At 36.5% G+C, this 60,948-nt stretch overlaps 1 protein-coding gene across 2 annotated transcripts; it reads right to left on the reverse strand.

The window, feature by feature from the left end:
• Positions 1-7,471: 7,471 nt before the first annotated feature.
• Positions 7,472-60,053, reverse strand: LOC101745051 (rho GTPase-activating protein 100F). Of its 2 annotated transcripts, none has more exons than XM_004931920.5 (21): positions 59,852-60,053; positions 26,803-26,922; positions 25,949-26,032; positions 25,373-25,471; positions 23,650-23,926; positions 22,731-22,872; positions 22,020-22,184; positions 21,127-21,267; positions 20,912-21,042; positions 19,927-20,395; positions 19,772-19,857; positions 19,545-19,696; positions 18,840-19,101; positions 18,159-18,421; positions 17,428-17,613; positions 16,766-16,988; positions 15,824-16,024; positions 14,979-15,260; positions 14,034-14,114; positions 13,493-13,605; positions 7,472-12,955 (listed from the first exon to the last, which is right to left on the reverse strand). In XM_004931920.5, exons 1-21 carry the CDS (start codon positions 59,936-59,938, stop codon positions 12,482-12,484), a joined length of 4,038 nt encoding a protein of 1,345 aa, XP_004931977.2. In that variant the 5' UTR covers positions 59,939-60,053; the 3' UTR covers positions 7,472-12,481. The 2 variants fall into 2 exon arrangements, with proteins under 2 accessions (XP_004931977.2, XP_012550826.1); XM_012695372.4 differs by having other exon boundaries at positions 14,034-14,118.
• Positions 60,054-60,948: the final 895 nt, after the last annotated feature.

Raw genomic sequence — 60,948 nt, forward strand, 5'->3', positions numbered from 1 at the left:
CTTAAACATATTTATCTCCATCTATGCGACCGCCAAGCCATGCGTTCGTTGTAGAAATGGAAAAATAATTCGATCGCACTGATTGGAATCTTCAACACATAGTAGCTCACTGTTGAACAGACCTCCTCCAAGATTCCACATAATGAGTGAATTTACACTACTCCCATTCAGTGGACTCCCTCCTTTCAACAGATTGTCCAGACTACCCAGGCTACAGCTTTTAGGTTCTACCGGCCACCTACGACCAATCCTCCCTACTAATTTTAAGACTACTTTTTTATACAACCGCACGAAAGTCATCTATGGAACGAAACTATCTCATACCAAAATGGCGGACTTTTTGGCGGGAACGCGAGCAGTGAAGTTGTGTGATTTGTTTTATTTTGTCTATTTAGTGTTTCTTCAGGTTTAAATGTGTAATAACGGTGGTTTATTAAATGTTTAATATCTGTGAAAGTGCACAAATGTGGGAAAATGAAACAAAGCTGCTGGACGTAACTTCTCGGGTTCCTCCAAAAAGTCCACTGAAAAAATCTCAGTAAATGACCACCATTTTACTGCGATTATATTTCATCCCATATCATCTCATTTCATTAAATTTCATCCCAGTTGATTAATGTCTCAAATTAATCATCTTCATTTCATTTCACTCCATATTATCATTTTTCATAAAATTAAGAATATAAAGTAAAATAAGACATGACTTAAAGGTCTTAGTTACCAGGTCATAAAATCTCTTAAAAAAAAAAATCATACCAAAATGGCCAGCACAGTGTATGTTTGTTCTGTTCCAAATACTTTGTTCTGATTTCGCTTTGGATAATGTTGGCATCATACGGCTTTAATGCCTACTTATTAGAACTAGTGTTTGTTCGATGATCTAAACTCGAACATAATGACAGATTATAATTTTTTTTATTGCATTTTCTTTTATTTTAGTTCTTGGCATTTTGAAGTAAGAAAACTATTTCCATGTTTGTTTATTGGTTGGAACCGTTAGAAAATGGTTAAAAAGAAAATCTTTTGAGAAATAGATTAGAAATTAGTCATTAAAGGTTTTTTCCTGGCTATTTATGCATGGTCATACAACATCAGTATCATAATCATTTGATAATATAATAATTTCCATCAAAAGGCCTTAATTTTTAAATATATATTTTAAGAATTGTCCGTACGAAATTCCTGAAAAAATTATGGATTCACTTGAGAAAAAGAAACATATCTTAAAATTCAATACTGTTGTGATAAACCACAAATAATACAACAAAGTGTCGATTACAAACAAAAATAATATAAAAGAATAAAACTATTACAGCTACAATACTATTACACCAGTTTCAACTCAATAAAATATCCACTGTAACCACAAAGAACTATGGATTGTTTCAATCGAAACGGCTTTGTATTGTAGTTTCAAAGCGCTCTTAAACGATGTTAAAACTTGAAGAAACTGTAAAAAGATTACATTTAGCTGGCTTCTCAATTTCTTTTTAATATCTTAGAATGATTTACATAGAATTTGCGGTAGGCAGCGGCTTGGTTCTCCCCCTGGCATTGCTGAAGTCCATGGGCGACGGTAACCACTCACTATCAAGGGGGCGTATGCTCGTCTGCCTACAAGGGAAATAAAAATATAAAAAAAGAATTATTTGGTTTTACTCTTTCTTTTTAATTGCCCTTGTAGGCAGACCCATGAACTTCAGCAATGCCAGGGGCAGAGCCAAGCCGCTGCCTACCGCTTAATACTCTCCACAAGCCTCGTTTGAAGAAGGACATGTCATGGCGCTCGGGAAACACCGCGGAGGGGAGCTCATTCCATAGCCGGATGGTACGTGGCAAAAAAGACCTCTGGAAACGCACTGTGGATGATCGCAGTGGCTCCAGGTAGTAAGGATGAACTCTACTCCGGTGGCGGGCGGCGCGATGGTAAAAACGAAATGCCGGTATCATCTCGAACAATTCCTCAGATCAATAATATGTCAATCATCTTAATATAAATAATCTTATGTCAATAATAATAATAGAGATTCGACGTGTACTTCTTGGAGTGACTTTGGTATAGCATTCAATAGAATTAATCGTGCACATACGAATGCATTAGTCTTCTATACAATACAAATTAGATGTTGACGTAGTGGTATTCACTTAAGCATATCACTTAAACCAATGCTCGCTTTGTAACAGATTGGCTGTGAGCTCTTTCTAAGTAGTAATTAACAATTAATATCACTTTCTTTATTTCACAAATTAATATTTAACAACAATACTTTTGGCTCCCTAACAACAACAGCTTTATGAGTATCTTGACAAGAAATGTATTAATTATAATGTCTATAAAAATAGACCAAGACAAAACAGCACCGTTACCTTTTGCTTCTCATTTTGTTAATTAATTTTGTTATAAATAATTAAAGTTGGTTATTAAACAAAAATATTTTAGAAAATAAGTTTTCTGCGCTCGTCTACAAGAAAAAATGTCAACAAAAAAGTAAAAGAGAAAATGTAACACATAAAATGTATCTGGCTTGTCGATGTGTCTGTAATTATTGAGATTTCGAACATATTTTATGATTAATATATTTTTCAAATAAAAGTTTCGGGAACGCTATTATTTACGAGTATATTGAGGAAATAAATTTTTAGATTATTTTTGACCTTCGCAATCATTGCTAACATTCACGTAAAGTTTTTATAATTCCGTACGCTTCACAAATGTTACTTAAAAGCAACGTAGCAAAATATCATGCTAATAACAGCGAAAAATGTTTGTTGTTTTTTATTGGATCGAATTTACTGTTTCTGACAAGCCGCCCTGACCGACGGAAATGAATATTGTGCTTCGAATATTGAAATTTGCGGGATGCCACAGATAACATCATAGGAATGAATCAAAATACAATATTAACGTTGTATCAGATGGATCAAGATTAGTGGTTTGTCACTATTATGTGATTGCTATTTTCTATTAGCTCATCGGGAAAAACGAATAATTAATGATAATAATTATTAAAATAATGTTATTAAAACTACATATTTATAATTACGATCCATTTATCTTTTAATCATGCGCTTACTATGTTTACATACTTAGAATAAATACACAAATACACTTTTTTTTATTTAATTTGTAGACATATCATATTTATCTAACTACAGCTAATATTTTATTGCCTACTACATACTAGGAGCCTAGGAGCCTCCTAGTTTTATAGTTCACTGGAGTCTCTAGGAATTATAACGTGTAAATCGAATAGCTTAGTGACCGAAATAGGTAGAATAATGGTTCAAATAACCGGCTCAAAATCCAGTAAATCCACCCTGTTGTTAGTGAAGTATATCAAACGTTGGAAATTGTTAAAATAAACTAAATCGGCGCGCGAACAAATTAACTTAATTGAAGTTACAAATTCATCAAACAACCAGCATGGCATAATTTTATTTCGAATTGATGACATTAGCTACTAGCTAGATTCTACTACAGCTAGATTCGTTAAAATAAATTTTGTTTTAAGGTATTTCAACTTTAAATTAGTCTACTGTAAACTTCACGCATTGTCGCTTAGTCACGTTTGCCTTTCAAGCGTCGATATGTTAAAAAAAACAAGTCATTCGAAGCTTAACAATTTTTGTTAACAAAATAACTTCCAAAAAATTCGGTAAACGACATCCTCCCTCTCTGAATCGAAACATTCGTCCTTTCATTTTCAAGAGTATTTGAATCGTTTTTCTGAAGCGCCTACGTGCGTTTTTTTCAATTACCTTTGGAATTTGCTGTTGCCGTGCTCCTGTGTCTTTTTTTTTGGTTCAGATTGTAATCTATTACGAAACTTCGAATCAAAAACGTGGTATACGCTAAACACATCTGTTTTGGGTTTCAATCTGAAAACTTAGTATTATTCAAATGCTCATAGTAGTACAATGATCATATATTGCTGTGACTATCACTAAATGTTTTTTATGATTGAAGGATTACTGGTAGGAGACCTTTCCCGTTTCACCAGGACAGGTGGGGAGCAAAGGCTCAGCCAGGAGAGGTAGGATTTGCTTACAGCCGCCCGAGCGCCTCCAAAGGAGACCTAACAATTCAAGAGCAACTGCTTCGCGAATGAATCTACTATCGGATCGAAATCACGACCAGCTGAAAAGATCCGGCGAGAAACTCAGCGGGTTAGGTTGCACGTCCACCTCTTTGTCGAGTTCGGCGATTACGGTTACCGGGGCCCCTAAGCCTGCTCCTAGTGTTAGAGCTGAAGGTGTCTAATGCAAAGGTTATTGGATCTGATGGATCCGTAAGGACGTGCCTAATGTTTAATATAACTATATATAGTATAATATTAGGTCTTACGAAATTATCCTTTAGTGTACAGAAAGGTAAATTCATTCTTTTAAAACATTTATACATTACATTGCCATAACAATTTTTATGTGTCGTGTTTGCTTTGTTTCCAAAATCAAAAATAGTAATTAACTAATTTATCGGCCTTGTTGATTTGTATTAGTTTATGATGTCTAAGGCAATTGTGCAGTGTAGGATAGTGATTATTTAAATTCATATTATGATGCCTGATGAAGGTCTAATAAAAGACCGAAACGTAGCAAAAATAATGATGTAATTTGTTATTATAGTCCTATCTTGTCCACATTCCTGAGATACAAAAAAATATTTTATAATAATTATGGACGACAATATTGATAATATTTATTTTTATTTTGTCCAAACAAAATATGCACCAATGTTATAGAAACATCTCTGCCGTCCAGTGATAAATTTACAATTCTCTTCTTGCAAAAATCAAATGAACGGGAGCTAAAAAACTCTTTAAAGGCATTTTGTACTGCTGCCAGGCAGTTGGTCGACCTTGACAAAAGTAGAAAAGTAGAAGTCAAAACCTACCTCCGGATCGGAAACGCAACCCACTAAGAAGGTCCGACGAGAAACTCAGTGGGCTGTGCCTATGGGCTAGGGAAGACCGCTAAAGATTACATAAAAAATCCATTTTTAATCTCAAGTGACAATGCTGGTTAAAATACCTAACGCATTCGTCGCGCTAGCCATCATTCCGTTCATGCAGCAACCACTTATATATTTTTTGAACGTTGAAAGCTGCTGCCAACTCAACGGTACGAGCCCCATTATTTAGATCAAAATTTTCGTGCCTGAAGCTTTCAAACTAATAACGAATCGTGGGTTCGATTGTTATTTTCACTTTGTACACGTCATTAATGTCGTTAGCCGTTTATGCGGCATTGGTACCCCGGCCGAACTATAATCCGGAATTGCTCGTATTTTTATCGTATCCATATTGATAAAAAGATACAAATGTAGTGAAAACAAGATACTAATCAAAAATAAAGAACTGTAACTGAATTTGAAAATAGAATTCCATATTTTTTAAATAATATTCATTTCAATTTGTATTACCAGCCATACATAAATTACTTTTCTAATGGCCAGTATTTTAAAACGGCAATTTCATAGTAAAGACCTCTTATTACATTTAGTATTTGTAAAGCGTTTTATGAACCTGCACGGGTATCTATAAATATTAAATTAACGAAAATAAACAGAGGATAAACTTATATTCCTATTTTAATAACCTGAAGAATCTAAATTCCATAAACGTAATACCATCTACCGGATTAATAAACTATATATTCACAGTTTTTTTTTTTTAATTTGAATTTTGTTTTTTTTTTATTCGTTCTATCGTATTTGAAAACCCTTCTGTTGATACTTTATAGCCCTCTTATCGTGGCTGCCTTAAATCAAATCCAGACGACAGGGCCACGAAGTCGCCTTTAACGTGTCCAATTGGATCCTCCCAATCCAGTTTCAGTGGAATCCTAGGCTACTGTGGGTTGTTGTTATCAATGTGAGAATTATTGACAGTATATTTGAATCTTCTATTAATGGCTTATATATTGTTATGATAATTGCATAAATTCTTCTTCTTTTTCTTACCTTTATCCCACATTATGTGAGGTCTGCTAGCATGTCCTCATCATCATGCTGCACAGGAATTTGGCACGAGTTTTACCGGCTGCTTGCTTGACGTCAACCCTGTCTTTCTAAAGCAATTGAAACTTGGACCGTAAGCCTCTTAACATTTTTTTTGTTGTCCACGGTTCACACAACATTCTCTAACCCCAAGATAAGCTTAATGCTTGTGTTATGGGTGCCAGATTACGGATATACTACTTATATTACTTTCTGTTGTAAATATATACATATAATACATAGAAAACATTAGACTATGAGAGGTTCTAGCTATCTGGAGCTACAAAAATCTATATCAAATTTCAGTTGTACTAAGTAAAAACCATAATAATATGAAATAAGTATGATCGTTTTAGAAGAGCATACCTAAGTAGGTATTGTATATTTCATTTTTCTCGTGCTATTTATTAAATGTTAGAATATGGCTCCCGATTGCTGATCTCGATGACCACTAAAGAGTTATTTTATTATTTTAGTAAGGCTAGTACACGGCAAGCAATGTAATATAAATGAAATCAAGTAACACGCGAGGTCAAGTGACGGTGAGGAGGGTAGTCGCCCGCTAGCTACCTTCTGTTTAGCTTGCGTGCTTATAAACGATACACTTGCGTAGACCATAGAATATATACATATGTTTAGCTTTACTAATGCGTATAGTATTCCATTCAAATACATCAGCACTAATAATTGCCTGCTACTAGGAATAACTTTATGCAGTTCGATTTGTACTGGAAATTTTTATGAACTTCCATTGCTTCTCAAACTCATCTGTAACATAAAACTACCCTTCGCCTCTGCTGCCTATGTTATTTAATTGGAACCTAATTATCAAATATATTATTGCTTTCATCAAAATTAAATAACTTGGGATTTTCCAGGTATACCCAATGAGAGATAATTTACTGTGACGAGTGACTTCGATCCACAAATATTTTTCATCGAAGAGGGAATAAAATATTGTGATTTTCTTCAAAAGTGTATATTAAAGTGTAGGTAATGTAATCAGCCTTTCCCAAAGTGGGCGATAACGCCCCTTTGTGGGCGCTACAGGCCTAAAGGCGGGCGGTAAGAGACCCAGAAAACAAATGGGGCATTGTGTAGAGGCTTGGGAGGCGATTTGTAATTTCATCTCGGAGGACTCTTAGACACCACCTGAGCTCTCGCTATAGTGGTTTTTAAGTAGGTGAATACATGGGGGCGCTAAAAAACAATTTATTCTCAAAGTGGGCAGTAGAAAAAATAAGTTTGGGAAGCCCTGGTATAAATGAAGACACATCGTAACGTCGTAGTATTTATTATCGTCAGTGTACAAAAACGTACGGCGTACCGCGATCTTTGTACACGTTTTATAGTAACGCTACGTTTTACCAAGTTTTCGATATACCGATAATGTCTGTGAGGCCGTTGACCTCGCAACGTAAGTCAAAGCAGCAATAACTCTGAGAGATCCACACTGAACAATAAAACATTCTATTTTAGCAACTTAAAATTTATTTATTCTAGATAATAATCTGTCATTCATAGATATCGTGACATTATTTTAATGTTTAAACAAAGAATACAATTCGTTTAGTAACATCGAACCTAAATTTTCATATTATCAATACTCAAATTCGATGGATTACATAAATACTTACTACAGTCAATTCGCTATAGTTTGTTAGAACTCATAAACAATAATTGGTAGATGAGCAACAAGTGTGAATAAAATTTTATTGTACAAATTCAACAGTATTACATTGTGTAATTTGATTACATAATTGTGTAATCTCTCATAATTATAGCCACAAAAAGCCAACTGAAGCCGTGCGCCGTAGTCACTACACACTACTAGACCGCTACCTGCGACCGGCTACAAGGATGTCGAGCGACACTTCAAGGCACGTGGCGACACGTAAACTACGTACACAAAGCCGACTCTTGCAACAACAAGACCATTATTTATTTTCATACCCGATCCGGTGGACCGAATGGTAAACAGTCGACGTCGCCCTAAACACGTCGTTACGGATCCTCCCGATCCATTAACGATGCTTTTGGGTACGTCAAGCACCGGTCATCGTCCTCGCCGAGCCCGTCACTTGCGACAAAGGACTCGACGAGTAAATTAACCCATAGACGCAGCAGAGTTTCTCGCCGGATCTTCTCAGTGGATCGCGTTTCCGATCCCGTGATAGATTCTGCGAAGCACTGCTCTTGCTAGGGTCAGTGTTAGCAACACTCCCGTTTTGAGCCCCGTGAGCTCATCTACTAGTTCGGTGAATCTATAATAACCCCTCGAGGTTACTAGAATAGGTAGAAAGAAAATAAAAATAAAAATCTGCCAACTGCATCTGTTAAAAGTATCTCTTTGAAGATCGTATCAAAATGCTCGCACTTATTTTACATAACATAGTATATTTTTTTTCCTACCTATTCGTTGATCACATAGGGGGGTATCCCAGCGACGTTCAAATAGGTGAGCTCAGAGGCTTAACCTGAGAGAATTTGCTAATACTAGCCCTAGCGTGGTAGAACCTCTTGCGAGTCCGTACGGGTGGGTACCTCCGCCCCGCCTATTTCTGCCGTGAAGCAGTAATGTGTTTCGGTTTGTAAGGTGGGGCAGCCGTTGTAACTATACTGAGACCTTAGAACTTATAATATCTCAAGGTGTGTGGCGCATTTATGTAGTAGATCTCTATGGGTTCCAGTAACCACTTAACACCGGGTGGGCTGTGAGCTCGTCCACACATCTAAGCAATAAAAAAAAGAGTAGTGCTTCGCAGAATCTATCACCGATATAGTACTTTACATTATCTATATAAAATGAGACTCTATAGTCTCATTTGATAGGTGTGTACAGTAATGTATGAACTCGTACAAACTAAACTAAGCTCTTTACTAAAATTACAAAAACAAAAACTCTTTTTAATTGATGCGTTAATGCCAAATACAAGTAATGATGTTTGGAAATGTAAAAGTTTTCGATTATTTGAAATATAAATAAACAAATCTACATTTTTTTCAATTTCTTAAGTTCGTAGTAATTTCATTAAATGATGGATTCACAGACAGTAGTACTCTAACGTACTTATCAACTATTTTTTGATAGATAGCCCATATTAAATGCACATGATGCAAATCATCAAATCATCATCAAAATGCAAATGATAATAACGGCCGTCTGGTGTAGTGGTAAGTAACATGGTCACTACACAAGGGGGTCGCGGGTTCGAATCTCGCCAAGGGAAGTTATTTGTATGATAAATACAAATGTCTTCTCCAGGGTTATGGATGTATATTAAATATACGTATGTGTATAGTAAAAATCTTATATTTATTTCCGTTATCTGGTACCTGTAACACAAGTTCTTTACGAACTTATCACGGGACCAGTTAACGTGACGTGATTGTTAGTAAATATTTATTTATTATTATTGGAACGAAGTTCCTTATCGCGCGTTGTGAAAGGGGGCTAGACGGAAAAAATTCTTACGAAAAGTTGTCACGACACTTTTTAGATCCGTCATTCTGACCAATCAACGTGTAGGCGCTTATCGCGTGACATTGCTCGTATCCGATTGGTCCGCGTAATGAGTACAGTTTCTCGAGATAGCGTTTCAACAATAGTAATTTAGTTCATAGTATTGTTTTTTTCTTCTTCATAATGCCGTAATTTATTATTATAACTTAAAAAAAAAATTACAATTCCTTCACTAATTAATCGAAAGGAACTTCGTTCCATCCGGGTGTCCCTTGACACCTCTGAAGTTTTTATTTATTTATAAATAAAATATTGGTAGCCAATTTATTGAATTTCTAATGGTCGTGTTGTCGAAAAGGCTTTGTGTACGCGTTATATATCCAAACGATAGTTATCAACCGACAGATTCTTATTTGCTTCTTTAATAGGAATAATTAATATTAATATGACATTAGTTAATTTAATCAGTATATTCTTTTAGAAAGTTAACCTTTTAAAGAGTATCTTAGTGAGTACGTTTCAACTAATTTAATTATTGAAGATGAATATAATTGAATAGAATTTAATGAAATCCGCTATGATTTATTATGTTACAGGCATATTTGTTGCCCTAGAACCTCTAAAAGTTTTCATTACAAACATTCACTAAATAAAATACGATAAAAATTATATTTCACTACTTAAACACTAATAAGATCAACAACTATTACATATTTGATTATAATTTTTTTTTTTCAATTTCAATTATAATATGAATAATTTAATTATAGCTTCGTATGATTATAACAATACATTTCTCAAATCTACAACATTGTATACAGGTAAAAGTATATAAAAGGTTCGATTTGTAAAGCTACGCGGATACGTGTGCGTGAGAGAAATGAAGTATATATTAGCTATTTAGAGATTTCAGAAATTTTAAGTCAAATTTCTGAACATCAAGGGTATAATAGAAAATTATGTATCACTCATAGAAAGTAACATTGAGTATAATAACAAAACATTGGACGGTCGCGTTAGTTCACAATAATACAAACGACATAAATAGGTATACTCTGTGCTTAGTGCGAGTTTTTTAACTCCTCGATCGCGTGAAAGTTAACTCAAATTTGTATGGAGTTGGAGCAGCGCCCCTAGCGGCAAACGAAGGGAAGCCTAGGAATTTGAGTTAACTCTTACGCGATCGAGAAGTTAAAAAACTGGCACTAAACACACTGGATTCAAGCACTCGAAAGGATTCACGATACTTTTCTCATAATGTCACTAATTTCAATCTTGCTATTACGACTTTTATTAAGCGCCAGCAATTTGAATGAATATAAATGAAAATTCCACATTCAGATATTTCAGGTGTATCTTCTTATGAAAATGAAGAGTAAAACACTAAAATAAGCATGCTCTAATCAAGTTCGTCTAAATTACAGGCAGGAGCGTATTTCGAACATAGATCAGACTTTGTTTATAGTTACAAAATGTTACGAAAAAACGTTTTAAAAATATATATATATTAAAAAAAATGGTTTTTCTGTCCCATTTCAGTCAGTTATTTGTGCATACCTATTTTTTTATATATTAATTATTCGATAAAATTAAGTCTTGAAGTGTCGCTCAAAATTTTAATTTGACCGTGTAGCCTCCGACAGACATATAAACAAGTGTATAATCATAATGTTTTCTATCATAATGGACCAACCATGGCAGTGAAAGTAGGATCAGCGCGCTCATTGGTCGATTTCCCCACTCTTATATGTCTAGCAGACGCCTTTGGAAACTGAGGTGATATTTCCGAATCACGAAATATGAAACGCATTTCGTCTGTATGATAAAATTATAATGATTATACCGAAAAATTTAGCAAAAACAGTTAATTCGATTAATTCATTATTTTTTACTAAACCAGCGTAATACTATAATGATGAAATAGGTCTCAAGGAACTTAGATTCGAATTTCGGATATAACACCTTTTATCTTGAGAATGCGACCGATCCCAAAATTGATTCCAATCCTTCATAGAATCAGCGACTCGTTAAGCGCTTCACTAAAAATAATCACATTCTATTCATCAATATAATATAATAGTTGGAGTAGGTATGTAAAGGTTGCATGAACAATATTGAACGATAAATACCTTTATGTCACAATGTAGCTAGATGTCGCTAGTTTAGCGACGTGTGACGTAATCGCTCTTTCTACGACGGAAACGTTCGCTTCTACGCGCTACATTTACTCTGATATGGTCTCAGTCTCAAGACAGTCCATACGTCTGACCTACGATACACTCTCCCTACTCGAGCTAACTGACTTGTGTTCGCCAACGACAGAACATACACATTACTCTACTTCACTGATAAGTTGCGTCATAAACACGCTTAGAACGCTTCCCGAGTATACCTACCGTTTTAGTCAATTCGATCGATTTTCGTGTCAGTGGTGTACACAAGTCTCTGATATGTGGGATGATGTGTGTAGTGCCGCGAACCGCCCGCCCCGGTATCGACCGAACGGTACAAAATTGGAGCGTACCTATATATACGTTTCTTATATACAATGTACAATACGATACGGTAATTACTATAGAGGCTACACGACGATACAGCAACGGGCGGCTAGGCCGAGCCTCACGCGTCAGCATTAACATTCTCACCGTAATATACATCGCAACTCGCTCTATATTATAACAAATACGTCACCACGTTCGAACAAACAACGGTAATGTACGGGCGCGGTTTAATTCGTCGCACGCGGCGCACTCGCCGTTCGAAGCCCACCCGACTGTTAATAATCGAGTTCTCAAGATAATTAATAAACGAAGGCAAATAAATAGATAACAGAAATAAAGGTCTAATACTATCTGTTAAATTCATTTAAAAAATGGCGCATCAATTTTCGGCCTTATTACGGAAAAACTAAAATTAATTGTAAAATAATACACGTTGTGTTGTGTCGAAGGTGGGAAACGAAAGGAACAAGTGGTCCGAGTCAAGGAATAAATTGACTATAAAAATTTTGTGTGCTCTCATTATGCGCGCGTCGACGGCGGCGAGAAGATATCCGCCGAACGCCACGCCTCCGCCTCCGCTTCCGCGTCGTATTGCTGCAGGAACGGATTCGTTGAAGAATCGTACCGCGGGCTCAGCGCTGAATTGAGTGTGACGGCGAGCCCCGCTGACGTGCCGGGTATGGCGGGGGCCGACGGAGCTGAGGCCGTGAGACGCGGTGAGGCGGTGCGCGGAGACTCTCTGGGTGACGCACGCGGCGACGCTCGCGGAGAGCTGCGCGGTGACGCACGCGACGGCGACTGACGTTCCGGCTGACGCAAGATAGACGACACCGAGCCACCGTGCTTGATCGTGTCGGCGGGACTGTGACTGCCCGAGCTAGTGCTGGACCCGGGCGATGAAGCTGTCGCAGAGCGCGCCCGCGGCGGTGCGGGCAGCGGACCTCGGAGTGGCGACTGCGGACGATATTGGCCGCCCCTGACTGATGAGAGAACCTGTTCGCCACATAAAATTATAATTTTTTAAGTTTTTTTATTATTGCTTAGATGGGCAGACGAGCTCACAGCCCACCTGGTGTTAAGTAGTTACTGGAGCCCATAGACATCTACAACGTAAATATGTCACCCACCTTGAGATATAAGTTCTAAGTACAGTTACAACGGCTACCCCATCCTTGAAACCGAAACGCATTACTGCTTCACGGCAGAAATAGGAAGGGTTGGTGGTACGTACCCGTGCGGACACACAAGAGGTCCTACCACCAGTAATTACGCAAATTATAATTTTGCGGGTTTGATTTTTATTACACGATGTTATTTATTCCTTCACCGTGGAAGTCAATCGTGAACACTATTGTTAAGTACGTATTTCATTAGAAAAATTAGTACCCGCCTGCGGGATTCGAACACCGTTGCATCGCTCGAACCGAATGCACCGGACGTCTTATCCTTTAGGCCACGACGACTAGAAAAGTTAAGTGTTTCAATCATTGTTTTACGCAGTTACTGTGATAATGTTATAGAAATGCATACATGTGCGGGCGGCGAGCGGTCGGGCACGGGCCGACCCGATAGAGCTGGCGGCGGAGATGCTGCTGATGCTGCCGCTTGAGGCCGAAATGGACTGACTGAGGACTGAGCTCGGCCTGCGTGTAATACTTTAGATTTTAAAGAATATTCTTAGTTTTTGGAACGAAGTTCCTTATGGGACGATGCGGAGGGGTACCCTAACCGGGAAAAAACGTCCGTAACGTAAGATTTTTATTATTTATGTATAGTCTACGAGATGACGGTTATTATTATTATTCATATAAATAGCTGTTTCTTTGTATATTATTATTATATTTTTTTTATAAATCATTGTGAATAAAATAAAGTAGATAACTTTGTAAGGTACTTTTTTTTTATCAATAAAAAAATCATAATAAAAAATGTATACCCGAATAATTATTATCTTTATACCTCGAATAGAAGTTGAAATTAATATTTTTACAATAAAGAACTTCGTTCCTATCCGGTGTCCCACGACACCACACATCTTTTTTTTTAAATCTGATTCGTTTCTCTCGGTCACCTGGGTGGAGCGTGTGTGAGCCCGCTGGCGACGCACTGACTCTGTTTCCACGCGGCCCGATTACTGGCTCGCCGCGCCGAACTGTCTACAAACATACATGCGTTAAGGTGCCGCTTAGCTTCCAAAACAGTTTTTAGTACAAAACCAGGAGTTTAAATTAATACTAATATAACCAAGAATTTTAAATGAACCATCTATACTAACTAGAGGTCCCGCAGTAGTCGAAATTCGACTATAATTAATTGGAATTGTAAGTTTGTACACTATTATGATTGTATTTTCAACGCCAAGACTACACTATAGAAAAATATTAATAAAGACAAACAATATTTAATCTATTCTCAATTTGACCACAGACGTCAAGAAAAAAAGTTTGACAATAAATAAATAGTATGCATACGTGTGTGTGTCAAATACATGGTAGTGTGTGTAATGTTTTCTTTATTGATTTAATGTACCTTTTATACATTATTTAAAAAAAAAATTAGCATTGTGCACTTCTTCTCTATAGTCTCCATTAGTGTGGAAAATTTCATACTCCTTCGTCCGCGCAATTTTCGCAATAAAAACGGATACAAAGTTTTTGCTTCACGTATTAATATATAAATTTACAGTGGTTTTTACGGATGTTCCATTTTAACTACTGAACCATGCATCTGATTGACTTGAAACTTGGTATCCATGTAGAAAGTACATGTACTTAATGGATAGGCTAATATTTATATGAGTGCTAGACTCCCAGTGTGTACCAGTTGCAGGGGCGTTAATAATGAGAATCTTTGTGGGGGTGAGAAATAAAGATGTTCATTTTAAATGCCCAGCGAAGCGGACGGTTACAGCTAGTTATACAATAAATGCATTTTTCATTTTAAAAAAAAGCGATAAACAATTTTTTTGGAAATATCAGTGAATAATTAATAGGTATGAATTAGTGGATGACATTACCTGAACGCTTAGGTGGAGGCCAAATCTGTAATAGACATTGGAGTACATGGATGGGTCTTTGATAGTCCAATTCGCCAGGAGGCGACGAATGTAGCATTAAAGGTGGAGCCAGAGCTACGGCGAGATGCTGCGGCGACATCTTGTTGCGGTCTTGTGCAGCTACCACTAGGGCCAGGTGGTCTAATAGGAATACCAAAGTGGCTCTCGCGGCCCTCGGCAAGCATTCCACTATGGAGGCCATTAGACGAGCGTTTCCTTCCCTGTCGTCGGGGAGACATACTCCTGGAAATCGATAACTCTATCATAAAAATCAGGGAATATTGTTATTGTGTACCTCATAAAAAAGCCATGTATACTATTATACTAACGTTATAAATTCTTGTACGTGTTTGTATTTTAATAGGCTTAAATAAAAAATATTATTATTTATTATTTACTGTCAAAATGAATGGCTCACATCTATTATAAACCACATTTTACCTTTCATCGTTAAAATAGTTACAATATTATCAAAAGATTTTTATCAGTTTTTTTGAAAAAACTAGCCAGAATTGTAGTGTTCGAAACGGGAGCTTAATTGTTTTCTAAAAAATGTAATTTGATTGTTCCATTTTAGTCTCTTGTCAGTTAAGCTTAAAAAAATAATATTTTCTCAGAATTGTTTGAGTGGTTTCTCTGTGATCACGAAAAAGATAAGCAAACAAACAAAATTTGTCGATTTTAAAAATATTGATCAAACAAATCTTATGTTCTTTTTAATTCCTCATTCGGATTACCTTTTTTTTAAATTTGTATTTAAATAAAAATAAATTTGCCAAGAAAAATGTATTTTTAATTCTACTAACCTAAAGCGTCTAATGTCATTTGGAAAAGGCATCGACTGAACAGGGGTTGAGGCAATTCGCGAAGGTAATCTTTCAGGACGCCCGTTATGACATTTATATCCGGAACAGCCTCAGGCGTGAGTTCCACGGTACGGGCGTTCCGTTCAAACCCTTCCCGAAGCACACGCTTCTTACTTGCCGCTCCACACAAACGATAAAGACCTAAATAAAAAAATTACAATATTAATTGTTCATTGTTGCGACAAATGAAATGTTAAGCTGTACAAGGGCACATGAAATACCAGCGTGAATGCCGCTACGGACTTTATGGTACGAGTTATAAGTCTCAATATTGTATAAAGGCTTTCTGTTCTTTAAGCTGGACCGCACTTCGCGACCCAAATAGACATGATGGCGGTACTTACCTGTGCAGGCTCGCAATATACTTTACTGGAACAATGTAAATGTCTGAATAGTCCAAAATTATAGACCATAAATTTCTTTATATCGGAGATATCGGATATTTTAAAATTACAATTAGACGATCACTCAACTATTCTTCTATTCCTCATTACTAACAATTTATATTCCACGACTTGGAATATATATATATCACCAAACAAATATTTAAAAAAAAACGGTTTTGATGCAACGTAATCATTGGTAAATCAATAATTAGCAGCATTTTACGTTATGTTATTGGTGGGCTACGGAAAGCACTAAACATTCAAGTTAGGGGTAGCCCACTGGGTTTCTCGCCAGATCTTCTCAGTGGGTTGAGTTTCCGGTGATAGATTCTGCGAAGCACGGCTCTTGCTAGGGTTCGTGTTATCAACGTCATCAGGTTCGAGCTTCGTGAGCTCACCTACTAGTTAAGGCAACGCTGATATAGCCTCTCAAAGCTATCAGCTTAGGTAGGAAAAAAAAATCAAGTTAGACAAAAAAAAAGCCATGGTTTCAAACCTATGATATCAAGTCCTCGTCTCTCGATTTCCTCAACGCATCGTCGGACGATGAGAGGTACGGGCGGCGCGTTAGGAGGGCGGATCTCCCGCGCCACTACCGCCTCCAGCTCCGAACCGAACAGCGGAGGAGGAGACACGCGACCTTGAGTCGGGCGCCGTCGGAACAGCTCATGAGGCTCCGTGTGCCGTATCCTCACGTACAATGTACCGCGTGGCTCCAACTAAGCAAAATATAAAATGTATTTAGTTTGCCTTAGTTTCTCTAGAACTAGAGAATAGCTCTGTGTGTCTAGCTGTGTCCCTTTGCCAGTGAACTTAACCAACGATGACCACACACAGGCCGTTGGGTTGTTCGTGGACCCATCTGCCTTCGAAAGAAAATCTAAGCCGAACATAACTTTTTTTTATTGCCTAGATGTGTGGACGAGCTCACAGCCCACCTGGAGCTAAGTGGTTACTGGAGCCCATAGACATCTACAAGTTCTAAGATCTTAGTATAGTTACAACGGCTGCCCCACCCTTCAAACCGAAACGCAATACTGCTTCACGGCAGAAATAGGCAGGGTGGTGGTACATATGCGTGCGGACTCACAAGAGGTCCTACCGCCAGTAAATGATATTTATGCCAGTAGTACCTTGATATATTATAAAATGGCTTACCTTGATTGCAAGTTGGTGCATTGCAGATCGAGCAACTAAGTCAGGTAGCGTTATGACACCTCTATAACACAACTTGTGCCTGTGTTGGGGATCCCATGAGTACACCAGTACATCCAACTGTCTGTTATCAACTAACTCTAAGTCGAAGGCCTCATCCCAATCGAAGTCCAGCTCGCTGTTACGAATCTAAAAAAAACATTGACTAGTTTGTAAGCGACGCTACCGTTTTTTAATCCTATAATTCAATTTTTAAAATTAGTTAATATTTTTGAAATTGGTTGTGTGTTTGTATATTTGATTTAAGTAAAATTTTTACCTTTATTGTTAACACTTTAGAGAAAGTTTTTGCGATAGCATCAAAAATCCCGATTACAAGTGTATTTCAAACGATGGGTTTAAGCCACAGTGGACCGAGTTTGACTATCGCTAAATCAGTACATAGTATAAAACAAAATCGCTGTATGTAATGTAAATGTATGCTTAAACCTTTAAAACTACGCAACGGATTTTGATGCGGTTTTTTTTATTAGATAGAGTGATTGACGAGGAAGGTTTATATGTATAATAACATCCATTAAATAGTGGAGAAATCAATAATAAATTACAGTTTCCGAAGCGAAGCGAGGGCGGGTCGCTAGTATATTAATGAAATATTATTATAGTTCGCGATAATCATAGTGTAATGTGACTGAATTTGCTTCGAAAATACCATAAAATTAGATTTTATTTACCACTGTACGAGCTTTGTGTACTCGATCACATTCGAGAACGCAGTACAAGTCACGTGTTGCAACTGGGGGATGAACCGACATGATAGGCCCAGAAGGCGGTGATCCCGGGGATGAGCCTGATGCTCCCGCAGGGCGCAATCCCCTCCCAGACAAGAGGTGTATCCACAGCATGCCTGACACACCACCGGACAGTCGCGACAGGCCAGTCATTGATGCCGACAAACCACCACCAGTCATCTTATCCACTTTGTATTTAAGGAAGTCTGCAATTTAAAATTGTCCGTCATTATTTCAGTGCCTTAGGTTCATTCACAACATGGCCCATATTGTGAGAAGTCACATGTATCATATGTATGAATTTCATTGTTTAAAATCTGATTTATCGTACCGTTCAATTCACGCTTCAAATAACGCATGACTACATCAACATAAAAACAGCAGGTAATTATTTAGTATCTCTTTATTTCTCTTAGATAATCAATCAATTGGTACAACAAGTGCATCGCACGTTATTCCAGAAATAAATTTCGATGATTGTTACAATATAATACTCGTTTATTATTTTACGATTTACTAATTTTAAGATTTTATTATGGTTCATGAATCATTTAAAATTTTAAAGGAAGGAAGTCGATTCATTCTATCTGTGTTATAAAATAAATCATGATCGCGTATAATTACCACTAGGATTGATATCGAGCGGTCTCTGGTGCCTTGAACCAGGTGTCGGTACCGGACTGGGATTCGGACACGTGAACCGCGAGCCTAGTTCCAGTAGCTGACGGACTCGTCGAGTGGAAGGTGAACCTCCCGGCCCACCGCCTAACTGTTGCGTTGCTCCCAGCTGCTGCGAGGATACCGACCGCGCTGGCAAGTGCCTGGGACGCTCAATGCGACGCCCTGCCAAGCCTAATGATGATCCGAAACGACTAGCGTTTTCCATCTGTAAGTTAGAAGAAATTAATAACAATCAACTCAGTATTGAACACACTATATTTTTATTGAATTAAATTCATAGAGAACTAAATCTATCTATATATCTTCTATATATATAAAAATGAATTGCTGTTCGTTAGTCTCACTAAAACTCGAGAATGGCTGGACCGATTTGGCTAATTTTGGTCTTGAATTATTTGTGGAGGTCCAAAGAAGGTTTAAAAGGTAAGTAAATATGAAAATGCTCGGAATTCAATAAAAATAACAATTTTGTTTTTCCTTTGATGTGTCCCCCGTCAGACGGATTACTTTTGTTTGTTTTAAGTTTATTTTATATAAAAGTCTTTTGTTTATCGATTGAGACACTACGAGGTCTGCCGGGTCAGCTAGTCATTAATGTATATTATAAAATAATTTTACTTCATAACAGGTAATAACATTATGGCGTACATTTTTGAGCGCATCATGTATATTTTCTGCTGAGTAGTGAGTGGGTAGACGTGGACGCAGAGTTTCGTAAAGTGCACTAGTAGAAGGGGCTCGAGAAAGCCAAGCTCTGTATTCGTCCGACGTGAACACTGACGGCGAAGAAGGTAGACGACCTGTGTAAAAAAAAGAAGGATATATATGTATAAATCTGATAGGTTCACAGAATAAATTAAATATGCAATATGTACCTCTTGAAGAGCGAAGATCGAGTCGTGAAGATAGGGGTTCTGGTTCATCTTGAAGGACACTTCCGGTACGTCTTGTCAACCCCAACCTTAATATTGAAAAATGTATAGAGTGATATAAGTGTCGTACTAATAATCAAAGCGAAAATATAATTTACCTTTGTCCGGTGTTTCGCACATCCCTGGGCAGTGAATTAAACTTTGAAGTAATGTCCCTTCCTAATGTGCTACTTCTGTATCCACTTAAACCAGAATAATATGGAGGTCGAGTTGGTGCCGTAGCCTCTGTATCGGATGAATAATCTAAGCTTCGATTTCTCCTCGCTGTACCAAATTTACTACTATATGATGGAAGTCCTAATCCAGTCGTCCCGTAACCTCCACCCAATGTAGATCCTAAGCCAGTACCAGACAAGCCGGTCCCTAATCCCGAGCTAGTTAGTCCAGGTCCCACGAGACTAGATCCAGTAAGAGCACTGAGGCCCGTACTAGATAAGCCAGATGGTAATCCTGGACCTCCTAATCCAGTAGACGTTAATCCAGTGTTTGCCAGACCACTGCTTGTTATTCCAGATCCTGGCATGCCAACGCCACCATAACGATGGTTATATCTTGAGAGGCTTGATGCTGTAGAATAATAGGAACTGATTAGAGCACAATCTCTTTGTGAGTGGAGATTAAATAGTCTAATACTGAGAATACATTTGTATGGATCAGCTTGTTGGACCACTAAAGTGGCGGATGAAAGGCATTTGCATGCAGCAGAGATGCGAATGTTGCGATGGATGCGTGGAGTAACGAGAATGGATAGAATATGGAATAAAAATGTTAGAGGAAGTCTGAAAGTGGCACCTGTGACAGAGAAGCTGAGAAGTGCGCGTTTGGGATGGTAATATGGACATGTGATGAGACGAAATGAAAATGAGGTTGGTAAGAAAATGTTAATTATGAATGTGGAAGGATATAGAGGAAGAGGTAGACCTAAGAAGAAATGGATGGATTGCGTGAAATACGATATGTGTAAGAGGGGAGTGAGCGAAGAAATGGTATATAATAGAGGAGTATGGAAGGAGAAAACATGTTGCGTCGAATCCAGGTAACTGGAAGAAGGGCAGGATAATGATGATGACATTTGAAACGTACCACCACCAGTGGCTGTCGACGCCTTTAAGCTTGATCTTAGCAACGAATGCCGTCCAAAATCTGAGTGCGTTTCCGCACGCGGCAACTGCTGCTCTGACCCAGACCTCGGAACTCTGCCACCAAAGCGCGTACTGAAATAAAACATATGCAAAGATCATGCTGCATATACGACCATATTTGAGTTTAATGTGCCGAAAGTTAAATTGAATACATACCTTCCACTTTCCGGTGGATAGTACGAGTGAACTTTTTCTGCGAGACTATCAAGCGTATTAGGATACGAACGTTCGTATGGTACAAAATGTGTGGCTGATGATTTAGGTTGTTCTGTTATTACTGGTGGTGGCGGGCGGTAACTGAAAATAAAAAGGTCAGTAATTTATTTTTAATTTATTTAAGCATTCGGTTACTTTATAATCAAACTAGAATTTGGAAAAATAGGTTTCCACTGCAGTTCACTTTACATTTTTTTAACGTAAAGCTTAATACTGTTTATCGCTCGTTTTTTAAATATTCTTAATGCGTCTCGCCTAATTCGTCTTTATTACAGTCTACTACTATTAATACCTTTTACAGAAAAAAAAGTTGTTGGTTGTTTCATAAAATACATAAAAAATATAAATATATCATGACATCATACATCATATTATGTTTTCGTGTTCCCCCCCATTGAATCTCGATTTGTCTTCATTCGGATCGATTGTATTTTATACGAAACTTAATTTAAAAATACAATCTATACAAATAAATAAAATTGGAATATATGTTTGTAATAATAAAATATTTTTTTTTTACTAAATGCGTAAGTATATAATATATACCACAGTACATAAACCAAAATATGTTTATTTTTTATTTTTGTTTGTCTGTCTTTCTGTTTGTTCCAGCTAATCTCTGGAACGGCTGGACTGATTTCAACGAGACTTTCACTGATAGGTAGCTGATGATATATGGAGTAACTTAGGTTACTTTTTTTTGACTTGGCTTCACCCGCGGTACGATAATAACCGCGGGTAGCATCGCGGGTCTCTGCTATCAATAATAAAATTTAATGTTTCCGAAGCGAAGCGAGAACGGGTCGCTAGTATTTGATAAATTTTATAATCACCTCCAAGTAGAATGATCAGACGGTGGTCTAGGATTATAATACAGGTCAAGTGCTGCAGAATCTGGGGACAGTGCACCGAGCTGGAGGCGACTCCTCTCTTCCCTACCATCACCAACTGGACGCACTGCATTACCATGCCCGCCTGTAGACCGGAGTGTGCCATGTCTGTAATAAGAGTTATTATGATTAAATAACAGTTCGAATCATGAAATCGATTAAACGAAAGAAATTAAATTGCTATTAGATAAAAAATAATCTTCTATAATCTCTTCAATTATTAAAAGCCTAAAAGTACATTGTTCTTGGTGTACCGTTTATATTCGTATATAATATGATTATTCCAACACTAAAAAATTTTACTAGTAACTTTGTTGACAGAGCAACCAAGATATGACATACAACAACGTCTTGCTTAAGTTTGGTAAATTTGTATGAAAAAGTAATCCAAAAAGAAAAGAACACTGATTTAACGATAAAATAACAAATGAAAAGGTATCAGGAATGACAAAAAATTGAAGAATATGACTCATATAAATTAACTGCCGTATATTCCCTCGAGACTGTCCAAATGGCATTCGAAAGATACCACTAAAGCTTGAACTTGAACACCCAAAAAAGTCGAAATTAACGTACCGTATTCTAACTCGTATTAGGGTAATTAATTATGACGAAATATAGCTAGTATTTCAATTTAAACGATCATTTACTTACTGCGAATAAAGTCCGTCAACGCGATCTCGATCTCTTTCCCTTTCCCTGTCTTCATCGTCACGACAGTCCCGCTTGAGAACAACGACGGGCGGCGGCTTGTGCTCCGACCGTGGTAGTGACGGCGAACCCGGGCCAGATTTCCCTGAAACGTGATTTTATTAGAGCGGACTTATCATGAAAATTTTTCAGATGAAATTACCACGATGCGTTATAATTCTATTCATGGCATAGGTATTTTAACAAATACAATTTCCCATTTTTATTTGTTTTTTGGGGCCTATAAATTAACTCGTAGATTTGGAAATAAGGTACATTGTAAAATACCTTAATAAGTCCATAGAACTATAATATAACAAACAGTAATATGCTAACTGTTCAGTAACTAGAATCAATCACTAGGTATGGGTTTCCTGTGTCTATTTTTTTTAATTGCTTAGATGGGTCGAGGAGCTCACAGCCCACCTGGTGTTAATTGGTTACTGGAGCCCATAGATATCTATAACGTAAATGCGCCATCCACCTTGAGATATAAGTTATAACGTCTCACTATAGTTTTAACCGTGCCCTACCCTTCAAGCCGAAAGGCAATACTGCTTCACGGCATAAATAGGCAGAGTGGTGGTACCCGTGCGGACTCACAAGAGGTCCTACCACTAGTAATTACGCAAATTATAATTTTGCGGGTTTGATTCTTATTACACGATGTTTTTCCTTCACCGTGGAAGTCAATCGTCGGTCGGGACTTATCCTTTAGGCCACGACGACTTCAAACGATGTCTATGTGAGAGATGTGTCTGTTGAAATTTGTGTAGGTGTGTATTCACATGCACACGCGCCCATGTTTATGCGAGTTAAGTTTAATGAACAATGAGTAAAACAAACAAAAATTATCTATCATACTTAAAAACATAAAACTAACCTTTTCTCTGTCTTGTGCACAGCAACAATCTTCTAGGTATCGACATAATAATAACGACATCATCCAATGACATTCGTCTCACATCAACTAGGTTCACCGCAAGTATCTCGTCTCCGACCTTCAAACAACCACTGTTGTACACTGCTGACTCCAAGGCTATTCGTGAAATGAACACCCCATCAGTTCTGGTTCCACCGTCTCCTTCTCTGATGTAAAGTCCAAGGGTTTGACCTGGACGTTTCACAATCTCCACAAGTTGAACTACATGACGCGTGTCCTAGAACAAATATGTGGCATAAGTCCTTCGACTGATATATGTCTGTAGACAATTTGGCCAATAGTACAAAAGATAGGGTCGATTTGGTTAATATCCTTCCATCCGGAAAGGCTTTGGACGATGAAGGAGCTACATTAATCCTTTCGAATTCAGACTTGTCCCACCGTTTGAGGAATATCAATAAGTTCAGTATTTGACCGTATCACCATTTGGTAACTGAATGAAAAATGAGGACACGTTGCGTTGACTCCACATTATGGGATAAGAGCTAGAAGAAGAAGAAATTAAAAGCTACTAGAAGAAGAAAATATGAGCTATTGCAAATAGCAATTGACGTTGTTTAAAAATAAAAGAACGCTAACTAGGTGGATCTATCGAATAGCAGGCTGGCAGCATTAATAGTTTTCGACATTATGGATATCGATCTCTTGTTCAATGTTCACTCCTTGATGCCACTTAAGAAGAACCAGCTTATCGAGAAGTTACGGTTACGGTTTTTGCCGTGGATGTTCAAGTGCTGATCTATTTGTGTACATCATATTACTGGGGGTAGCCTTGAGAGGAGAACATGAACGAAGACCTGGCCAGGGGTATCAAAACTGTGAAATCTTTCGATAGGGTCTAACATAGCTCTCCTTTAATGAAGCTACCATCCTTCAGAGTGGCGAAAGCTGAAAGATTGATGAATATAAAGTACATTGCGTTGCAGATAAAACTACGAGATTCGTAATAACGTAAATGAAACAAAATATCCGTACAAAATTTTAGTATACCAATTAGTTTGGTTATTTTACTCCATAAAAATCACAACTAGTATATCAACAATTATAGTCTTATTGTGAGTGAAATGGGAAACTATCGTTCACAGATTCCTCGATAGACGACAGAAATTTCTACCCATGTTATACAAATCGTAGACCGATATAGTACTGCATATTCCAACAATGCCAGTGTAAATTGCGTTCGCGTTCCCCGTTATCTAGGCCATACTCGAACAATAGAGTTCAGTGGTTCTTTCACAGTCAACGCTGTACGGGTAGCGAGATGAGTACCATTGTAAACGGGTCAATGGAGCACAGAAAATTACCTGATAGATGCGGCTTAGACCGGAAAAATTGGTGGTAAATCCAAAACATTTTTTTGAACAGTGATAAAAGTGAGGATTTTTTTTTTTTTTTATTGCTTAGTAGGGTGGACGAGCTCACAGCCCACATGGTGTTAAGTGGTTACTGGAGCCCATAGACATCTAAAACGTAAATGCGCCATCCACCTTGAGATATAAGTTCTAAGGTCTCAGTATAGTTACAGCGGCTACCGCACCCTTCAAACCGAAACGCATTACTGCTTCACGGTAGGTAAAATACAAAAATTCATACTCAAAATATTGTTAGTCTGAGCTTACGTCAAGAATTTCCTTTAATACCGTCTAAATTGCAACACGTTTACCTGTAATGCGAAGAATTTCTTGGCGGCTTCAATATTGTTTCGACCAACTTGTCTCAATTCGAGAATTCTCACGATCATCTCGCCACGGCGCTCCACCGCCTGAAAGTTAAGTTATTTCGTCATCGAAATTCCCGAAACATGAACCTTTGCATGCATTCCATGAACGAAATTTCCTAAACCCAACTTTATTACGATGTGTGTATTAAAATTTATAATGTAAGAGCGATGCTACCTACATGCCGCCGCAGCAAAGTTAATGAATTTGATATTCTTCTCACTATCAACTAAAAAAACTATACTTTAATTATTTCCTAAGAATACGCCATATATTTAGTTCATAACAATTTGAAAACATTTAATTAACCCGCAATGTTTAAGTAAACAGAATAAATAACACGACTATATTTATGAAAGAAACAAAATCCACTGGCTATTCCTAAAATTTGCATCTTTGTGTTTTTAACACATAAACCTGTTACATTGGATACCTAGTTAGCTATTGAACCTATTTATTCGTATTCTACAATAAAAACACCATTAGAATTCCGAGTACGAAAGAATGACCGGGGAATTTACCTCGAGCGCCGCGGCGGTGGTAGAATCGTGATCGTTTTCAACCATTTCAATCTGCCTGAATATTTCATTGCTAACTCCGGATACCTGAAATTTAAACGGAGTTAGATAAAATTTGGAACATTTTACACCGGTATATTTAGAATTGAGGACGAACTAAGACGCCAACAGTCATCTAAAAAGATTTTTTTCTTCGAAATAGACTGCGGTTATTGTCTATTTGTTTTTGGAGCAATGTTTACCCTCTGCTTGATCTTTGAAATGATTTTACTCGTGATTTTGTTGGTAAGAGGGCATTCCTTACTAACTAGGGTTAAGTTGACCTAATAGGTATGTCTTATATATCACTTCCCGGTTGTAGATGAATTGATTTGTGCCGATCGAATATAAGTTTCATCAGATTAACCAGCCAAAACATCCACTATGTCGAAAAACAATAATTCACACGCATAGGTTGGTTTAAAGATTTGCCCTAAACACGTCATTACGGATCCTCCCGATCCATTAACGGCACTTTTAGGTACCTCAAGCACCAAGGGTTTGACGAGTAAATTAACCCATAGATACAGCCCACTGAGTTTCTCGCCGGATCTTGTCAGTGGGTCGTGTTTCCGATCCGGTGGTAGATTCTGCGAAGCATTGCTCTTGCTAGGGCCTGTGTTAACAACACTCCGGTTCGAGCCCCGTGTGCTCACCTACACGTCAAGGAGAAGCTGAAATAGCCTCTCAAGCCTATCAGCATAGGTAGGCAAAAAAATTGAAGATTTATAATAAAGAACAACGTAACCACGTAACAACGGAAAAATGATAGTGCTAGTGAAATCGTACAAATTGTTACGAAATGGGTATTGACAGACCTTTCTGAAGTCTGGCTGCAGCACACAGGGCGGCGCATGGTTGGCACGGGCCGGTTGCGGCGGACCGGGCGGCGCGCGTCCCGGCGACGCCGTCAAGTCCGGCGCCGCGCGGCCGTTCTCCTGGGTCATAGAAATTGCAGTTCACATTATTGGGTCAGATGAAAAAGTACAAGTAAGTGATAAATGATATCGGCCTCCCCGAGCTACCAGAGAGATCGGACCATATTTTCTATTAGATCCAATCCTGACTGTTGGCAGGAAAAAAAATGTCCACCGTATTCCTGGCGACTTTTCGAGTCGCAAGGTAAATTCACCAGATGTATTGCATGAGAATTGAAGCCACCAAACAATATCTCTGTTGCTTTTCTACAAGAGCCTTTTATTATACACTTGAGACATTGACCTGATGCCTCAATGTAGACAAAGGCGTTGAAATTTCAGTAGATGGATTTCGGTAACTGCTTATACCTACCAGATGAATATGGACTTAGTCTGCTTGCTAAACTGTAGGTTGATTAGGACAATCCTTAATCGAGAATTCATTTTACGGTTTTCAACTATAAAGGCTTCGTCAAACAGAACGCGTAATTAGCACGCGTTAGAGCACTAAGCTGACGGCGCGCTATGACGCCGAGATATGTTGTACTACTACGGTAATATATTGTCAAACAGAGTGCCTGCGCTATAAGTACACAACGCTCTGTCGTTGCGTTAGGACGCTTTGACGTCAGGCGTTGTAATATTTTCCAAATTATTTTTTAGCGTCCGAGTATGCAGTTGGAACAGCGTCCCTACCGGCAAATGTAGGCAAATATTCCAACTTCTTACAAATTTGTATTAAATTCTACGCTATCGAGAACGATAAAAAACTCGCACTAAGCACATAGATGTAGTGGAACAGATAATTTAAAGAACAAAATAAAATCAGGGCCCCAAATGAAGAAACAGTGCTTTCCTTTTAAATCAAGGGTGAAAACCTATGTTCTTTTGTATCTCTATCAAAATAACATAATATAGTATACAATTATAGTATTCGTTTTAGGTATATTAAATGGTATTTGAAATAAATCGGCTTTAACGCTCTTTACAAGTAAGTCATTAATTCTTTTACCGTTAAATCCTTTTGGATTTTATATCCCTGAACAAATATTTACGTGAAAAGATTACAAGTCCGAGAGCACGTCTAACCCTTTTCCATCCACATAAATTACTTTACAACAAGGCTGCGCCGCAGGGTTCCTTCCGCGGTTTTATCAGTTATGTATCACGACAGCATTTGCTGAACTCATTTTCAGATTCAGAACAATAATAACACGTCTTTCATTGCATTGATGTGCTTGAGCGGCTTCACGTGTAGCTTAGAATCGATTCTGATTTCAAATGTCCTACTTCAAAATTAAATGTTTCATGGGACGCTAAAAATGTCATGATATATTGTGACATTTTTATTTAGTTCATAATTAGAAATTCACGTGTAGTCAAACAAGTATCTAAGAGATATCGAATTATGACTTCTGGTCGAAATGTCATTTATTGTCAGCATTAACAACTCATTTTCTATATCAGATTTTTTGTTTTGGTTTTAATGTTACTAAAAGTTCGTCAATAGCTACTAAAGAAAAAAGGATGTCAGTTAACACGCAGATTAGAAAATGCCGTGCATAGTTTCGTTTTTGCCTATGTAAGCAATCGATTAAGCAACTCAAAATAAAATGCTACACAAAAACAATAACTTCTATTTTTGTATGAAAAAAGAACCCCAAAAGCTCACATATCAAAGGCAAATCACCTCTCAGTCGAGTCCGTGAAAGCCTTCGATCATAAATAAAGGCTCCGAACGATTTCGAAGGTTCAAGGGATTTTTGTTTCTGCTTTTGGCGGTCGATCGAGAGCCGACGGGCGGGGCTCGCTACGGGCCGTGACCTACTTATACTTCCACCCTCTCGCGTACACACGAGGTCACTGTACTGCAGCTGCAGCCCCCCAATACCGCAGGGTGAGCGGACTCGGCGTGAATGTCCAAGCTACAATTGTAAAGCGCGCCAAACTCGTTGCCGCATACTTCATTGTAGTAGTCTTTTGGAATACCATTAACAATTTTCATGAATAAATCCATTAAAACAATTGTCGTTCATTACGAACAATTATGATCGAGGTAAATATATTCTAATTAATGTGTTAAGTGTTATTCCTGTTATACCTATTTTAACACATTTACATATACAATTATCAATTGAAAAATAAACTCTAAAAAATCGCAGTTGATATGTAAATTTTATATAATAAAAAAAGTATCTAAAAATATTAAAAAATCTTACGACACGTAATTTTCTACATAAGAATGAAAACGATTGGAAAACCCGAAATGATTTTGGTTATAAATCATGTTGTTGTTTGTTTAATATAAGATTTCGATAAAATATTGTAGGTTATATTTAAGTAAGTAATGTTCAAATAAGAATCATTTTAATATTAATTTGACAATCAACAAGGGTAATTTTTTCAATAAATTTTCACATATTCACAATTCAACTTTCATTTCACACATATTAAACACACATTTCCACGTTAAGCTTTACAATGCGAATGACGAGCTTTATTTTTATTAAAAAATATTTTGTCGGCTGTATAATAATAATAATAAAATTTGGAACTTATTAAATGGAACTTGCGATGTTTTAAAGTGTTTTTACTTAAAACTATTTGCATTAGTTATGGACTTCCTAAGGTTTCCTAAGACTTCTAGTGTCCAGCTCCATATATTGGTTTCAGCGTTCAAAGTAGTAAAAAATAAAAAAAGGAATCATAAAAAACCCTTAAAAAGTAATTTCAAAATGCATATTATCCGACTTCCGTTGTTTTAAACGCAACTATCTTTCCACGGGCAACCTCGTGTTTCTATTTTCGATATCAAAGCAATATGTACATTGCTGCGAGAAAATAAGATGCAATTTAGCATACAAAGCGATTTTAAGTCCTGCCTCTACTCTCCACACCATATTAGAACAGTAAGAGCTATATACTTATATAATACGTATACTTATATACATAGATACACTTTGCTTATACAAGAACATTAAACTTTTGATCCATAAATAGGTTTTCGTAGCGAATCGCGTAATTTTTAGCTATTAAGTTTCTTTAGGGCATATTTTGATCAAAAATTTAATTTACAGGAATTACTCTAAATTATTATTTTTCCAATAATAATAATTTACAGTAATTATGCAATCTGGCCTGTGATTTTTAGACGCGGACAAATCAAATGTCATGTCTGGGCAATGCTGTCTTTAATAAACAGTATTATAATGGTATATTGGAAAACCGTTAAATTATACAATCTTTATGTTGTTGTTGAGTATCAAACTTTGTTCTTTTAATTGCTCTAATAGGCAGACGAGCATACGGCCCACCTGATGATGAGTGGCTGCCGTCATTCATGGGCGTCAGCAATGCCAGGGGCAAAGCCAAGTTGATGCCTACAGCTTAATATTCTTCACAAGCCTCGTTTGAAGAAGGACATGTCATAGCGCTCGGGAAACGCCGTAGAAGGAAGCTTAATTCAAAGCCGGATGGTGCGTGTCAGAAAAGATCTCTGGAAGCGCACTCTGCATGAACGCAGTGGTTCTAGGTAGTATGGATGGACTCTATTCAAATGGCGGGTGGTGCGATGGTAGAAACGAGATGACGGAATCATCTCAAATCGCATTCTCGTTATATCTATGAGTTCCCGTTACCACTTAACACAAGATGGACCGTGAGCTTATTCAGGCGTCTATGTTACACATTACGTCGGTGCAAAAATAATAATAATAACTGGCCTACTGATCGCATAGCATGGCATGAGTAGTTCCTTGTAGAAATAAAAATATATATGGTATTGCCGATGCGAACTTACAATACAGCCTATCTCCTGATTTTTTAAATAAGGACTAGAAAAGTAATAACATTCCCAGAACAACTAAGGTCATTTTCGTATCGATTCCAACAATTTCACTTCGTAAGCAACAAGAATAACACTACTAATGTAAAACATAGACATTCAATACAAAATCACAAGCTCGACTTCGATTCTAGTTGAAAGCTTTTTTCCATAATACTCTTAGATTATAATAATAATTAATCTTCTTATTCCCCCTTCGCCCAACCCTCTTGTAAATCACATGTTGGCGTATGCTTGTTCATATCAAAGCACGTAAGTATGGGTTATGTCCCCCTAATGACACGCGCACACCCGACAACGAAAACAGCCTTTACTACGCGACTTGAAGATCAAAGCTTTAATTCAGTCTAGTTTAATTAGAATTAAACAAACTGACGTGCACATCCGCAATTAGAAATTAGATGTTACTAGCTAAGGATAATTAAGCCAAAGGATTGTACACTAATAATATATCTATATATATAAAAATGAATTGCTGTTCGTTAGTCTCGCTAAGACTCGAGAACGGCTGGACCGATTTGGCTAATTTTGGTCTTGACTTATCTTTGTGGAAGTCCAGAGAAGGTTTAAAAGGTAAATAAATATGGAAATGCTCGGAATTAAATAAAAATAACAATTTTGTTCTTCCTTTGATGTGTCCCCCGTCGGACGGATTCTTTTTGTTTGTTTTAAGTTTATTTTATACAAAAGTTCTTTTATTTATCGATTGAGGCACTACGAAGTCTGCCGGGTCAGCTAGTTCTATATAATTATGACGCTGTTCCGTGTGTTCTAACTTAAAGGAGAGACCGCACAATGTTGATTTTCGTGTAATTTCTCAAAATAGGCCATGAAACTCTCGTCTTCTCATCTAATGCAGTTTTTTTCATTTAAATTTAAACAACAAGAGCCTAAGACGACAAATATTGGAAAGGAGTCCAGGCCGGTACGAGACTCGCAGATCGATATCTGGTACTGTCTTCTGAATGAAGTGCGCGCGCCGACCGCCTTACGTAACGTTCAGTATGAACACCTGTTGCTAATACTACCACCCGTTTATAAGCCGACCGTTGTGTGCAGTCCGTCTCGGCTTTACTATTCAACGCGCTCGTAGACTATTTCAAATTTGGACGGAGTGCCGGAGTCAATGCACCGGCGGAACCTTCGTCGTTGCACTCAAGGGTGCATAGTAGAGACCGGTGGAGGCATGATAATGATCTTCGTTAGTGTTATTGGAAAACTTAATGAAGACTGCATCTATAGTGAAGTCCACCAGCTGACGGCAATCTGTATGTTTTTGTACAGTTGGGTATTAAACAATCGCATCTAAAAGGTAATAATGCGTTTATCTATAGACTTAAGAAGAATAAGAAATTAATAGTCATAGACCGTTCGGTATTCACTGCTAAAACTACTTCACCTTTATTCATGCGTGTTAAAAAGATCCTTAAATAAATTCCTCTCTAATATGCTCAGGACTAATGGTAGGTCATGTTGTACGTCCTGCTTATTTCTGTCGTAATCTGTTATTTTTATAATACACTATATGAGCAGACGAACTCACCGCTCATCCAGATTAAGTAGCCACCGGTGCTCATTGGCAAAAGAATGCGATTGTTTGTTGTAGCTTCTCTTAAGCTCCAGTGACCACATAGAGTCAGTCAGCTCTGAGTTATTTTTATTATTATTTTTTTATTGCTTAGATGGACGGACGAGCTCACAGCCCACCTGGTGTTAAGTGGTTACTGGAGCCCATGGACATCTATAACTTAAATGTACCACTTATCTTGAGATATAAACTCTAAGGTCTCAAGTATAGTCACAACGGCTGCCCTACCCTTCAAACCGATACGCATTACTGCTTCACGGCAGAAATAGGCAGGGTGGTACCTACCCGTGCGGACTCACAAGAGGTCCTACCACCAGTAAAAAGTTAGTACTAACAGATCCAAACGGTCAAAAAAGAATCATAACCCACTGTTTGTATTTACCGTGTTTTGGTATTTATTTATGGTAACTATACTGAGACATTAGAACTTTTATCTCAAGGTGGGTGGCGCATTTACGTTGTAGATGTCTATTTTCTCCAGTAACCACTTAACACGAGATGGTTTGTGAGCTCGTCCACCCATATAAGCAATAAAAAAAACTGTTTGTCTGTTTAAATCTTGACTAATATTCAAAACTTCTTTAGCACGGACTCACGTCTTTTGTCCTACTTTTATTCCAACAGCAAATTTTGTACTTTGCTTGTTATACATAACATGTTTAAATTTTCAGTTAACATCATTATAAGTCTATTTAAGTCAACAACTTGGAGTAAACTAAAGCTTTTACCGGCCTAACAAAAGGGACTGTTAGAGTGTAAGTTGTTTTCTTGTCTCCGAAATGTCCTTTCATTTCATAGCTTATAGCCGAGAAGGGAAGAAATTGAAACTTTTTCTGATTTTATTATTTATAACATTAGGGGTGATTTTTAAATTTCATTACATAGAGTTTGTCTTATTTGTATATTAATTACGCAAATTATATATTTTGCGGGCTTTCTTTTATGCCGCAGTATTAATCCTTCATCGGGCCAGTAATTCGCGAACATGAGTTAAGAACGTGTTTCATTGGAAAATTTAGTACCTGCCTGCAGGATATAAGCATTGGCATAGTCACATCGTCCGATCAATAATTTGTGTTCAGTAGGGAGATAGGCGAGCTTACAACGCATCTGATATTAAGTGGTCATTGAAGTCAATGCACAGCATGAATATTGCAACTCGCCATGAAACATGATAAAAGATAAAATATTTCAAAAGTTGAAACTCTAAAATCTCACCTTTCTGATATTAGACAAATCGATTTAAAAATTCACATTTTGATTTGTAGCTCAGAAAAAAGTAAACAAATAAAAACTTTTATAATCAAGTTTCATCTTTGGAATACATTATATTGTTCGTAGCACACTGAATCCTTGTCAAAGTAACAATGGATCAAAATAGAAGGCCTTTATGTACATTTTCTCGGATATATTGGTTCAATAGAAATATTGGGTTGCTTAATTAAATATGTTCAGCTTGAGGGAATGTCAAAGGTAAAGGCTAAGGCAGGTTCATGTACGACCCACACGAATTGCCTCAGTTATTAGAAATAATATCTACTGACCTTTAAAAGGTAAAAAGTAAAATTTACTGGATTGTTTACCATACAAACATGTAGATACATACGTAGTCTTTTGAATTATTATTTAGAAGTATTTTTACTGGCGTAATGTCAGAGTACGAAAGAAATTTTCTTTCAGACAAAAAGTCACACTGTCAAACGCTTCTATTGATTATTTTTCTGATTTCAATATAGATTATTCTATCAAATTCTATTAAAAGCATTTCTGCTCTAGATACGACTATACTAAGTTAGTTTTAATTAGTGCAGGCTTTTTTAATATCATTGCAGCTGCACTTAGGTTCATAGTGGAGTTTAACTGCAGCATGTGATCGAAATCTTAATTGTATCATTAAAACAGCCGCCATAACGTAAGCTTGAAGACATTAATAATAAGCAGCAAAATATGTCAGGATTTTAATACTTGCCTGTGCGAGTATGTACATAGTTTTATTTATTATATACGCGCTATTCGTAAATTTTCCAACTTACATTGGAAATTATAGTTTTATTAAGAATTTAATTTCTCATTAAAACTAAAGTAAATTTTGAGAACCGTCGTAAAAATTTGGTTTGTGTACATCTTTCTATTAAATTAGTTTTCGCACATCGTACCAAGCTGGATATTAGGCAAAATACTTGCCTGTGCGAGTATGTACTTAATTTTATTTAATAAACACGCTATTAGTAGATTTTCGAACTTACATTAGAAACTATAGTTTTATTTATAATTTAATATCTCTTTAAAACTAAAGTAAATTTTGAGAACCGTCGTAAAAATTTGGTTTGTGTGAGTCTTTCTATTAAATTAGTTTTCGCACATCGTACCAAGCTGGATATTAGGCAAATTACTTGTCTGTGCGAGTATGTACTTCATTTTATTTAATAAACACGCTATTAGTAGATTTTCGAACTTACATTAGAAACTATAGTTTTATTTATAATTTAATATCTCTTTAAAACTAAAGTAAATTTTGAGAACCGTCGTAAAAATTTGGTTTGTGTACATCTTTCTATTTAATTAGTTTTCGCACATCGTACCAAGCTGGATATTAGGCAAATTACTTGTCTGTGCGAGTATGTACTTAATTTTATTTAATAAACACGCTATTAGTAGATTTTCGAACTTACATTAGAAACTATAGTTTTATTTATAATTTAATATCTCTTTAAAACTAAAGTAAATTTTGAGAACCGTCGTAAAAATTTGGTTTGTGTACATCTTTCTATTTAATTAGTTTTCGCACATCGTACCAAGCTGGATATTAGGCAAAATACTTGCCTGTGCGAGTATGAACTTAATTTTATTTAATACACACGCTATTAGTAGATTTTCGAACTTACATTAGAAACTATAGTTTTATTTCGAATTTTATTTCTCATTAAAACTAAAGTAAATTTTGGGAGCCGTCGTAAAAATTTGGTTTGTGTACATCTTTCTATTAAATTAGTTTTCACACATCGTACCATGCTGGATATTAGTGCAAAATACTTGCCTATGCAAGTATGTACTTAATTTTATTTAATACACACGCTATTAGTAGATTTTCGAACTTACATTAGAAACTATAGTTTTATTTAGAACTTAATTTCTCATTAAAACTAAAGTAAATTTTGAGAACCGTCGTAATAATTTGATTTGTGTACATCTTTCTATTAAATTAGTTTTCGTACATCGTGCCATGCTGGATATTAGTGCAAAAACAACGGTATTCAATTTCGTGCGGCTGTGAAAACAATTCACTGAACGAAACTGCTTTTAAATTTAATACTAAATCCGAAACGCAGACAGATATTTAATTGGATAACAGTAATAGAAATAGCGATGTTACACAACCGAATTGTATTTTTGTAAGCTCAAATTTGGTATTGGAATTGTTAAAACCTAATTGGTACCGTACTCTTATATAAAGTCTCTATTAGGGCGAGAATCGAAACACGGTAGAACGTGTATTCAAGACTTTTATTGGGTTTAATAACATATAATTAAAGAAAACAGATTTCTACGTATTAGCACAGAAGTGATACGAGCCGGTGACGATGTGCGACTAACTTATGCAGTAATCATCAATTTCAACAAAACAACACTATGCCAGCACGGCTCATGATCTTTGCCTATCTTACAGTCTCAAAAAACACAGACGTTGATTTCCAATTTTCCAATATGTTACCTTTTTTTTTTATTGCCTAGATCTGTGGACGAGCTCACAGCCCACCTGGTGTTAAGTGGTTACTGGAACCCATAGACATCTACAACGTAAATGCGCCACACACTTTAAGATATAAGTTCTAAGGTCTCAGTATAGTTACAACGGCTGCCCCACCCTTCAAACCGAAACGCATTACTGCTTCACGGCGGTGGTACCTACCCGCGCGGACTCACAAGAGGTCCTACCACCAGTAATTACGCAAATTATAATTATACTAAAATTTGTTCTAGAAATAAAACACCAGAATATCTTCAATTTAATTCACGAAATTTTCAATCTCGTTTCCCTAGTATACATATATGTAGAGAGTATATATAGAAACCAAGAGCAAAGGCGTAGGAACAAGAGATATATCCCGCTTAGTCTAGACATGGCGACAACCCGGTACCGAACTCAATTAATCTGTCATCTGTATCTGACAGTTATGGTCGATTATGTAGGGCAAAGCCGCTTAGATTATATTGGATACCACTCAAATTTATAGAATCTTATTAAATTATTTTTTTATTAATGATTGACAAACAAGCTCTCGTACTTTCTGACGTTAGGGTTCCGCGGTTGTTAGAAGCTGCACTACGAATACCTCAGCTCAACTTTGACAATGTACTCAGAATTTCAATTGGATTGCATTAGATTGGATCGGTGAATTCCAATTGTTCCAAACGGACAGCATATTGACTTTGGAATTAATTGTTATTTGATTTGAGCTTATTGCGATAGAAATTGTTTTCAAAAAATCTCGACGACTAGCTTTGGTTATGGGGTAGATTGGATTACTGGTGGTAAGACCTCTTGTGAGTCCGCACGGGTAGGTACCACCACCCCGCCTATTTCTGCCGTGAAGCAGTAATGCGTTTCGGTTTGAAGGGTGGGGCAGCCGTTGTAACTACACTGAGACCTTAGAACTCATACCTTAAGGTGGGTGGCGGCATTTACGCTGTAGATGTCTATGGGCTCCAGTAACCACTTAACGCCAGGTGGGCTGTGAGCTTGTCCAACCATATAATCAATAAATAAAAAAAATAAAAAAAATAGATATTCACATACAGCATGAAGTTTATCTCTTTCATCTGTTTGGTATATTATCACGTTTTGAGCAATGAATATGTGCATACAATTTATATTACATGTTTCTTAATCCCAGTTCCATCATGGAATTGTTAAAATCGATATAACAATCTCTACTTATCTGATAAAAGCTACGTCGTCTCTTTCATTTTTGCGAGATAAGCTATTGGGAGCCTGGCACAATTGTTTTTTTTTTTTTTTTTTTTTTTTTATTGCCTTGTAGGCAGACGAGCATACGGCCCACCTGATGGTGAGTGGTTACCGTCGCCCATGGACTTCAGCAATGCCAGGGGCAGAGCCAAGCCGCTGCCTACCGTTTAATACTCTCCACAAGCCTCGTTTGAAGAAGGACATGTCATAGCGCTCGGGAAACACCGTGGAGGGGAGCTCATTCCATAGCCGGATGGTACGTGGCAAAAAAGACCTCTGGAAACGCACTGTGGATGACCGCAGTGGCTCCAGGTAGTATGGATGAACTCTACTCCGGTGGCGGGCGGTGCGATGGTAAAAATGAGATGCCGGTATCATCTCGAACAATTCCTCAGAGCACTCCCCATGGAACATACGGTACAAAATGCAGAGGGAACCGAAGTCCCTCCGCAGACCCAGAGGCTCCAAACGATCCGTGAGAATGGGATTATCGACAATCCGAACGGCCCTCCTCTGTATGGAGTCAAATGGAATGGAATGTTTTTGAGACTTTTGATATATTAGAGTTAGAACTCATCAATGTCCAACAATGTGTTTTTAATACATGCGAATTTGTAATTTCTTCTTTAATCATCGAGAAATGAAAAGACCAGAATTCTTCCTTAGTCAGAAATGGAACGAATAAACAACGTAAAAATTTCCCAACATTTAAACAAACGCCATTCATCTATATAAAGATAGTGATCCTCAATGTAAACCGACTATCTAGAAAAAAATATACAATTCAGTTGAGATCTATTTAATTTCCGTCCAATAAAACTTATCAACTTCTAAGACGGAAATTCAGTATTTACAGACCTAGATAGGAGCTTCAATATTCAAGGCTTTGAGTCTAGACAGGCGCCAGCTGTCTTCGTGTTAAACCTATTAAGCTGTCCGAAAATGACGTAATTCTTGGAAAACCCTCGAATTGGGAATTTAACCTTCACACCACGTCTTACCCTGATTTACTTACAACAGTACCTACTCTGAGTAAACTATATAATTAAACTCTGTAACAAAAACATAGTACTGTTGTAGGGCGTTTTATTAGTCCAGACATTTTTGCTGCAAGACAGTAATGCCTTCCGGTTTCAAGGATGGGATAGGAGTTATACAATATATTTATCTACTATCTACTGTTCTAACTACTATACAATATATCAATCTACTGATCTCAAAACGGCGGGGCATTCACACCGTGATATCTTTCCACCGGTAAACACCAAATGGGCCGTGAACAGATTCACCAATCTATACAATAAAAACAATGAATAAACCGAATTGAACTAAAACTAAAATAAAATAAACTAATCTTACATGGTCAACATTAGTATTTAGAAGCGTTGATGGAAATGACGTCTTTTTATTTCTTTGCCTTTAACGTGTTTTTTTTTAACAACAAGCCATAACAATGAACTTGAATATTAAAATGGCGGTCGGAATTCTATTTTTACAAATTGAAGAACTCGAACAAAATAATATCACGTATATTATCTTCTGGCGCCGATGGAATCGACCCCAATGAAAACTTTATGGAAGATACCACTTATTTAAAAGCCTGCATACCAAAAACCTAGCCTAAAATTCCAATATTAGGTATGCATAGGAAAATATTCGCATCTATTTCTATTGATAAGTTTTCATTAGCTTGACCTGTATTATCTTTCTATCTACGTAACGGAATCTTTATTTGACTAACCTCATGACGTCAAATTGAAAATTAGCACAAATCACACCTTTAGAATTGAAGTGGCTAAATCGAAAATTCTTATTTTTTGGTAAACGCCAAAAATGCTATTGAAGAATTATTGTCATTTCATAGTTTTTCGATTATAAAACTTTAGCGACTAATACAAAAAAAATGCTAGATTCAAAAGAGACGGAAAGAGCACATTTATCCTTTTCTGGACTAAAAGAAACTGTTTAATTTTAATTAAATGATAGAATACATGTTCATAGGTCATTCGAAGCATAAAAGTCATTTTCTTAAAAATTTTAGTTATGCCACTTCAATTCTAAAAGTGCGACATATATTATCAAAGAGCCATGAAAATACATTTTATTACTTTGATCACTAGAACAAAAAAGAATTATTATTACCATTTGCAAACTAATTACATTGATTATCGAAGGATGTCAATTTGTTGTTTAAGTGTTATTTTAAACTAACTGACCCGGCAGACTTCGTAGTGCCTCAATCGATAAATAAAATACCTAAACTTTTGTATAAAATAAACTTAAAACAAACAAAAGGAATCCGTGCGACGGGGGACACATCAAAGGAAAAGCAAAATTGTTTGTTTTTATTTAATTCTAATCATTTTCATATTTATCTACATTTTAAACCTTCTCTGGACTTCCACGAATAACTTAAGACCAAAATTAGCCAAATCGGTCCAGCCGTTCTCGAGTTTTAGCGAGACTAACGAACAGTAATTCATTTTTATATATATAGATTATACGTAACGAGTCTAAATTTTGTACAATTAACGTAACTGGTTAAACAACTGCGCAGTATATCTGGTCTTAAACGATAAATAATGCGAATAATTCAAACAAATCCGCTTCAACTTTACGTTTAGTGTTACGAGTGGCAGAACTAAACTGCTTTTTGACTTATAAAATTTACATAAATTAAAAATTCAAATCCAATTCATCTCTTCGAGTGGAAACGCTTACTTTCAAAAACATTTAATTTATTCCTAGCGTATACCTATTTTCCATGACAAAAGCTTGAGCCGGAATAAACAATTCAGGTCGGTATAAAGGGAACTGGAGAAGAATGGGAGTATTATTAGCTGTTTAATTATTTCGGATATCGATATAGTAATTACCAACAATATTCCTTTTACTAAAGCAGAACATTAATTATGTATGTATACGTACGAGAATGTATAACAATAGCGTAACGCGATACAAAACAAGATTTTTACTTGAACAAATTTTAAACGGTACGGATGAGATGTTATAAAGAGGCTAGAGACTGATGGTATCCGTATTTATTATATACATAGAGATATATTTATATTTTGATTATTTTTGCAACGAAGTAGTACTAATTTGGAGTTCAGATCCAATATCTCAAGAAGGACGGCAATTACGTTGCATTGACGAGAATGTATCCTTTATCATTCTCCTGCCCTTCTCCCAGTCACCTGGGGTCGGCGCAACATGTTATCTCCTTCCATACTCCTCTATAATATACCATTTCTTCGCTCACTCCCTTCTTACACATATCGTCTTTCACGCAATCCATCCATTTCTTCTTAAGTCTACCTCTTCCTATATATCCTTCTACATTCATAGTTAACACTCTCTTACCAACCTCATTTTCGTTTCGTCTCATCGCATGTCCATACCATCCCAAACGCGCACTTCTCAACTTCTCTGTCACAGGTGCCACTTTCAAACTTCCTCTAACATATTAATTCTATTTTCTATCCATTCTTGTTACTCCACACATCCATCGAAATATTCGCATCTCTGCTGCATGCAATCGCATTTCGAAGAATGAATTCCTATGGATTTTTTTATTGCCCTTGTAGGCAGTCGAGCATACAGCCCACCTGATGGTGAGTGTTTACCGTCGCCCATGCACTCCAGTAATGCCAGGGGCAGAGCCAAGCTGCTGCCTATCATTAAGAACCGCTGCCTACCATTGTAGTCGCGTTATGTTGATGCTATTCTAGGGCCTATTGGTATTTCTTATTCTATACACTATATACTATATAGCCTAATCGTATTCTATGTAATAATAAAGAGTGAACATTTTCCTTTGAAAGCTTATTCAAAATACAAACTTGCAACTGAAGCATTATTACATTTTAAAATGTAAACTAATGAATTTAGCAAATAAAAGAGATTTAAAACTAGATTGCATTAAAGTAACCAATTTATTCAAAGCATCAATCCAGACCAACATGTGACAGACAGAAAGTTGTTTAAGTAAATTTCATTTTATATGTTTGACATGTAAATGGTACATTCGAATTTGGCATTCTTAGATATTTCATGTATGTGCAATGTGTTCAGGATTTTTGCTGTATTTATGCTAAATATTTTATATCTAATCTAATCTTGTATAAATTGAACAATATCGTGTATGTAAATATTATGATGTCATCGTCTATGGTATTATAGGTATAATTAATGGTAATCCATTACAGTTATAAATATCTTTTTTTTTATTGCTTAGATGGGTGGACGAGCTCACAGCCCACCTGATGTTAAGTGGTTACTGGAGCCCATGGACATCTACAACGTAAATGCGCCACCCACCTTGAGATATAAGTTCTAAGATCTCAGTATAGTTACAACGGCTGCCCCACCCTTCAAACCGAAACGCATTACTGCTTCACGGCAGAAATAGGCAGGGAGGTGATACCTACCCGCGCGGACTCACAAGAGGTCCTACCACCAGTAAATTGGATATTTACAAATTAATAGATATTTGTGATTTCAAATCAGTGATTCTAGGTCATCGTTCTATTCTCTATTCTCTATCTATTTCCTTAAAGTCATTAAAGCTATGACGTAAACCAGTATTGCGTTAAGCAAAGGCTGCTATATACTCTAACATTGTACAATTCCATAAATCGTCAAAAAAAGAATTATAATCTATTATGGACTTGTGATTTCCGATAACCAAGGGATTACTGGAGCCAACACTCCTACGTAAATGCCGTTACGAACTTTGAAACACGTCAATTATAATTATTATATTTAGATCGATATGATTGACATGTGGGTATATTGTAATCATGAATAATAGCTGTCTTTTAAAAAAGATTTTAAAATCCATATATGTATTTGACTGATTCATTAACGCAGAGTATATAGACATATGTCGCTAGGGTTAAAAACTTATATTGACAATGTTGCACTATAAGGGAAGAGTTTTTGTTTGGAAAATTTACAAATATGGAATTAACGGTGGTATAAAATCAATCATTCTCAAATGAAGAAGTACTGAATTTCACATACGTATTTGTGGCTAAAATTAGTATATGTAGAAAGTCGTTTCAAAAAATCTCCAAAAATTGTGGCGAAATAGCAGTCGAATGTTTATTTGGGAAGATATTGCGTCAATATTGAAGCATCAAATTCCTCCTCCTGACAAAAAAAAAGTCTTCATATATTATAAAGTTTAGAAAAAAATGTTATAAATAAAACGTATATACCTAGGTATGTAGTTACTGTACCAAAGGTTCAGCATAGTACATTGATTAACCCATTCAAAGCCGAAGTAGATCAATAGTAAATTATATGTATACAGCATACAGAATACACATATAACTACAAAGGAATTATAATTAATTAGCTGTGCCTCCGGCGCAGACCGCGTGGTCAAGAAAAAGTGTTCAAAAATTCAGCTTTCCCTGAAAATGGGGTATTTTTCCGGATAAAAGGTAACATAGGTAGCATAGCAGGTGACTGCTATCTCTGACTTATCCACTTCTAAAAAATCATGTCAATTGATTGATTAGATAGGAAAGAACGAACAACGAAACAAAATTTTACATTTTTAACATTGAAGAAGTGTAATAAAAAAAAGTGTAAGTAGATAAGTATATGTATGGATTTTATTCACGCTTCTGTGCACATAAATACGTCATGTATGTACATAATGGATGTACATAATTATGTTATTAAAGCTCTAGAAAAACATTATGAGTCACCACATAAGTCAACCCACTTCGTTTTGTTCTCAGCGTGACTCAGCATGTGGATAACCCGTGAAAACTTACATAATTAACATAAGACCATTATGATTTCCCAAATGGATCACCAGCTTAATCTAAACTATTTTGATTTAATCTGAACTATCATCAGTGCCGATGTAATCAACAACTTTAATCTCAACGGAGAGTTTCTGCTGTACAACGTCGGTGGGCGTATTGTTAAGACTTGTAGCGAAGTAGGTATTATTTTTTTAGACATAAACCGTAGACCGTTTTTTAGACCGTAGACATCAATAACGAAAATGACGACACCCATCTTAAGACATGAGTTCTCAGTCTTATTGTGCAAAGGCTGCCCAGCATTATTGCTTTACGGCAGAAATAGTCAGGGTCGTGGTGGTACCTATCCGTGTGGGCTCATAAGACGCCCTACCACCAGTAATTACGCAAATTAATTTTTTTGTGGGTTTGATTTTTATTACACAATTAATTGTATGATACTTCATCGTGGATGTCATTCGTGAACATGTGTTAAGTATGTACTTCAATGGTAAAAAAGAAAAATTGGTACCTATCTGCGGGATTCGAATATCGGCACTATCGCATCACGTAATACGAATGCACCGGACGTCTTATCTTTTAGGCCACAATGATGTCGAGATAATGGATATATGCAAAATTAATACCTTTGCGGCCTTGATTTGTATCACCTGATGTTCCTGTTCACATACCTTCTTCATGAATGTCGCTTGAGCTTGTGAACTGTTGCAAAAACACATACCGCAGCCAGGGCCGCATTTTAATTAAAAACAAACGATCCAGCCGAATTGAATTTCATAACTACATACGGGCGGGAAATGTCAAAAACTCAAAATATTTACAACAGTGCTCTCGACCCAAATATTCGTTGAGATATTTACCAAGTCCCGTAATATCCAACGCCATTAGGAGCACTTAGTTTACGTGCTACGTCTGTCCCATTATAAACTTTGCATCGTACGATGTATATTTTTTGATGCGAACGCAAGTTAAGGCTATTTCTAAAGGGTTTTACTTTAAGCTATTTAGAGGCGTGTTATCTTACCGAAGTTTGAGTTGAAACATCCTGAAACTTTTGGATAATTAAAACAAATGTGAGTTAGATATAGATTTAAGTTGAGGTTACCGTCTTATATTTGGCTTCTTTTTCCTAATAGTACAGATTTAACACTGCGAGTAAAGTACAATTAATTTGTAATTATAATAAAATTTATCATTTTTATTTAACAAACGTTCGGTTGTGGATCAATGCATTTGCGTACTCCGATCTCCATGGCGATTGGAATCCATAGATAAATACAAAAACAATGTCACTATGAATTTCAAAATCGATACTATAGAAATGCGCGCGCGTATCGACATCGCGGGTTCCTACATACCTTTTAACACGTTAACTGCCGTGTAGGTCACCGGTGACCTACGCGGCGCACTGAAGTAATAATGTCGATTTATGTTACTAAGCGCCTGGATTGCCTAAATTAGCCTTCTTTTGTTTGTTAATGTACTTGTTTTATTCTTTTATAAGTCTCTTAAAAATAAATTCATTCTCAGTATCTTCGGATTCGTTTTCCCCAGAGTCTACTAGATATTCCGGTGCCTTGTAAGAAGATCGAAGAGAGAAATCGACATAATAACTTCAGTGCGCCGCGTGGTACCATATGGCAGTCAACGTTTTAAATAAACTAGAGGTCCCGCAGTAGTCGAAATTCGACTATAATTAATTGAAATTGTAAGTTTGTACACTATTATAATTGTATTTTATACTTCTATAATCACAAATTTCGCCAAGACTATACTATAAAAAATATTAACAAAGATAAACAATATTTAATATATTCTCAATTTGACCACAGACTTCAAGCAATAAAAAAAGTTCGACATTAAACAATAGTATGAATGCGTGTGTGTGCCAAATACATGGTAGTGTGTGTAATACTTTTTTTTTATTGATTTAACGTATTTTTTATGGATAATTTTAAAAAAATATTAGCATTCTGCACTCCTTCTCTATATTCTCTATATGTGTGGGAAAACGCGCAGTTTTCGTAAAAATGGGTACAAAGTTTTTTGCTTCACGTATTAATATATAGATAGCAGAGACGTATCTTAATTACAAAAGCTGTAAAGTAGTTGGAGTCAGTGTAAATTTATAAGATTGAAAACGATAATCAGCACTACACTAGAAGGAAATTTTAACATTATCTTTACATCTAGCGAAAATTTTAATATATATTTTATATGGAAATACTTACTTTGAAGCATTTTCTGTAACTAGGCTGTGTTGGATCAAACGTTATAAAATCAACAGTAATATCATATTCAATTTCGTATTGAAATTTTATTTCATTCACTAAAGTAAACAGTCAAAGAACTCTGAAAATAAACTCAACTCCTCAGATTTCAATTTGAGAAAATGTAAATTTTATATATGCCGAATACATTTTATCTTTCTCTGAGAGCACTTAATCATGTTCTTTGAAGTCGCATGTCTGTTAAGATAAATTAGCCTTGAGAGTTGTGTGAATAAGAGCTGTTTTCGTTCGTAACATACTACATCTCATTACGGCCGCCTACCAACATAGGTCTGGGACATTAGCCACTCCCACTCCATGCCTACACACGCACTCCAGACAGATTAAATGGTGCGAAAATCTTTCTTTTTTTTTCTTAAGATTTCACCAAGAATAGCCCTTGTAATTATTCTAACACTATTCGAGTTTATAATGCATACATACATCGTTGATACTGAAAGGACAGAATTCAAAAAATATTTAATTATATTGTTAATTCGGAAATATGGTACACTACCTCTTCGACTTAGCTTCTGTTGTAGGTGGGACGGCATATTATGATATGATGGCATAGGTATCTATGTACCCTCCAGCCTGTTACGAAGCAATTTGCCATTTCAATTGCAAGAATATACCCTAATAATAGTAAACATGAGATCTAGAGAAACTGGTGGTAGGATCTCTTGTGAGTCCGCACGGGTAGGTACCACCGCCCCGGCTATTTCTGCCGTGAAGCAGTAATGCGTTTCGGTTTGAAGGGTGGGGCAGCCGTTGTGACTATACTGAGACCTTAGAACTATATCTCAAGGTGTGTGGCGCATTTACGTTGTAGATGTCTATGGGCTCCAGTAACCACTTAACACCAGGTGGGCTGTGAGCTCGTCCACGCATCAAAGCAATAAAAATAAAATAAAATAAAAACATTAAAAGCCAGCATTCGGATCATATCAACATTGATTAAGTTGGAATAAAGAATTTTAAATCGCTTCCCGTACGATTCTCGGTAATTCGTTACCATTATTTAAATTTTATCTTGTCAAACACAAAATTAGTAAATCACGTCATAAAACATGTCCTTAATTACTTAACAAGTGAATAGACGTCGAAAGCTTTTAGCTGTCCCCTGCAGTAAAGGACCCAGGAGAAAACCAATTATTTTCGCAAAAAAATACGCCGCCGTACCCTAATCATGTCCGGGAACCATCTGACAGGTTTTTGTATATAAATTTGCATGCCCCTTAATCATCTTCATGGTGTTATTCTAAAAGGAAAAGATCCCTGGAAGATTGATAGAAGTTTGTTTTAAAGAAAAACATAATAATAATAACAAACCTTAACTAAAAAATGTCTTATGTACACAAGTTTAGGTATTATTACAATCAATATTTTGTAAGAATGATAATGTTTAGTAAAATTAATTATGTATTTTTTTTTATTGCTTAGATGTGTGGACGAACTCACAGCCCACCTGGTGTTTAGTGATTACTGGAGCCCATAGACTGGACTACACACATCGGTGTGTGGCGAATTTACGTTGTAGATGTCTATGGGCTCCAGTATGTCTAAAAATGTGATAATTTTATTATTAAAAATATATCATTTTTTTAATTCATGCATTAATTCATAGGGAAAATCTATCGTGGAAACGTTTTGAGTTTACTGTGAGCCAAATTATTGATTTAATAAAATTCATTTTAGTTAAAACGATAAACCGCGGCTTATGTCAACCTTAATTTAATTATTTTTGAACGCACTCACCACGCAATTACCTACGGAACACATCGTAAAACAATCCGGCCCGGCGAGCCCGCCGATTAAAGCGGATTTAAATGAATAGCACCGCAGAGGGAGATTCCCCGAGTAAATCCTAGCTGTAAACGAGCCTCACTAATATCAGTAAGCGACACGGTCTATATACAGCACTGTAAAACAATATGTGTGAGTACGTTTGTACACAAGAAACGAATAACAAAACGCCTTAAGGTCGCAGTGCCTTTCTGTTCATACTCCAGCTTTGGAGTTGCGGACGGTCCCTAATGAGAATAATAATAGTAAACTAACTGTACACAGAAAGACATAATAACGTTGCAAAACAAATCCACTCACAGTTAGCACTTAAATATAACCTATTAGATAGAAACAGAACCATACTACAAATATAAACCTACTAGCGACCCGCCCTTGCTTCGCTTCGGAAACATTAAAACACACATGAAACCAAAAAAAAAAATATAAAAAAAAAGTAGCCTATGTTCATCAGGGACAATGTCGGCTTCTAATGGAAAAATAATTTTTCAAATCGGTCCAGTAGTTTCGGAGCCTATTCGAAACAAACAAACAAACAAATCTTTCCTCTTTATAATATTAGTATAGATAGCAGATGAAATACGATAAATGTGGCATCAACACACCGTTAAAATTAATTATACCCATAATAATTTCATCAACCGGACTCATCCCAAAATCATTGCACACATCGCTCTCAGAACTTGATCTTAATAAATATTCATAGATCGCTTTACAAAAATCTGTAATAATCGACACCTGTTCCATAGTGCGACGATTCCTTACATCCACTACTCAAACCCCTACAACACTACACAATGAACCAACTCACTTGGCGTAAGCCCGTGCTAGGTTCACATTTACCAGCATTAGCTGAAAAAAATATATCATAAATCCATAACCCATAATGATAATAATAAACATTTATTCCAAATATAAATTTACAAAAAAAAAAAACAAATGAAATAAAAATTAAAAGAAAAATAGCAAGGCTTGGAAATGGTTACCGGCTCAGCAATGCCTAACAGTACCGAGACAATCGGTACTGCGGCGCTGATCTTCCGCCGGCACCTGCGGAGGGACGTGCACACCAGCATCAGACCGACCAATCACTGTCTGAGCTTAGATTAATAAAAACAACAACCATAACTATAATAATAACAATAAAAACAATGAAATACATATATTAAATTATAAAAAAAATACAATACACAATTACAGTACGGAATAATTAAAATTGATATTTTCGTATTTAATTTGCATATTCAAAAGATATACTTTTAAATTTGCTTTAAAAGAACTCGATAGAATCGCTGGAACCTAAAATTTCGTGCCAACTCCCCCTTTGGAGAGCTCTACAAAAGACAGTTGAATGTTGGACACCTACACAGCACAATTATAGAGCATAAAAAAAAACGAAAAGTTCAACGAGGTACTCACTGGTGGTAGGACCTCTTGTGAGTCCGCACGGGTAGGTACCACCGCCCCGCCTATTTCTGCCGTGAAGCAGTAATGCGTTTCGATTTGAAGGGTGGGGCAGCCGTTGTGACTATACTGAGACCTTAGAACTATATCTCAAGGTGTGTGGCGCATTTACGTTGTAGATGTCTATGGGCTCCAATAACCACTTAACACCAGGTGGGCTGTGAGCTCGTCCACACATCTAAGCAATAAAAAAAAATGCTTAAGATTTCCGAAATGTATTCGGATGCGGGTGCCAAATCGCATTGTGATTGAATGTTGACATAGTTCCGCTTCAGTAAGTACGGTTCGCGAATACATCATTTACATGCCATGTTGAACGTGCCCTATAAAAATATAGTGCTAGATTAGGTTTTATAACGCATATTTACATTTTATCTCTTAATGTAGAAAAAATCTATGCCTCGATTCTAAATGAAAGGACCCTTTTCGATACTTTTTTTTAAAAGGGATGCTATGACCTGGTAACTAAGTCCTTTAAGTCATGTCTTATTTTAATTTATATTCTTATTTTTATGAATAATGATAATGTAGAGTGAAATGAAATTAAATGAAATGAGATGGAATGAGATGATATGGGATGAAATAATAATATAATCTTAGTAAAATGGTTGTCATTTACTGAGATTTTTTTAGTGGACTTTTTGAAGGATCCCAAGAAGTTACGTTCAGCGGCTTTGTTTCATTTTCCCACATTTGTGCACTTTCACAGATATTAAACAGTAAATAAACCACCGTTATTACACATTTACACCTGAAGAAACACTAAATAGACAAAATAAAACAAATCATACAACTTCACTCCTCGCGTTCCCGCCAAAATGTCTTTCGATGCCTTTGAAAACGTGTAAACAAAATTTCATGATAATCGGCTTTACAACTACTTTTATATTAAAATTGAGTTCATAAATTCTGTCTGTTTGTAACCACTGAAACTGTCCAGTATTCAAAACGTCAGATAAGTAAGGAATTCAGAGGAATAATTCGAGACTCCGAGAGAAGTAAACCTTATAAATGGATTAAATCGTGTTTAATTTATCTTCGTAATCTATATTCCATAACACCGAGTCCTAATAAAACTCAATATTAATTTAAACATATTACTACCCACTTACATGAATTCCTTATTCAAAACGCTCTCCATAAACTCAAATGATTATTTTGCAAAGGCACAGGAATCGTAATATAGAAGATTCTCAATTATATTCTCAACCGGAATCCTAAAATATATTCATGTTTGATCACGTTTATAGATTTTCACTCGAATATGTTAATTTGCGACCTGCCTACGTTCCTCCTAACATCCTACGCTTGATATGCGTGGTGTTCGTGCGTTATAAATGAAAATGATTATTGCATACTAATAAAATCCAACGGATCGCCGCGTACCTCAATAGGGATCCGCTGAGTACAAGCAGTGCAGGACCGATCGTTGTACCGAGGCTTTGGGGAAACCTATGTCCAGCCGTGGACGTCTGTGGGTTGATAAATATATAGATAGATAGACTTGAACCTGACCCTTCTTTGCTGTGTCACTAATTATCTTACTTCCACTAGGTTAAAACGGTTAATACGCTAGATGCCCGATTTTCTTATATTTTTTTTTATTACGTAGACGGGAAAACGAACTCACATCCTACCTGGTATTTGATTTTTTTTACACGATGTTATCCATTCATCGTTGTAATCATTCGTCCATAAAGCTACCAAATCCATATCCATTCCCTTTAATAGCCAAAATTCGCTGATATTGATATATACATATCTATAGATTAACAGTGTTTTCGTTTTTAAGCACCTATGTACCTTTGGTATTAAATACCAGTAAATCGATCTCGCATTAATTGAAAAAAAAAACATAACGTATTCAAGTGAACTAGATTTGGTTTTGAAAATCCCATCACAATTTCGAATCGATGGCATTAGATATGCGTTAATATTTCGACATTAATGGGAAAATAATCGTTAGATTTTCATTTCTTGACATGTCGCACGATACAAATAATACTTCACATAAAATTAAAAAAAATATCTTTATGAAACATTGTAGCTAGTTGCTGTAAATTCTTTGGTGTTCAAATAATCGTAAACCTCAATAAATTTAATCTATAAATTAATAGACAGTATGGAATGTAGACGCGGGTGAAGTTACCTTCATTTTTTTTTCTGTATATTTGGTGCTTCTTTTGGCTTCCCTTATTAATATTATAGGATTTTTGAAAATGAACTGTGATAGTTGGTTCTTCGAACAAGTCCATTGAACTCTCATTAAAGTTCAATAACTAAGCTGAGAGATTATTATATCTCATCCAGCACCTACTAGTAGACGTTGCCTTATCTCACCTTATCTGATTTCAGATATTTTCTTTATCTAATCGATATTATTTAATTCTATTCTATTTTTTGGAAAATACTCGTAGCTTCAAACATTTTTTGCAATCGTTTTAAGTGACAGAAATAGGTGGTTCTAATTCAAACTAACAAAAATTATTGTTTAAATATTTTAGTAACTAAGCCTTTTCATTATTGATAGCATAATTGAGAAAATAAAGAAAGAAAAATAAAGAAAGCGACGAAGAAGAAGAACTCTAAAATAAAAAATAATACATAATTTTCAGGAGTTTCACAGACATATTATTATCCCAAGCATCACTTTTAATCGTTTATTCTCTGACCCAGGCTACAGGATCCACTCTCAGTGCTTTTAGGTAACCCTTTTAACTAACCCGTAGACACAACCCACTGACGACTGACTTAGCTATACTTGAGACCTTGCAGCTATGTCTCAAGGTGAGTGGCGCATTTACGTTGTAGATGTCTATGGGCTCCAGTAACCACTTAACACCAGGTGGGCTGTGAGCCCGTCCACCCATTTAAGCAATAAAAATAGAAAAGAAAAAAAGCTGAGTTTCTCGCCGGATCTTTTTAGCGGGTTGCGATTCCTATCCGGCGGTAGATTCTGCGAAGCACTGCTCTCCCTAAGTAAGCTAGTGTTAGCAAATTTCCTCAGATTGAACCAGTGAGCTCACCTACCCGCGAGAAGCTGTAATAGCCCATTACGCTACCAGTGGATAGGTAGGGTATAAAAAAAAGTTCCAGCTGAGTTTATTATCAATTCAAATTTTGAGGAATGGATCTGTTTTAGTATAAACAAAATAAGAAATAGGTTACAAGGACCACAGACAAATGTTTTTGTTTTCGACGTGACGAAAATAAGGCTTCACGGCCTACTTGGCACCGATCTGAACACGGAATAAACTTGCCAACTTTTCTATTTTATCACTGAATGAATTTAGGAAGACTGTTTATATTTAGCGTAGATACGTTTTAGGTCATGACTGCTATTTCTTCTAAAATAAATTAGCCATTTGTTACTTCACAATGTCTTAAATGACTTATCAGAAAGCTATGAACATCATAATGAACACTTAAACTACACTCAAAAGTCACTATCTGAAACTATTTAATTAATGGGCTTGTTATAACGCAAATTTCATTAAAATTCAAAGAAGACCGCTATACGGAAATCTACGTCCACTTTCATATATCATGGAGGAAATGGGAAACTATCATGTGCATATTAAGTACAGAATCTCCTTTGAACGTTGTAGGTAATTTGTGGGAAGTAAACTTTGTGACAATGACTTAATTCAACCGTTATCTTTTTTAATAATTTCGAACGTAACTAAGGCATATAAGCATATCTGATTTTCAGCATAACACACTACAACCTACAATCGAAATCAAAATGAATTATGCCGTTTAACTTGACAGTGAGGTGTGGGGAATAAGACGTGAAATGGAAATATCGATTTCGAAAAATCTAGTACTTTTATTCAGGCCACGGTGCTCACAAGTGAGCCTTTTCTTACTGAACCGTTCGAGCCGAGCGGGTCATCCATGAGCCGCATGAGGGTTCAAAACGTAAACGCTTCCTACAAGCCACATATTGCAGCTGTCAAACAAAATGCATATGGAGGTGGCCTGCGTGGGCTTTAGCCGAACCGAACGCCCTGATATTCAAATCCAATAGATCCTTGTAGTTTTATATCAAGGTTAAAAACTAGAAGGTAAAAGTCGCTAATTTTTATTTTCCGTGCACACTATCGCATTTTATAAATTTTAAAATCAAAATCTCAAGTTGATAAAAATTACTGTTTTCCTGATTTTGATTTGGCCCGAACGGCATAGTACTGTAGGCCCACTGCCGGGCCGCATATGGGCGGTAAAGCGTGCAACGTGTTAATTTTATGGCTTAACGATAGTCTCACCCTTCAAAATATTAGTTTTTTTTTTTTATTGCCTTTGTAGGCAGACAAGCATACGGCACACCTGATGGTGAATGGTTACCGTCGCCCATGGACTTCAGCAATGCCAAGGGCAGAGCCAAGCCGCTGCCTACCGCTTAATACTCTCCACAAGCCTCGTTTGAAGAAGGACATGTCATAGCGCTCGGGAAACACCGTGGAGGGGAGCTCATTCCATAGCCGGATGGTACGTGGCAAAAAAGATCTCTGGAAACGCACTGTGGATGACCGCAGTGGCTCCAGGTCGTATGGATGAACTCTACTCCGGTGGCGGGCGGTACGATGGTAAAAACGAGACGTTGGTATCATCTCGAACAATTCCTCAGTAGTAAAGTATTAGTTCTTCGTATGCAGAATAAAGTAATAAAGCACTCATCCGGCGTACTTATAACATATACTTACGTTCTATATTCGTTTACATGAACTTATAAAATTTGGAAATGACACACCATGTTTTATATTGAACATGACACGTCACGGGAGCGTGGACAAAAATGTATAAGCGCATCGGATGTCTACCAATGCTTCACTAGGGTCATTCTAAAAACTCGAGGACTGATAATAGAGGTACTCATTATATCACTGACCGACAAGTGCTGCAAGTGAAATAAATATATTAATGAATAGGTACGTATTCTGTAGATATTGAAGTGATAAATTTATATTTCAGTCGCCCACTTGCTTCATTCACGGACGCCACGGGGAGCTCTCGAGTTTCCACCTACAATATTACGTCACTGTTGCAATCCAACGTAACATTGTATTGTACATTGAAAGTTTTCCTATTAACCTCATTTTGAGAAGTTAAACTATAATAGAAGATTAACAACTGCCTTTTGTTTTCCGATTTTATTCAATACATATTATAAATGACCCGTTTTTTTTTATTGGTTGATAGTAAAAATCAACATGCTTTGTTCGCGTAAGCTTTTACAGGCATTGTGTTTCAAAAGCGAAAATAATCTGACAAATACTTAAGGCGTCATCTTTTCCAAGAATGAGCTATTTACGTGGTAATATAGAAAATTTACCAGATAAACGAAATCAGTATTATAAATCTATACTAGTATATAAATCTACAGTGGTTTTTACGGATGTTCCGTTATAACTACTGAAACATGCATCCGATTGACTTGAAACTTGGTATCCAGGTAGAAAATACATGGATAGGCTAATATTTATATGGACTCCCTAATAGTAATGACAATAAATAATAATGTAAATTTTAAATGCCCAGCGAAGCGGGCGAGTACGGCTTGTAATAAATATGACTAGAACCACAACATCTTTATATTATTAGGCACTGATAAAATTCTATGTAGGTGTGTACATTTTGTTTCAACAATGAATCTTCATTGTTAATCAGTGAAATTGAAAGAGAATCAACATAAGTTCAAGTACAATCTCTGTTATGTAATTGTATTATTAATATTCAACTAACCAGCCCATAGTACAATGAACCAACGAATTTTCTCCTTCATTTTTACTGTACACTATTATTAAGGTGCTCCGAATAACCACCACCTTACGCTGTGTAAATTAGCTGCTTAGTAAATGTCAACATATTTACGTTGAATTGTACAAATTTTGTTAGATCCTCGACTTACTCCGGCAATAATAGTAAAGGCGTAAAGAAATATTAGCCTACCTTATTATATGCGAGTTTTGTATTTGCATCATAGTGCTCAGTCACGTTTTATTTATTTATTGAAGTGAAAACTTCTTTAGAATCGTTGTGATTTCAAACCGGATGCAACGGAAAAAACGACAGGTAAGAGACACAAATACAAAAATGGGTAGGATGAAGCCAGCAAAGAATGAGACAGAAATATACATACTATTTAATACAGCGCCTTCTGTGAGATTTTTTAATACTAACGTGTGTATGAAGGCTCTTGTAGTGAATAAAATTTAGGATTATACGTGAAATTAAAATATCAATTCACAGAGGGCGCTACCTTACAATTATTTACTAATGACAAAATTTTACATATACTTAAGACGTTTAGGATAATTGTATTTTAATTTTGGAAGGTTTCACTTCTACCACGTGTGAATTGCACACATTTTGTTTTTTATTTATTAGGCACAAGCTAAAAAGATGCATAAAAAAACAGAAGTAAAAAGAAACAAAATCTGGGTTACAACATAAGCTATTTGCGCACGACTAAACAAGACAAATGAGTGAAATAAGACCTACTGCTTACAGAGGAAGATGGCTTACACAAGTCTGTTGTGATCATCATAACTGAAGGATGCTCTAAGCTGCAATCTGAGTATACTTTATTTTATCCTTTAGAGCACAACTTCCAAATATCGCGAGAGACATGAGTAAGATCAATACATTCACCCGTTTGGGTTTGAATGCCCTACTGAGAAAACTTAATATGAATATTTTAATTAAGAAGATGGTTAGCGCTTATCTATACCTGAGATCATCTTATCGTGAAGATAAAAAAACTGACAGACCTCAAGATCCTTTTATTTCTTTCTGTGGGAAATGAAACGTAAAAGTCTACTCGTAGAAACAATTTTTAAAAGTAGGCGATAGTTAGCACAATATTCAAATGTCAACGATTAAAAAACCTCACTCATCTACAACGACGAATAATACGACGGAAATAATAATTCGAGGGGTGAAAAGCTTTTTTTTTATTGCCCTTGTAGGCAGACGAGCATACGGCCCACCTGATGGTGAGTGGTTACCGTCGCCCATAGACTTCAGCAATGCCAGGGGCAGAGCCAAGCCGCTGCCTACCGCTTAATAGTCTCCACAAGCCTCGTTTGAAGAAGGACATGTCATAGCGCTCGGGAAACACCGTGGAGGGGAGCTCATTCCATAGCCGGATGGTACGTGGCAAAAAAGACCTCTGGAAACACACTGTGGATGACCGCAGTGGATCCAGGTGGTATGGATGAACTCTACTCCGGTGGCGGGCGGTGCGACGGTAAAAACGAGATGCCGGTATCATCTCGAACAATTCCCCGGAGCATTCCCTATGGAACATACGGTACAAAATACAGAGGGAACCGAAGTCCCTCCGCAGACCCAGAGGTACCAAACGATTTGGTTTAAGCAACATTTTTTCAGCTTTAAAGGAGAGCTAGGTATTTAAAGTTTATAATTTGGATAATATATCATAAGACAAATACTTCTTCAGCTATTTCAATGGTGTAAACTTAATTGAAGTTCAATTAAAAACATCGAATTGTTGATAATAATACCAAACAAAACGGCCCTTTAATTACAAAGATACTATACTCGTATATCGCTTAAGCCGAGTAGTCTCTTACATGTTCCGTTATAACTACTGAACCATGCATCCGATTAACTTAAAACTTGGTATCCATGTAGAAAATACATGTACTTAATGGATAGGCTAATATTTTTATGAATATTGGACTCCCTAATAATAATGACATTAAATAATAATGCTAATTTTAAATGCCCAGCGAAGCGGGCGAGTACGGCTAGTACTATATAATGACAATAAAAAGCATGAAATAAAACCGTAAAAGAAATTCTAATTAGGAACTAAAGTAGCTTTTACCATGAAAATTGTTGGGCATACTATCATTATACTATGATTATATATAATAAGAATACAGAGAGAAGAATAAGAGATATATTATAATAAGAAATTGGTGGGAAAAGAGTACGAGACAACCGGAGACGATTTCCGGCGTCATCTAAATAACAGTCAAACAGGCGATTATCATTTAACGAACAGAATCGACTTGTAGAGAGAGAGAGAGAGAGAGAGTATTCTTTATTGTACAGCAAAAAACAAATAAACAATGCGATACATTAAACACAAAAAAGTACAATTTGCGGTCTTATCGCTAAGAGCGATCTCTTCCAGACAACCATCAGGTGGACAAGAATCATTTGGAAACGAACTACGCGCGGTGTACCAATCCAGTGAAATACATATACGTATATGTATACCTACATATACACATACATACATACATATATCCGTAAATATACATACAATTAATACACAATGTATTATAATATAATAATAATTATTAAAAAAAAAAAAACAGAATCGACTTGTATTATAATTTTCAGTCGTTCCAATATTGTTACTGTAAATTCAATACAAGAAACAGCCATTTATAAATACACACGAAACATTCATGGCTTTGCAGCTTCGATTCTGACCCACATACAAGTCCCGATCATTAATTATTAACACACGGTTCCGAAAGGGAAAATTTTACTGTAAGCTTCGTTTAACGAGATACTATTAATCATTGATCAACCGTTTCAAATTATGTCTGGTAGCTTAATATCAAATTAATATCAGATTTCACAGGTGGTAGGACCTCTTGTGACTCCGTAAGGGTAGATACCACCACCCTGCCTATTTCGGCCGTGAAGCTGTAATGCGTTTCGGTTTGAAGGGTGGGGCAGCCGTTGTAACTATACTGAGATCTTAGAACTCATATCTCAAGGTGGGCGGCGGCATTTACGTTATAGATGTCTATGGGCTCCGGTAACCACTTAACACCAGGTGGGCTGTGAGCTCATCCACACATCCAAGCCGCTACCTATAAATGAATTTGAGAGTTTATCAGGCTGGTACTTTCCACGTGTCCATTGCCAAAAGTCATCGCCTAACAATAAAGACCCAGAAGCTTCTTAAATAAATTCTAACAGTAACAATTCCAACGGAATATAATGATTGATTGGATTTATTTTAATCTGTAACGCAAAATAACTAATTGCACGCTTGTTTAATCTGATTTTTTTACAGTTAATTAAGTTTGCTTGTATTCTGTCACTATAACTAGCGTGACAATCAAATCTAAATTATAATTTACATTTGAAAGCGAACAAGTGGTTTTTTTTTTGTAATTACTACTCGCTAATTAAAGTCAGTACACGTAATAATAAATAGTACTACCGAATGTTTTTCAGATGTATGAATGTGTGTGATCAATGAAGGAAACTGTCTTAAGTGCACAGCGGCAGAGGAAATCACGGCCATTTTGGCAAGCTTAAAACTTCACCAGCTACCTTGACATATGAAGATCGAAGTCTTCCAAAAAACCCACTTCTACTCTTCACACTGAGATGCATGATTATTTTACTGATGGTAGGACGTCTTGTGAGTCTGCACGGATAGGTACCACCACCCTGTCTATTTCTGCCGTGAAGCAGGAATGCGTTTCGGTTTGAAAGGCGGGGCAGCCGTCGTAACTATACTGAGACCTTAGAACTTATATCTCAAGGTGGGTGGCGAATTTACGTTGTAGATGTCTATGGGCTCCAGTAACCACTTAACACCAGGTGGGCTGTAAGCTCGTCCAACCATCTAAGCAATTAAAAAAAAATTCACTACACTTAACGTTTTAACAACAACCGTGCTACATCATAAAAGCTATGTCATATTTAATCGAGTATTTAAAGATCATAAAATCAATACGTATTATAGAGAATTCATTTACAGAATTTCATTTTGAAACAGAGTTCTACGTCCTATAGAAGGGAAGTATAATTTCATTTGAAAATACTGTTTTTTTTATTCATGAATAAAATAATTAGTTTTATATATTTATAAAATTGATTTATTGAGTGAATTTATAAAATTATACTCAAGGAGATGAGTCCGATAAAAGAAAAAAATAATCGCTTGAGGAACAAATGTACCAACTAAAATGGAGCTCTTCGGAAAAGATGATGAGAACGTATTTTAGTACAGCGTAGTTTGAATTCATACGAATAGATATCTTTATATGTTTGTGTGTATCTTAAAACATTCAAAGTTTTGACTTGGATAGTAGGAAACACAACAAAACATAATATTTATTAAAACTGAGACTCTGAACTCATAGGTCATGGCGGGGGGCTGGGTTTGCGTTGTGATTTCAAACCGAGCAGAGCATGAGTTAGTCAACCCAGCCAATTCAAAGAAATTACGATGTAAGTCCATGTATTCGTTAAGATGTCCATATATTCGATTTTCAATGCGATAAAAGAAATAATCTCAGTTACTTATTGTACCAAATTCTCATACCAGATTGGCTATGATTTAAATCACCCTACACAAAAATACATCTTCTAGTATTTAAACTCTACTAAGACGGATCATGTAGTATTTTACTATAAAAATGCATATAAGATATAAGTTCTAGGTGACACAGACAAGGCGTCTACCTATAATATAACATCTTAAACCAAGATGGCGTAAGATGCTGCGAGGGTCGCCTTCGTTACCCCACATTATAACACGGCACTTAAACGGCTTAATGAAGAAAATTTAATTGAAACTTGAACATTAAGGAAAATCTTGCCTAATTATAATCTAATTAAATTGTAGAAAGGAGGAAGAGGGGAGCGGAAATGAATGTTGCACAAGTGCGAGCTGAAGACACCATAATTCTAAATTAAAAAGCCACTGATGTAATTGGAGGGCGCTTCTTGCTTATTAACAATAGCTTCCCACATAAATCGATCTTGGGACTAGTAACAAGCTCTATTCCCGTCAGTATACAGCTTACTAAAGTTAAGGATTTGTCTTTGAGGTTAACTTAACCTAAGAATTTTCCTAATCATCTCAGAAAATACTATATTATACTATTATATAAATTGTATTGTACTCTAAATAATAAATTTATATAAATGGTTCCAAAGTTATTTCGTGTGACTGATTAAAAAATAAATGATCCTCTAAGCGCAACGATATAAGGAAAATGAGCATAACTTAAAATGTATTTTAAATTCTTGCATTGAACTCATGTGAAAATCTTGTATTGGTTTTCATGAGTGCATACAAGGGGAACAAGACTTTGGTACCATCCCAAAAGAAGCATGTTTGAGAGGGACGTTAGGGAGCGGGGTCGTCGAACGACGTCGGCGTCCGTGCCGGGAGGGGCGACGGTTTCGGCGCGCGCTATCGATCGGATCGCATACCTTCCTGCGGCCGCAGCAGAGCATCCTCCGAGCGCGCGACTGTCCGCCCGGCGAAGACTTCAACCTGGTAAGTTTTCGCCACTGCATGGGTACAGGTTAACGCGGCGATTGCAAGAGCGACCGCGGGGCCGGCATCGCGACGCCGCGGGCGTCAGGACGCGGCCGGAGCACGCGAGCCTTCCTCGCGAAGTGCCCGCCGTGAGCCCGCGCTTGCGCCCTCCAAGCCACCCTCTTTGCCCCTTACTCCTCACGATTAATAATTCCGGCTACGCTGCCAGTGCGTATGTGGGTTAGTTTTTTGGCGATCGATGCGATTATTCGGTGCGAGCCGCTTCCGGCCGCTAGACTATCGCGGTGCACCCGACACGCCGACTGACGACCTATTAATCGCATTTCGACATCACCCTTTCAAGTGGCGTGTCAGCGCTACAACGCAAAGTCCTTATTTGGACGATTACTCGCACATGTCATTTGAATAACCTTAAAATTGATTACTATTTATTTAAAGAGAATTAATACGTGAAGCAAAAACTTTGTATCCCTTTTTACGACGGACGGAGGAGTATGAAATTTTCCACACTTATAGAGAATTTAAAGAAGAAGTGCACAATGCTATTTTTTTTAATAATGCATAAAAGACACATTAAATCAATAAAGAAAACATTACACACACTACATACCATGTATTTGACGCACGCACGCATGCATACTATTTATTGTCAAACTTTTGTTCTTGACGTCTGTGGTCAAATTGAGAATTGATTAAATATTGTTTGTCTTTATTAATATTTTTTTATAGTGTAGCCTTGGCGAAATTTGTGATTATAGAAATATAAATTACAATCATAATAGTGTACAAACTTACAATTCCATTTAATTATAGTCGAATTTTGACTACTGCGGGACCTCTAGTTTATTTAAAGAGACTATAAATGTAGCCAAATTTCATTCATGCTATTGTATAACACCAAATTATTATATTATATTTATTTGCTCATTATTAACACTATTCAAAAAACTAAAAAGTAATATACCTAATTATAATAAATTATGAAGTATATTTTCAATTCGATCTCATCGCTTTTTCCTAGTCACAA

Source organism: Bombyx mori, chromosome 22 (assembly GCF_030269925.1).
Source record: "Bombyx mori chromosome 22, ASM3026992v2".
Classification (NCBI taxonomy): domain Eukaryota; kingdom Metazoa; phylum Arthropoda; class Insecta; order Lepidoptera; family Bombycidae; genus Bombyx; species Bombyx mori.

Excerpts from the sequence above, each read along its gene's own strand:
- LOC101745051 (XM_004931920.5), bottom strand. The coding sequence starts at position 59,938 with ATGCAGTGGCGAAAACTTACCAGGTTGAAGTCTTCGCCGGGCGGACAG. Across the intron at positions 16,025-16,765 it reads ACGAGGACTTGATATCATAG|GTCTTTATCGTTTGTGTGGA; the intron begins GTTTGAAACCAT and ends TTTTTTATTTAG. Across the intron at positions 13,606-14,033 it reads CTCACACACGCTCCACCCAG|GCCGAGCTCAGTCCTCAGTC; the intron begins GTGACCGAGAGA and ends TATTACACGCAG.